Below are 72,089 nucleotides of genomic sequence, written 5' to 3'. Positions count from 1 at the left end.
GAGATCTCATCATCGGAGTTGGAAACTGACGAGCCCACATCCACATCATCAAACTTTCTCTTGAGACCCGAGCCCGTGAATGCATCCATTGGTTTCAAAGGGGTTTCCTTGGGGGAGCCCACCACGTCGGCCCCAAAGCCCCTGCTCACCAGCAGGTAGCCAGGTGCATTAGGATTCTGCCCAGGGGAGAAGAGGAATCAGCACTCCAGTCCTGAGACAGACCACTCCCAGGCCTATACACACAGCTCTCCAAGTGCAGAAAGCAGGCCCCGGAGTCACTAGCACAGACATCTGCTCTCTTGAGACAAGGTCATATCTTTACTTTCTCCAGTCAGCACCCTCCTTCTGTTTCTCCCTAGCCCCTCCAGCCTCAATCACTCTTCAAATAATGAGATGAGTAACAGCAGCACCTTTCCCAGTGGAGTGAAGGCCTTTGGTTCCAAGCCAGCTGGGCTCAAGGCTTCATTAGCCCTGGGATAACAGTAGTGCTCTTCTGCTTGCCCAGGAGAGCTCTCCACAGGGCCCACAGGAGGGACTGGGGATCAAAGGCAGAATTAGGCTATGCCTCAACCTATACTAGATCCAATTATTTTTCTGGAAATATAGCCTGGTATTTCCCAAAGTGTACCCACTAAATAAACTAGTTCCACAGATATTAATTAATAGAGGCCTAGGGTGTGTGTGGGGGGCAGGGGGCACGTGTCAGTGTGCCTCAGTTTCCTCCTACAAGTGAATTTTTATAGTATCTGAAAATTGGAGACAGGGGTAGGGTGGGGGGCTTCCCTGGTGCCCCCAGGTAAAGAATTTCAGACGGTAAAGAATTCGCTTGTAACGCCCAGGTTCAGTCCCTGGGGTGGAAAGATCCTCTGGAGAAGGGAATGGCAACCCACTGCAGTACTCTTGCCGGGAGAATTCCATGGACATAGAAGCCCCTGGTGGGCTACAGTCCATCACAACTGAGTGACTAACACACACCCCACCCCCCAACACACACGATATTAATATAGTAATAGCTTTTACATGGAAATAAGACTGCTGTGTCAAAGTACTTAAGAAAAGTGCTTTTACAAAGACCTTTTAGAGACTTTTAATATGTTAAAGAACCTGGTGAAGGGTAAGAGGAAGCAGAAGGCAGGGCTTCCGCACATCTGTAATCCTTTGTTTCTAGAGTATCTTACAGGGCAAAGGATTCGGAACACACTTTGGGAGACACTGCTGTGGGCTTTCAATTTCAAAGTACACAGGCAAATGCTTTACTCAGATCTTCACAAATGTAAAGTGTCTCACCAGGCTCCTGAAAAGGACAAATTAGATTCTAAAGAATGGACTGAAGGGGGGTTGGGGTGGTATGGGGGGAAGGAATGGACTGAATTTAGAAACTGCACTGGCTTCAAAACCCAGACTCTTTCCCAATTGCCTACTGCTCCATAAACCGGGGCTCGGTTGAGCTACCATCATCCCCTCTGCAAGAAGACTTTCCTTCACAATCCTTGCCCTCTATAAAGAAACTGGCAAGGGCATGACAAATAGCAAAGAAGTGACGATTTACTCTGGTTACATTATTATGGCAGGCAGTGTTTTCAACGTGCTGCCACACAACCAAGGAGTCTGGGATAGTCCATTTCCCAGGGACAGATCTTTCTCCTCCATCTTTGGACTTGAGTTCTCGACGATAAGAATCTGCTCCACAGAAACGCTGTCAGAGCCGGGGCCACATATGATGATGCGAAAGCTCCCTGCTCTGCCTCAGTAATGCCAGAATCTCCCCAGACTATGATCTCACTAGTTGCTAATTATGCAGCAGGAATAACAACACTGCCCAGAAAGCCAGGGCGGCATGACTGCAGAGCAGCTCCCCAGAATATACTGTGGTGTCAAGAGGTGCCTGCTACAGTGCTGATTTTCTAGACTGTGTTTTGGAAGCAATTTGCCGGCTCTTGGTTCAGCTCCACAGTCAACCAGACCTAATAAGCACTTTAGGTATTTCTTAATTTACCTAGCCAGATCTCATAAAAATTCAAGTCACAAGATGCACCTAAGAAACCTGTCCTCATAGGTCTCAGACCAGCACATTCCTGAAATAAACTGGCCTGAAAGAAAAAAAAATCAAGTACTAGATACAAATTGTAATTAAATTTAAAAATGACCCCAAAGTATCAATTTTGTTCTTCAGGTTACCCATTTTAGGAGATCACATTCTTAGGACATGATCTTGGGTCACGACATTCCTAGGACATGGGTAAGAATGGAGAGAGCCATGGACTTTTATTTAAGGTTAAGATTTCAAATCTCATTTCATTCTATTATTGGAGGAGGTGAGACCCTTGCTATGGAGTACTTATGGGGAGGAATAAAAAAAGAAAAACAATGTTGACCACTGAACTCAACATTTCCTCCCCACCAAAAAATCTTATTGACCATATAAAAATGCTGACCTGAGTTCAAAATCCTTCTTAGAAAGGACTGAAGTCCAGCTTCAGTTTTAACTGAGAATCAGTTAATACTGCCACTAGGAAAGTGCCTTGTTCCTAAGCCTGAAGGTACTCATCAGTTCAGTCGCTCAGTCGTGTCCAACTCTTTGCAACCCCATGGACTGCAGCACACCAGGCCTCCCTGTCCATCACCAACTCCCGGAGTTTACTCAAACTCATGTCCATTGAGTAATAGATTTGTTTTTAAATGAAGTTTTAAAACAAGTCTTATTTACTTATTTATATTTTTTTGGCAGCATCCTGTGCCATGTGGGATCTTAGTTCCCCAACCAGGGATTGAACCAATGCCCCCTGCGTTGGAAGGCAGAGTCTTAGCCACTGGACCACCAGGTAAGCAAATGTGCACTCTTGTGCTCTGTTCTGGTGTCCCTTTGCTTTCAGGAGTGTGGGTTCCTTCTGAATGTTCCTCCTTAAGCCCTGCATGTGATTGAGTCTGGTCCAAGATGGTGCTTTAATATAATCCTCCACTGTCTTAACCCAGCTGCCCCCAGGGTATCTTTTCCCTTCAGGTCACTTTTTGTGCACTCTGCGCGGCCAGGATTACTGGATGCTTTCTCTATTCTTTTTTTTTTTCTACGTCTTCCTCACTCCCATTTCTGGAAAAGAGGTTTCTGGGCAATGATAGGAGGCGGCTAGTAAGAAAGAAGAAAAAAAAGATGCAAAACCTGGGAGAAAAATATTTTCCTTAAAATGTCTGAGAATCATCTGAATGGGTAAGTAATGTAATGTAATATATGTAATATAAAATAATATATGTAAGTAATGTGCACACTGACTGAGCTCTTTTCAACCTATCCAGGATGTTAGCATCACTTTTTCTGCCATTAACTCATTCTTATCAAAAAGAAAAAAAAAAAAAAAAAATCCAAAAATTCTGTCCTAAGAACCAGTATAACTTAAGATTCCAACCCAGCTTTCCTTGTCCAGCTCTCTGGAGTGAACTTGACTTGTGAGATAAAGATGTCCACTGGGCACCAAGAAACCTCCCATCCACTTCCACTGTGGCCTGAAGAAATCCTTTTCTGAAATAGCAATAACAACAATGGGTTCCACTTTTCAATTTATCAATTCAACTTCCTTTCCAACCACAGTTAGAAATCAGTCATCCCCACCTCTCTCAACTATTTATTCTTTGGCAGAGGATCAATGCCTATGTTCAAGAAAAACACTTATAACTTATACTCCAAGCACTTAACCCATACCGAAATAATCAAGATGAGACTGAAAATGCAGGTCATAACTGACAGTTAACTGTCAAAATGACCAACTCAAAGAATAAATGCTTTTGGAGAAAATAACGCAAACCTCTATAGAAGCTTTTGTGCCATTAAAATGAAAGGTCAGCTGACACTTTCTAGCTGCATGCCTTACTGCCTTTTCTTAAGTATTTCTGCTAATTGAACATTTCCCAAAGGTATACAAAATGATTCAGATCCACAGTATATAGAAGAGATTAGGCTAGCACCAAATAAAACAGATTTACAGCATATATGTATTTTAGTACTAAGCTTAAGCCTTTTCAGGCCTGTGAGGATTCCTATAACCGCCCTCAAACCCCAAAACCCAGCATATGTGAGACTAGCAAGAAACTGCCCCTCCCCTAATTCTGTGGATGCAGAATGTATTGACAGAGTTTAGGTAATGAAATCTCTCTCCTAGATGAGTCCAAAATAAGACGAGGTACCTCTCACATCCCACTTCTACTCGACTGGAACCCAACCTTCTGCTAAAGGTCAAGGGCCGAAAATCTCTAGTAAGATGTCAGCACTACCATGTATAGCTGGATTAGCGGAAGGAAAGCTTGCTGCTAAGTGTTAGGATCAACCTAAATAAGATGCCCAGTCCTGTTTCTCTTTTTACAAAATATTGTGAGCTGCTCCTCAAATACTATGAATTTTGTGGCTCCATGTGTCCTTGTGATAACCAGGATCATGAACTAACAAGGTGCTCAAGTGAAAACATTTTGTTAAAACTAGGAATTTCAAGGAAGCTTTTCCCCTCCAACCTTCCCTCTGGTTTCATCCCTTCACTGACACAAGGTGAGGATCTGGCTTTCCACGTCTAAACTCCCATCCTGTGAAGGGCACGAGATCTTTGTGGGAGACCTGGAAGGTGGTGCTGCAGGACCCATGAACTCTCAAGGATCTCCAGTCGTTTATAACCCTGGCTCACATCGACACCCTCCTGGCTCTGGACATTTGCAAATTGGAAAGCCGGTAAAAGAAAAGGAAAATCTGAATTAATGATGGATTTACCTTGAACTGAAAACTGCAAGACATGGGGACACTGTGTCTCTCGGGGATAACTTCTAACGTTTCATACTTAAGAACCGTGTGTGTGTCACATTGCCACTCTAGCTCCCTTTAAAAGGATGAATCAAGACCGCGGCACTAAAAGGAATGGATGGCAGTCGGCTGCGTGTTTGGGCCTGTGAAAAAAGATCCAACTAGCAACTAGGGCAACTGATGCTTTCGTTTTCCCACACAACGCCACACAAAAAAATGGGAGACCTCAGGAACCTGGGTTGAAAGGACATGTCCAGTCACCAGTTCCCCTTCATGGACACCCCCGCTGAACCCTTCAGCGCTGGGGTACCTTTTCACTCTGACTCCCGCTAATCTTCCTGCTCACTCCAAGCGTCTGCAGCCCCTACCCAGCTCCCCATCCTTTCCTTCCTGCTACCCACAAATTCCCAACCACTCCTCCCACATTTTCTTCTATTTCCCCCCTCCCCTTCCTTCACTTCCCTCCATCCTACATCATCTCCACTCCATTCCGAACTCAACCCGCAATCCGAATTCCTGCCGGCTTCTAAGCCGCTCGTCGGTCTCCCTTAAGCTACCCCCGCAGTCCGGGCCCGCGTCCTCCGTGCCCCCGGCTCCCACGCCTCTCCCGACTCTTTCCCTTCCCGGCGGCGCTCTAGCTCCCCGCCCCCCGACCGCTGCCGTCCGTGCCTCCCTCATTTCTGACCCCTCCATCCGCGCGGCTCTGGGTTGACCACTCCTCCACAGTCGCCCGGGGGCCGATCCCGAGAAAGGACGAGGAGGCACCCTCCGCCCCCCACCCCTAGGCCCATTACCGGCTCCGCCGCAGCTGCCTCCTCCGGTGATGTTATCTGCCGCCCCCGCTGCCGCCGCCCTAGCCCAAGTGGAAGGAGGGCGGAGAAAGCGAGTCCCGGGGCCGCACAGACGGTCTGGGAGTTCCCAGGGCGGCAGGGCGGGGAGGGACGATGGGTGGGCAGGTCGGCCGGCAGGCGGCAGAGGGCGGGCGGCTCCGACAACTCGGGCGCCCCCCGGCAGCAGCCGCCCAGAACCGCCCCGGCTCCGGCTAACAATAGGCTCCGGCCGCAGCGCTCTGGCTCTTATAGGCGCCGGCACGTCCGGACCGAGCCCCGGGGCAGGCTGGGAAATGGAGTCTACGTGATAGCCCTACGCCCGGCGGCATGCCGGGAGTTGGAGGCGGCTACCTGCGCAGAGCCGAAACTCGCCGGCAGACTCGGAAGGCTGTGATTCCGCTGCAGCCTGGGAAAGCGAGTTTGACGTCGCTGCAGCCTTTTGAAGAGGATGAGGGGAGACCCTCAGCTCCAGATCTTCGATGACTAAACAGATTCTCTTCTAAAACTCCCCTTTTCCTTTCATCAGGCCCACACTTCCAGGTCTAAGGAACGTATCCCCCTTATCCTCGCTCAGGGGATCTAAGTCTTAAGCAGCGCGACGAGCTGCAGCCTGCCCAGAGTATAAAGAAAATAGCAATGCAGAGTAATCTTCAGTGTGTATTGATGGATTGTTTTCTTTCCAGATTTTCTGACGTGATTTCTGATCTTCACAATTTTGCAACTCATTTTTAAAACCGAGAACTGAGACTCAGAAATCGGAATGTTGTACGTCGTTTGCCAAGGACACCCAGTCTTGGTCTTGTCTCGCTCAGAGTGGAAGAACAGGTCTCTCCTTTGACCTATAAGGCCCTGTAAGATATAGGTGAATCCTCTGGCCTGAACAACCACCATCCTGTATGTCAGCTTGTCTCTTACATTTCCCCTCCCTTTCTGTTTTAACTGCCCTGGCCCACTAGATTCTTTGCAACAGGACAATCATGGAACACTGTTTCACCAGCTAGACCTATGCTTACTTCTTCACTTAATACTTGCTCAAACGTCCCCTCATCAGAGACACTTCCTTAACCATATTTCTAAAATAGGGCTTCCCCTAAGTATCTATCCCCTTGCCCTATATTTCTTGAGCATTTACTATTTGACATATATTTATCCTTCAGTCTTGTATCAATTGAGTAAATTCTATGAGAGTAAGAAGTTGTTTTGTTTACTGAATCCTCAGCACCAAGCACAAAGCATGGTATTTGGCATTTAGGAGCTTTTTATTTATCAAATGGATGGATGGCAGGATTTAAACTCTGGTTAGGCTGGTTCCAAAGCATGGTGCACTTACATTGCCACCAAGAACTATGAGCCAGATCTACCGGGTACCAAGCCATCTCAGTTTTCGAACTGAGAGGTTAAGTGATTTGGAAAAATGCCAAGAATTCCAGTTCTCTCCCCTACGTGATATAAGAGACTCAGAGAGACCAAGATACAATACTGCAAAATGAAAAAAAGCAGATCACAAAAAAGCAATCCTTAGAGTACTGATCATCCGCCTATCTGCTAAAGTTAGGCATGATATAACATGTAACCAAGAGCACGAAATCTGGAGCCAGATGGCCTGACTACAAGCCCCAACTCCTCTTACTAACAGTGTGACCCTTGGCAAGGTAACTAACTTCCCTGTGCCTTGGCTTCCTCATCTGCAAAATGGGGATAAATGTATCTCATAGGATTTTGTGGAGGTTAAATAGTGATATAAACTATTGACAACACAGTGTGATATAAATGTTCATATGATTCTGTTTTTCCTGGACACGCAGGAATCAAAAAGGAAGAGAAGACCCCAGAATGTTTAGAGTCAGTGGGATGAGTAACAAAAAATAGCCCAAAGGCCATGTTGGGTAGGCTAAAAGTGTTTCATATACCAACACGTCTAGAATCTGAGCAGTCAGGGAAATTGATCAGAGTACCATCAGCCTCAATACCCAGGCTTTCTTGGTTAATGACACCAAATTAGAAGACAGCCAAAGCAAAGTCAGCACATCCTTTGAGAGAATCCAGTTTGCCAGTAAGCTGTAGATCAGTCAAAAAGACCATCTGGATTGTTAGAACAAACTTCACAACCCCTTCTCACAGAGCCACTTATTCACCGTATTTCATTGTCTTGATAGAATCACTAGGTTAGTTATTACAATGGTGCCAGTTCACTCATAATAATTGGGATTCTGCTTACAGCCCAAGCAGGACCAGTGGGGGTCAAATGACCAGGAGTGCAGTAGAGTAGAAGTTATAAGGACAAGTAAAAGAGAAACACTAACATTAATATGTAAATTATAGCAATGGACATGACATCTAACTCTAAATGTGACTGTTTTGTTCCAGACCATGCATAATTCATGGCTGGGTGGGTTTTAGGGGCAAAAACTCAAGTAGGAAGGAAAGACAGATAATCAAGAACAACAAAGACAAAAACCAAAGGTCAAATTTTATATCCTGGTCAGTGTTTATATGTCTGTCTTTCAATTATATCTACACATAGAGGTGATCTTGCCTTCAATAGTATCCTAAATTTATTAAGCAAGGGAATAAAACTGCAACAAGATATAACTGTTTTATACTTATTATCCCTTGTAATCTCCTTAACAACCCTATGAATTAAGAATTATCTCCTTTTTAAGATGAGAAAGTTGGGGTTTAAGAGATTGTTTTGTCCCAGGTCACATCCAGGAAGAGCAAGATTTGAGATTTGAACAAGGGTTCATCTGACACCAAAGTATACATTTTTATCAACCACTCTTTACCAAACAAAAGATAAAAGAGTACATTCTCCTAGGAGGCTGAAAATGAATAGATCAGAGGATACTATGCGCTGTGATGCTTAGAGAAAAAGAGTTAAGATACAAATCCAAGCCACTGTTATTTGTTTTTCGATAGGGAATCTGTAGATTTAGCCCTGAGGCTGTATGTTACTTTACTAATTTACATTTAATTAGAATCCAGATCTAGAGAGACAGGCACCTTTGTGACTAATTCCACACTAACCAAAAGAGATCAGTAGAGCAAATCTGGGAGAAAGACAGGACCATAGCAACTGAAAAGCACAAAGAAGAAGAAGCTGTATGTTTTATCAAGGAAGGTTTCAAAAAACAAGACATTCACAAATTGATCTACATAAGTGTATAATACACACAAAAACCTATTAATAAAGCAAAGTAACAACCATTTTTGAGGAGCTAGAGTACAAGGATGAATTTAGAGAAGTCAAGCTTAATAAACCTAGAAAAGGTGAATGAAAGGCTGAAGCAAAGTTATACAGATGTCTAAGGAAAGATATTAATTTAAACCCTTAAATGAAAAATTAGACATTAGAATTCAGAAAGAGGGAATTCACTGGCGATTCAGTGATTTAAAAAAAAAAAAACTCGAAGAAAAAAGAAAACAGCAGTCTGCAGTGATTAAAATGAGGAATGTGTACCTCACCTTACACAAATACATGAAAACATAGATTCATAGAATAGAATAAACGTAGGTTATTACCCATGTCCCCAAAGATTCCACATAATACAAAATAGTACTGTTTGGGTGAGGTACACATTCCTCACTTTAATCACTGCAGATTGCTGTTTACCTCCTGAGGGCTTCCCTGCTGGCTCAGATGGTATAGAATCTGCCCAAAATGCAGGAGACCTGGGTTTGATCCCAAGGTTGGGAAGAGCTAGAGGGCATATGGCAACCCACTCCACTATTCTTGCCTGGAGAATCCCATGGACAGAGGAGCCTGGCAGGCTACAGTCCATGGGGTTGCAAAGAGCTGGACATGACTGAGCAACTAAGCACAGCATAGCACATAGTAAGTAACACATTGGTATTTTTTAAATACCAAGTTTTCTTATAATTGATATTAATCCAACTGAAAATTGTAATTCATATGCAACTTTTCTTTTAAGTTGGCTGTGCTGGGTCTTCAGCGCTGCTCTGGCTTTTGTCTAATTGTGGTGAGGGGACGTTACTCTTGTTGCGGTGAACAGGCCTCGCACCATGGCTTCTCATGCTGTGGAGCGCAAGCTCTAGGGCGAGTGGGCTCAGCAGTTGCGTCTCCCCAGCTCTGGAGCACAGGCTCTCGTTGTGGTGCAAGGGCTTAGCTGCTCCATAGCATGTGGGATCTTCCCAGATCAGAGATCGAACCCACATCTCCTACATTGGTAGGCAGATTCTATACCACTGGGCCACCAGGGAAGCCCATAAACAACTTTTACACCTCTGAATTTGAGAATGCAAATGCTAGATTTAGTTGCAATTTCCAAATTAATTTGTTGAACAGGCCAGTATTCATAAAGAAAAATATAAAAGAAATCTGGATGTGAAGCGGAAAGATGAGGAAAAAGGGAGGAAGTAGGAAGAGATGGGAGTTTAAGGTCAAAGGTAAAATAAAAGGTCATTAAAAGAAGCAAGGAGAAGAAATAAAATATTAATAAAACAGAAAACAAGTACTGATGCCATTAACCTCACATCACATAGAGCATCTTTCTTCCTCATTTAAGTCTTGGAGTTTGTATAATGAAACAAAAATTTAATCACAAATAAAAATAGATATATTTTAGCAGGAAAAACCTTAGCTCACAACTGAGAAAATATGAGCAGTTTTTAGGAGAAGCAAAAGAATGAGATAGGACTATTTTATATATCAGTAAAAAGATACAGCTAGATGGGAGCATTTGTGCCATTCCCGGTGAGGCTCGAGTTTTCATAACAGATCAGCAGAGGCCATAACAGATCAAATTGCCATAGAGGAACCACCCGTAGCCAAGAAAGCTGACTAAAAATTCAGAAAAATGATACAAAGGCTCAGTTTGAGCTCTTGGGTCCCCAGTTACCTGGAACTATTAGGTATTGGCCAGAGGAAAAAGCTTCAGTGGAGAAGGAAAAACTCAGTCCTGACTTCAAACATCTGCATCTGAAATTTGTGTTACTTTCAAAACTAAATGCTGAAGCTTCAGCCAATACTTCATGGAAGTTTGAAGATAGCCCAAATCTCTGCAGCAACCCTATACAAAAGACTTTCTCAGAACACTTGGGGATACGAAGGGTCTTCAGAACACTCTTTCATTAGGCCTAAATGAGACATGGTTAGTTCCACTATGCCAAGCCTTCCCCACTTGCCAAGCTTTCCCTTGCTCCTCCAACTCACAGTGGTCAGATCATGCTCTGCCCCTCACAGTGTATCCAGTGCCTGACGGTACCAGACTTCCAGGAATCACGTCCGCCCCGTCATGAGGACCTCACTTTCCCAGGTCTCTCAGACTCTAGTTGTCTTGTATTTGTCATATTGTAGTCTCTTTCCAGACAAAATGACAACCTCCATTTCTGCTCCCTTTAAATGGCTTCTTAAATAAATCATTTATGTGGGCAAACATTCTTATCATTGGGGCATAATATGGGACCTCATTACTTAGTAGTCACATTTTATGTTGTGACTGGTATTCAATCCTTAAGAATTCTGCAAGGATCCTTTTACTTTCCAATGTCTCCCTTTTAACTATCAAAGTCTTTATACTATAGATTCTTCTAGATGGAACCTATTATACTTCAAGGGAACAGTGCTGACAATGCTAAGTCAAATAGGATGCTACTACAGTTCTCAGGAGGGTCTAAAATCTAACTCTTCTCCTTCTTATATAGCCTCACTCTAATGGAAATATTAAACCATCTTCTTTATTTTAAATACCAACTATCACATGGTTAAAGAGGTAAAATCCAGCCAACTTTGTTTCTTGGAAGGTATTTTAGAAATAAATGCAAAAAAATATTAGAATATATGCTTAAATGGACTTAGCCTAAATGCCATTCATAGGGAATGACCATTTTTCAAAAGAATGATGTCAAACTATAAATTCTAATATAGAAAGGTGTTCAAGACATGTTAAATACAAAAAAGAAAACTGCAGACCATTAAAACTACATGAGTCCATCTGCATATGTGTGTGTGTTCGTGTGTGTTTGAGAGAGAAACTTTTTGCATTGACTACCTCTATAGAGTGGGACTAGGACATAAGTAGAAAAAGTTATACTTTATTAAAGTTATTGTAAGTATAAAAAGTTACTTCTTTATTGTTGAACTTATCACTTTGTGTATTACTTTCATTATGAAAAAGCTAGTTTAAATTTTTCACTTAATTGAAAAGATCAATAGTGAAGAAATGAAAATTTTTAAAGGAAACTGAATAATTACAATGTTCTATCAGTATACCAATTCTTACCAATTATACACCATTGGCACTATAAATATTTTTTTGGAGCCAAAGAAAGCCTAAGAGATGTTCTAGTTAATTTGAGGATCTATGATTACAAACATATAAATTCATCTCTATATAAATCTGAGAACTACTCTTAAAAAATCCTCTAACCCCAAGTAAAAATTAGCAAGTATAAAATTTTTAGTAAATATATTAATAGAATTCTGTGTATCATTTACAGTAAACAAGAGTCACAGATTCAGATTTAGAAAGGACCTTAAAAGTCCAACCCTCCCAGCCTAACATTCAGAGGATTGGAATAAATAAATAAATAAAAATAAAAATTAGCATCCTGCTGGGGAGACAGCTGACTCCCTTGAGGCTGAGAACCAGTCTTAGGAACATAATACAATTAGAAATGTCTCCCCCCACAAAGAAAAATAGAGACATCCAGTAATCAGTCACTAAAAAAGTATTTTGGCTTAATATGTCAAGCTGTCCAGGTCAATTTTAAATAAAGTCATTTGACTTAATTTTCCAGTTTCAAAATTTTCAATTTCTTTCAAATCAAAAGAAATCAAGACCATTTTGCAGGTTGATTTTAATGAACAACAACAAAAATCTCTGTATAAAAACATTTAAACTTTATCAAATGCTTAAAAATACACACACACACACAGATCCAAATCCAATACAGAATCTTTTGAACATTATCATTTTTCACCTCAGCATAACACGTAGAGGGATTTCTGGATAAAACTTTACATGTGAAAAAATGACCCACAGTCTTACACATGCACACACACAAGCGCACACAATTACAATCAGAAGAACTAAAGTATACGGTAAGAATGTGAATGGGATGGGAATGAATTGTAAAGCTTATATAAAAGAACGCTACATGAGTAAAAGAACTTCCTATCCCAAGATAAGATGCAGAGGGGAAAGAGAAAGTAGAGGTTAGTCTAACCCATTAATAAATAGTTTGAGGTCATTCAAGAATAGTGAATTTGGGGAATAACAGATAATCTCTGGTTTTCACTGCCTTAAACTCTGTGAATCTGACAACTAATGATGCTTTGAAAGTGTCTGTGTTTTCATTTTTTGTAGCTCTTGACTGGTTCATCATTCAGGTGTGGTTTGTCCCTTTGGGTGTTTACCTGTCAGTTCTTGCTCACTGTTCTGTGTGATTCACCAGCGGAGCCACAGTAAGAAAGGATGGCATGCACAGAGGACTGTGAGGGTGGCAGTCATGGGCAGCAGTGAAGACGAGTCAGCCTGCCTGGGTTTGCACTTCATGTCACTATCTACTAGCTGCCTGTTACTCAGCAAGCTCCTTAGCCACCCTGTGACTCCATTTCCTTATCTTCAATTAGGGATCATTATTACCTACTTCATACAGGGTTATTAAGAGGATTTAAACAAGATAATCCATTTAAAGAATTTATCACACTGCCTGGCACAACTAAATGTGCAATAAATGTTAGCCAAAATTACTATTCGTCATCGAATTATAGGGGGATTAAAAGAAGAATTTTGTTCTTTCTCCAAATTTCTCTTCTTTGATGAAGTTTCCACAGGCAAAAAAGACTGAGGATCTAGTCTTATGGAATACAGATGTTTGCTTTTATGTTAGAAAAAAAATTACATGGGCTGCATACCACAAAATTTAACATCTTTCCATTAAACATCACACAATTCTCATCATCATTATGCCCTACACACACACCCTAAATGATGTGGAGTTTCTATTGATATTCAACAACAATAGAATCCAGAAATGTTAACTAAGAAACAGTTGCAGAAATGCATGTCTGTCAGGCAGAAATCCATGTGTGCCCCAACACAGATGGCTGGGGTTCTGGCTCTGCCTCTGACTCCCCCACATAGTCAGACAGGTCAGGTTCCTACAGCTGTTCAAATCTCCATTTGTGATCCCCTCCAAGAGGAGAATTTCCCATGGGTGAAGGAAGCAGCAGCCATATCTACTTCAGTATGATATGATAGCTATCATTGGTTTCTGCTGTAAGAAAAAGAAAAAAGAGTCATCTTTAGTCACCTCCAAAACACAGAAGGAGAAAAATATATGTGCTAAGGTTCTTTAGAGAAAGAAAAAAACAGGAGGACAAAGTGTAGTATACTTATTAATTATCACAGAATACGTGTAATAAATATACACTAGAAAAACAACATTTTGCCTCAGTTTCATCACTTGTCCATGGAAGGTAAAAGATGATGGCAGAAAGTCACACTTCGTCTGCCCTGACAATGGCAAGAAGCCAATTCACACAAAGAAGCAATCTCCAATAATGTCACATTCTTTATCTCAAATATGGTGGTTAATATTTTCCCTCTCTCCTCAAAGGATTACTATTTAAAAAAACCCTCAGACTCCTTTGAAAAAGGCATTTATCTTAATTTTTATTACCTTTCATTGTGTCCAGAATAAAACAGGCTTCTTCCTGAAAGTTCTGTATCATCTGAAAAAAGCAGGAAATTTTGCTGATCATTAAAAACCTTGGTTTTCTGTATTTATTTTGCCTATGTGGCTTTTTATTATATTAGATATAAATGAAAAAGAATCCTTTGTTTTGTTTTCTCTCTTGTTTAGTTTTCAAAAGCTTTAAAAGCTGAAATAGCTTTCTTAAAGTTCGAGAAAGCATTTTCCTGGGTTAACCCCCAGACTTTCCAAGGGGCACATAGATCCAGACAGGCCCATATGGGAGGAATTAAACATCTATATCTCTCCTAAAACCACCTGAGAACCTCTTGTTTTCCTTTCTCACTTCCCTTTTCAAACTCCTTTTCCCCATTTTATCAAGTAAAGGCAAGAGTTTCACCCTCCTGAAATCTTATGGAGATGCACTGCCCTAGGCTATAAAAGCCTTCAGCAAGCAAAAGTGTAACTGCAAATAAGAACTAGAGTGACTAGGTGATATAGTCGTGGAGCCATGAAGTTTTCAATTCTTTTCACCAGACTTGAAGGGTGACCTAACCACAAATTGTCAAATGACAGATGATTCAAAATAATTTTTGATACCATCACTATGTAATTTTTGGCACATAACCCAGAAGTTAAAAAAAAAAAAAATCCAGCAATGCTATTATAGCAAACTTCATCCATTCCTATCTATCAATTTATGTGAATCAGATTCCACAGTACTTCTTATCTAGGGGGAAAAAACAGGATGGAATTGATGTTGAACTCTATTTCATTCTAGTAATAGGCAGTATTTATCTATGAATTAATTGTGTCTGGGAGAAAGGGAAAGGAATCAGTTAATCTCATCCATCTCATTAATATATGCACTTTCATTGTATTGTGTTTATTTATTTTTGGCCAAGTTACATGACTTGTGGTTCCTGGACCAGGGATTGAACCAGGCCTTGGCAGTGAAAGCCCAGAATCCTAACCATGAGGTTACCAGGGAACTTCCCAGATGTACTTTTAATACATTTTTTCTTAATGTTTAACAATTACTTATCAAGATATCAAAATATATAATACATTTATGTTGCTTTAATCAACTGTATAATTATGGTGATAATTCTATCCAGAACAAATAATTTTAAATTTTTACTGAAACAAGTTTTTGTTTCAAAGTAATATAGTAGGAAAAACTAATAAAAGACATTCAAGCATAAAAGTAGACTATGGTAAGATGAGATTCTATGGGGGAAGTGAATGAAAATATCAGGTTAAGAAAACAAACGATATGAATATTCCGTTAAAAAGTATATTCATGTATTTTTTTAAACAAATGACAGTGGTATTAAATTACTCTTGTATTCAGGTTACATGCAACATAGTTAGAAAAGTGAAGCAATCATTTCATTTTTATATGTCCTATAATACGACCCCAAATGGGCACATTTCCCCCACTATTTAAACTTAAAAACTTTTAAGTCAGCCTAAAAATGTGCAAGGGGATACACAGTTTTAAAAAAATCTTAGGAGGTAAACAAACAAAAATGTTTGAAAACGTCTTGTCTTGGAAAACAGAGCGTGCTGCCCCCATGGAACAGCTCCTGCTCCCGTCATATGCCCAGACAGATCACTGTCATCTGGTGATTCAGCTGTGCTAACAATCTACCTCATCGCTAATGAGCACATGGATGCCTGTTGGCCCCTGCTTGTAGATCTGGCTGATCTGGCAAGGGGAAATGCTGAAAAGCTGAGCAATTTTTTCTGTCAGTTCAACAGCTGTCAGTTCTTCTAGGTAGATGGCATGGTAAACTGCAAAAGGGAGAAAGCAAAGACAGTCAGCACAGAGTTTCTCTGCTCTTAAAGGCAATCTCATCACTGTGAATGCCCACTTTTTCTAAAGGACGCAGAAGCAGACTGCCTGAACGGAAATCCCAGCTCAATCACTTGCTAGCTGTGCGACCTGGGGCAAGTTACTTAACATCCCTAAGCCTCATTTTCCTCACCTGAATGTGTTGGGGAAGAACAATAAAATATATTGCAATGAGGAGACACCAGCCGTAAAAATTAAAACCTGTAAAAATGCTGAGAATAGTGCCCGGTGTATATTAGGAACTCAATAAACATTAGAGCAATTACCATTACTTTTAGCAAATACTGACTCTGCTGCCTGATAAATTCCCATCACACATGCTCATAAGTCATCTCTTCGTTTTTCTTCATATCTGTCCTGGCCTGTCCAAAACGACCTACCGAAGAAAGTACCATTTGAGTCTCCATCCTCATGTTTCTGCTGATTCTGCTGCTGTTGCTGCTGCTCCCTTAGCTGCAAGGATTCCTGACAAACATAAATAGTTAGCCTTGGGCGCACCATCCTGAGGAGGAGGAGAGAAAAACCAACTGTCAGTCACATTTCTCATGGTGAGCACATTTTACGGAAGAACCTTTGTGTCTAATACGATAGAGCACAGGTTGAAAACTGGCAGCCCTTGGACCAGTGTAGCTCATTTGCTATGAATTATTACTCCTCACTGGGGTGTATCTGTGTCTAACTGAATTCCTTCCAACAGAAGGCATCATCAACCTCTGAATCTTCGGTTTTCCTTGAAAAAAGCCAAGGTCCTCATTCTACAAAACAGAACCCAATCAGCTGTCCCACAGGCACGGTGCGCATGCATTCTTCTGTTCACCCTAGACTGGACTGTCACCCATTTACATGTGGCCTCGGTAGTCAGAGTTTGTAACCTTTGATGTAAAGGTTAGAAGGACTCAGTATGTGTAAGCCACTGTTTTGTACGGTTCAAAGATATACCTTTTACTTAAGAGCACCAATGCCACAGACTAGAAAAATCTCATTTCCCTCACAACTGCCTCCTAGTCAGCTTTAGCCTTTCTTCTGTTCTTTCTTCATAGACAACCATACTGAATCACCTCTTGCTCTGATCACCTTATTCCTTCCTACTTCTAAATGCTCTGTAGATAATACATTTAAAAATGAATGATCCATTCTTTTTTGCCTAGTAATCAACCCTTGAATTTCACCTCTTTGCTTAAAAGTTTCCAACTTGATTTTATATCTCCAATAATAAACAAAAATACTTCATAATCTTATTTCATTATTTAGTCACTGATTTGGTTCTATGGCACTGACCTATATTTTTTTCCCATCAATATTACTACTACCTACTTTAAATTGTAAATCCCAAACAGAGACTTGAAATTAAGCAGACATTAATTAGTCTGCTTAATTACTCTCAGGCATTATTCTTACTCTGTATTAAGCAGACATTCCATGAATTCCTGCCGAAACCTAAGAATGATCTCTTCTCTAGTAAAACTGAGTTCAGGACCTTTGTACCTGCTGTTTCTTCTCCATAGAACCTTCTTCCCTCCTGACTCCAAAGCATCCATCCTTCTCATAACTCAGTTTAAATATCCCCTCTGCAGAAAGGTCTTTCCTGACTATATTCTGAATACCCTACAAGCTACAACTTTGTTTTTGTTTGTTTTTCTTTAAAACACTTATTACTATTCAAAATACTTATTGTATATCATCTTCATCTCTCTCTCTCCAGAAAGCTCATCAATGTATCACCAAACCTAATGGCTCATAATAGGGACAATGAATATTTAATTAAATGAAAAAAACTACCTGGAAATGAAAAATGAAATATTGTGAGGAATTTCTTGGATCAAGTACAGGAAATGACAATTTTCATCTTTATGTGGCACACAGCTGGCATTCAAATAGAATGTTTTGACAATGTATTTAGCTGCACAAAGAGTATTGTGAAGAGTCCCTGAATCCAAATCCATTTGGAATCCAACCCCTCTGATATTTTAACACTAATTACATACCGGCCTTTTAATGCATTAAAAAGTCTGATTCCATCTGCAGGGCCACAGATTTGAATCACATCATCTCTAGTTAGTTTCAATAAATCTGCTCCTGTAATAAATATAAGCAAATGGGTGATAAACGCAAAGATTCTCTTTGTTAATGACTTTTAAAATGGACTCTTACAAGGACACCTCATTACCAGTAAGCTATAGCCATAATCTCTTGCATGGTATATAAAGCCTTCCATGACCTGGCCTCTGCATCCTCTCCCTTCTCAATTCCGACCCAATTAACTTACTCATTTAACCCTATGCTTTCATCATACTGATCATGCCTAATAAGTAAGTTGTTCCTCCTGCCTAAAATATTCTTCCGTTCCGCTGTCTAACAGACTCCTCCTCAGCCCTCAAGATTTACCTCATGCATCACACATGTTCCCTAACTCTAGACGCTTCTCCAAATGCTTCACTTTGTCTACATTTATCTAATGCATCACAACTATTTGTTTTCCTTCTTTCAAGGTTTTATTTTGATTTGGATTTTCTTTGATACTAGATGGTGACTGAACAGGAACTATGCCTTATCTATTTATATATTCCTACCATACGTGGTACACAGAAGATGCTAAATAAAAGTGGAATGTGCAAAGAAAAGATAGTAATATTGGGGGAAATTTCAGACTACCTGCAATGCTCCTTGATAAAATACTGTATGGATAATATATTTAAAAGGTATTGTCTAGAATAAATATTTTAAAATGAGTTTAAGAGGGTTTTCGAGTATTTCACAGCACAGTTGCAGCTGGTGAGAAAATCTGAAGAGTTCAATGAAATTCATTTAATCAGAAAAATGCATTAAGAGCCACCCCTCCCTCCCCCAATACACACACACAGCACAGGAATATCAGAAGTTCCTAGAGTATAAAAGAAATCCCATGCTGGCAAAACAAAGGACAAGCAAATTTAACCTGAGAAGTTTGTAAAAAGCCTCGTGAATGTGGAGAAACGGTTTCGATGCAACCACTGCTGAGCCTCCTGAGGTGTGGTTGTTGGCAAGAGGTTCTGAAAAAGGGAAAGTATTTTTTTTGGTAACCAAATAGACTCAACTTTAAGAAGGTAAACATTACAACAGCCAAATACACCCACATTCAGACGGAGTTTGCGCGGAAGCTGTTTATACGTCAGGTCTTCTTCCTCTAACCATGCAAGATATCCATGAAATTCCATCTTTATCCTCCCCACTAGACCAAAAGTTCCTTAAATACAGCACAGTATCTGGTTCTTAGTCAAAATTTAATGTTTGCTTAGTGAAAGAATGAATACTACTCTCTAAAAGTTGAGAATTTCTACTGAATCACACAGTCACCAACGTATTATTAGACATGGCCAGTAACTGACATTTAACTTTGGACTTACATCTGTGACTGGAGGGGGTGGCTCTGGCTGGTGGTTTGGTGAACCATTTCTAAAGAAACATTTAAAATGAAAGGATGAGTCCATGAAACGTTGTAGGGTTTGTTGTCTTACTCTGCATCATTGTAAGTCTTGAGATTTACAGGAATTTGTACTATCTCATAAAACATTCTTAACTCTTGGATCCAACATTTCTATTATTTTAGCACAAAGACTTTGGGGTGGGGAGCAGTAGAAACTATGTCATTTTTTATTATCAAAGAAATTGAAAAAAAATCCAATAAGTTGGGACTGATTAAATTATGGCATAAACAATACTAATATAAGCTTATTAGACTATAAACTAAAAACATCAAAATATAAAAGTAATCAATATATTACTATTATGTGAAACATAAATATACACAAATAGATACAAGAAAAATTAGAATAAAAAGTATAAAATTAAAATGTGATCACATCCTTTTATACTTAATAATAAGTATATTTTAAGTATATATATATTTTAAGTAAGTTTATTAAGTAATAAACACTTAATAATTATTTTTTTAAAAGCTTCAAAAATTAGTGCTAATTTGTTATCCAAGGGCTATCTCCACACCCTTGAGTTTTTCCTACACTTCTTTTTGCTCAGTAGTTTGTCCCTCTTCCCTAATGCTTACTTCTTTTATGGGAGAAAAATTAAAGCCTAATATTGAACTACATGACAAAGAGAAAATTTTAGAACTCTTAAGTTTTACATAATATTTTAAATTCTCTATTAAGTATAATCCATAGGGTAGTAACAGATTTTTCTTTCAAAAAATATCTTTTTCTATTTTAAAATTTTGGCCTTTGCTGCAAAATTCAAATTTAGTAATCAACTTATCTTAGGGCCTTAGTTATCTACCTACTCCTTCTGAAACTGCTATCTAGTTTCATTCTTAATTGTTAGTTACACTTTGAATATTTTAGCTAACCGTCCTCCCTTTTTTTTTGGCTGTGCTGCACAGCCTGCAGGAGCCTAGTTCCCGGCCAGGGACTGAACCCGCGCCCCATGCAGCGGAAGTGTGGGATCCCAGCCACTGGACCACCAGGGAACTCTCTAAGCTATCTTAATTAAATACCTTCAGAAGCAGCATGAACGCAGAGCCTAAATAAACTCAAAAGCAAACATTACAATCAAACTAGTCACACATTTCACAACCTATTTCAAATTTCAATATGGCCTATGTAGAAAATGTGTTGAATGCTGGGGCTATAAGACAACTTTTTTTTAACTGGAGTAGGCATCTATGCCAACTTTCAATTATCTCTGATAATAAAGACAATAAAGCAAGACTAAATAAATCCCACAGATAATTCCAAAACTTCATTTGAGCTCTCACCTTTACTTTCTTCCCCCAATTATCAAAGATTTATAATAAATTAGGTGTTAGGACGATTTTTTAATAAGTAACCAAGCAGATTTTAGTGTCTGTACAACTGTTTCAGTTCCCAATGACCATGCTATAATCAGGAAGTAAAATAACCTCAAGATAAGCAGTAAGAGGAAGAAGGGAAAAGTCCAGAAAATCAGTCCGCAAATCACTAAACACTGACCATAATGCTATTTAAGAGTGGAGAGAAGGGAATTCCCTGGAGGTCCAGAGGCCTGGGTTCAATCTCTGGTTGAGGAACTAAAATCCTGTAAGTCTTGTGGCATGACCAATAAATAAATAAAATAATGGGGTGGGGGGGAAAGGCTCCATAAAACTTAAGTCTCTTTTTAAGATAATCCAAACCTCAGTTAATATATAAGTCCATCAAAGACTGACCAAACAGAAGTTCTTCCTAATTTGCAAAGATTTTGCTTATGGAGACATAATGAAATAATCTATCTTTAGGACAGACACAAGCTAATTTCACTTTCTAGACTTACCCTTCACCAAGAGAAAAACTGCTATGGGAACTGTTGAAGCCAGGTGATGGTGAATTATTGACATATGTGATCTCAGGCCATGGAGAACACTAAAAACAAAGGACAATTTAGATGCAGAAAGTACATGACTCTAGAGCTCCACCAAAACACTGTTACTTAAGTAGCCCATCTTTTTTTTTTTTTTTTTGGATTCCCAGGTGTTACAGTAGTAAAGAATCCACCTATTGATGCAGGAGATGCAAGAGAGCACAGGTTCAATTCCTGGGTTGGGAAGATACTCTGGAGGAGGAAATGGCAACCCACTCCAGTATTTTTTTCTTTTTTAATTCAACTACACATTTTTAAAAAATTTATTTATTTTAATTGGAGGCTAATTACTTTACAATATTGTATCTGGTTTTGCCATACACTCCAGTATTCTTGCCTGGAAAATTCCATGGACAGAGGAGCCTGGCGGGCTATAGTCTATGGGGTTGAAAAGAGTTGGATGAGACTAAGCATGTACACACACGCACACACACAGAGTTGATTTACAATGTGATATTAGTTTCAGGTGTACAGCAATGTCAATCAGTTATACATATACCATATATCTACTCTTTTTTAGATTCTTTTCCCATATAGGCCATTAAAGAGTACTGAGTGAGTTCACTGTGCTATACAGAAGGTCCTTATCAGTTATCTATTTTATATATAGTAGTATGTACATGTCTGGAGGAGGGCATGGCAACCCACTCTGGTATTCTTGCCTGGAGAATCCCCTTGGACAGAGGAGCCTGGCGGGCTACAGTCCATGGGTCACAAAGAGTCAGACACGACTGAACGACCAAGTACAGCGCAGCACAGTATATGTCAATCCCAGTCTCCCAATTCACCCTTCCCTTCCTGACCCTGATCCCCTGGTAACCCTAAGTTTGTTTTCTACATCTGTAACTCTATTTCTGTTTTGTAGATAAGTTCATTTGTCGAATAGCACACCTTTGTTTTTTGGCCACACCGTACGGCATGTAGGATCTTAGTTCTCGAATCAGGTATTGAACCTGTGTCCCCTAAATCGGGAGCATGGAGTCTTAACCACTGAACTGGCAGAGAAGTCCCTCAAAAAGCACATCTTGATTAGTAAATCTTAATTCCTCATAAGTCCTCACAACTAAGAGGACAAATAAGTTTTGATCAGACTAGAAGTGATGTTTCTTCTATTTTTTTTTTTAAATTGAAATATAACTGACATATCTATAATATTCGTTTTAGGTATACAACATAACAATACTATGTGTACAGTTGACCCTTGAGCAATATAGGTGTTAGGGGCACCATCTCCTTTTCCACAGTCAAAACTCTGGGTATAACTTGATGGTCAGTCCTCTGTATCTGCACCCCTGTATTCAGTCACAAACCATGTAGTACTATAGTCCACAGCTGTGTACGTATTCAGTCATGTTTGACTCTTCACAACCCGATGGACTGTAGCCTGCCAGGCTTCTCTGTCCGTGGAATTTTCTAGGCAAGAATACTGGAGTGGGTAGTCAGTTCCTCCTCCAGGGGAATCTTCCCAACCCAGGGATCGAACCCAGGTCTCTTGCGTCAGCAGGCAGATTCTTTACTACTGTGTCACCAGGGAACCCTTAGTATTAATACATATTTAGCAGGGGGAAAAAAAATTCTATGTATAAATAGACCCATGCAGTTCAAACCTGTGTTATTCAAGGGTCAATAGTATGTTACAAAATAATTGGCTATTTAAGAGTACAAAATACTGATTGAAACTGTCACCCAAAGAAATCCTTTTACCTCTGTGAGTATAGTTGTCTCATAGGAAGGTTGGTATTTCTCCTTCTCATGAGGTGTTCGTTTCTCCATTTTCTCCCTATCTGTTTTTTGTTTTCTGTCTGCACCTTTGGGCTGAAAGGAGAAATATTCCATTTTAAACTCAGGTACTTACCCTTCGATTCAACATTACTTCTACAAACTTAGAATATTCACTTGTGAAACAAAAAGGTATATACAATGAGGTAAAGACAAGAGCGATCATTAAATCTAAGTCTGAAAATGGGATACTTAAATGTGTAATAGAATTGAAGGCGAGTACAAGATCTATAGCTTCAGACATGGAAAAATCTCTAAAGCACATAGTTGAGTTATGAAAAAAGCAAGCTTCAAAGCAATTCATACAATACAATTCTGTTTATGTTTCAAAGAAAGGAAAATATGTGTATATCTATGTACATGTGTACATAAGTGAATTAGAAGTGAATAAGAGTACATATGAAATTACTGAGACTGGTTACCTCTGGGGAGAGGTTGGGGGTCAGGGCAAGAGTGCTAAAGGGGGACTTCATGTCATGCTCCAAATACTTTCATGTTAATGAATCTTGCAATGAGAAGATATTTATCCACATGATATCCCTATGATCCCTTTTCCAAGTTCCCCTTCTCCCACCATCCCTATTTAAACTTCTTTACTGGGCAGCTCAGTACTTATTTCAGTAACTCTAATTTAGGCTGGGCTTTCATAGTTTTGGAAAAGAGACAAGCTGACTTTCTCACTTGGTGACTAATGTTGCAAATGAAAGACAAGGAAAAAAAGTCCAAGGACCAGCGCAAAGCCCAGGAATACCTTGAAGACTTTGATCTGGCAGCTGGCTGAGTGTAAGTGCTCAGTATACTCCCCGCTCTCATTCTCCTTGAAGGTATCAATTTGTACTCGAAATGGCACTCCCTTCTCACCACCATGTTTCCTCATGGTGAACTCTGTGCTAATACAATGCACCTGAAAAGAATACACCATCCAGCCAGGTTTCAGTTCTATTAGGAGCCAAACCGGTCAGCAACATTTTAGGGCAACAGCAAAACCTTTAAACACCTACAAGACAACCTTACACTCTCTTTCTGATCATGAAGAGTTTACACTCTCATGAGGAAATGAGGAAAACTTCAATGATTTACAAATGCAAACAAAATAAATGTACAGGTCTAATGTTAACAAAAAGCTGCTCTGAGGAATTCATTAATTATTTCAGAAAAGACAGAGTTAACATAGAAGAGAAATGATTTCTGTTAATGAAACTTTCCTGAAATTTACAGTAGATTTTAGAAAACAGAGGCACCATCCATGCTGGGAGAATAGTAAATATGAAAGCTCACAAGCAATAGGAAGAAAACTGTTTGCTAGGCTACTGCATATAAAGTTCAAGATCTTGACAAATCATCACAGTGGAGCCCTGGTTGACCAAATACTAGCCGGGGTAAGTTATTAACTTATCTAAGACTCAAGGAATATTCTTACTCCACAGGATTCTTGTCGAAAGTCTTAAAATCATGGGTAAAAACTGTTAACACAGTGACTATCTGATGAGAAGCACTCAGTAAACTACTGGCTATCATTATTACAAATATGAGTTTTCAGGCAGTCTACCCAAAGGACATAATCAGATATGCAAATCAAATTCTAATTATGAAGATGTTCAAAATAACTTCTTTGGTAGTACTGAAAAATGAGGATAATCTCAATGCTAGACAACTGTTAGGTAAGTTTATCTCAAGAATAAAATATTATGCATGCATTAGCAAGTATTTTTGAGAGGAACAAATAAATAAATTGGGGAAATTAGAAGAGCAACTCAGAAACTCCTCTTTGCTTTCACATGTTGAGAAGTCTGCATTTGTTTAGAGGTTTACAGGTTGCAACCCGGAAAGATTTCAAATTCAATACATTTTTATCCTTTAAGGACCAAACTCATGGTAAGGTATCCTTTTCAAAACTGGAGCCCTGTCCACAGTGTCTTACCTGAATCCTTTTCAAAAAACTGGAGCCCTGTCCACAGCGTCTTACCTGAATAAACACAGATGTCCTTTTCGCAGGGTCCCACAGGAACTCCACTGTGTTTAGTTGGTTTGGGTTAGCCCTAGGATCGATTATACCCACAGACATTGGGATATCTGAGAAATAAATGGTGATCATTGAACAATTCTGGGTGCTACTGGGTTTAAATAAGAAAGCACCGATTCTTCTATCATTGGTCCTGAATTACCAAGATTTTTGTGTATCATACCCTAAACTATTTTTTTTTTTTTGCCAAGAGTTCAATTAGAGCTAAAATTGACCTAAGTACTTTCCTTTGAACATCTTTTTTCCACTTTAAAAAGTTTTAAAAATAAGACAATTTATGAGTAGTTTCCTTTTAATTTGCCAGAATTCTACTTAAATTTAGTTTATGCGCTGGGTCTAGTGTCATGAAAAATTTAATTTACAATCTGCTTCACTTACAGTTTTAAAGGCAGTGTTATTGCTAGAGAAAAACTAAGAGGATTGTTATAGAAGGATAAAGCAGAGTGTCTGAATAAAGACAGAAATCACTGCATCACAAATATAAGTGGGTAAATTTAACGTAACAGTTGACTCATGAAGTCATCAAAGAACCCTATAATAGAATGACACAACATATATTCAAGAGAGGAGGAAAATGAACAGACTTTAGAACTTTCTGTTCCATACGGCATGTATTTAAATATTATTCCCTGACTGCTATTAATAATTCAAATTGAGGGATAAGGCCAGCTAATATTTGTTATTATAACTGTGCTGTAACTTCTCTACTGTTTTATTTACTTTTTCTACTGTTTTAATATCAATGATTCAAACAAGAAAGCATTAAGTGGGCCCCACTCCACACTATTCGCTGTGTTGGATTTATCCTAAAGTCAGTTTATCAAATGGATATCAAGATATCCGTAGGAGAACCAGTGTTTTCTCAGATAAAATTAGTAATACTCAGGCCTGTTTAGCAACCATGTTTACCATTAGGAGATAATAACCAATAAGAGATCAAGGACAGATGCCAGAACTAAAAGTATATTCACGAAGAGAGGCTAATGCTGTAGAGCTTGGATGTGTATTTGTGTGTGTGTGTATGTGTATGTGTGTGTATCACATCTTCTTTATCCATTTAACTGCTGATGGACACTTAGGTTGTGTGCACATCTTGGCAACTGTGAATAATGCTGCTATGAACGTCGTGGTGCACCTATCTTTTTGAATCGGTGTTTTTGGCTCTTTTGGATATATACCCAGGAGTGGAAATGTTAGGTCATATGATAGTTCTATTTTTAGCTTTCTGAAAAACCTCCATACTGTTTTCCACAGTGGCTATACCAACTTAATTTCCACAACAGTGTATAAGCGTTCCCAAAGAGAAGGAAACTGTAACACATGCTACTATATGTATGAATCTTGAGGTTTACGCTGACTGAAATATCCCAGGCACAAAAAGACAAATAATGATTTCATTTATATGAGATACCTACAGCAGTTAAATTCATACAGATAAGAAGTAGAATGGTGGTTGCCAGGGGCTGGGGAGAGGAAGGAATGGGAAATTGTTGTTTCATGGGTACAGAGTTTCACTTTTGCGAGACGAAAAAAATTCTAGAGATGGATGGTAGTGATGGTCTGTGCAACAATGGGCATGTACTTAATGCAACTGAATTGTATACTTAAAAATGGTTAAAACGGTAAATTTTATGTTATGTATATTTTACCACAACTAAATTAAAAAACAAAAACAAAAAGCACTTTTTAGTAACGGATGCAGTTGTTACAGAACTGAAGTGTCTACACTTTCAACTTGAATTCTGAAATCATTACACCAGTAATATTTTATGCTTAGTTCATGTTAATTGAGCCCCTGGAGCATTTTGAGTCAAGGCAAATGTCAAGTAAAGAAGATCAATTCACAGACCATAGTTAAAGGCACTTCCTAAGCAATGGATTCTCTTAACTTACCTATGTCAAGAATTCTATCTCCAGGTCGGTTCCACCTCCAGCCCTCCAGCTGCTGATGTTCGGTGTACTGTAGCCGTCTGTCGTGGAACACAACACGGAATATACTCTAAAAGAAAGCAACAATATCAAATGATAACAGCATCCCTTGAAAATTAGTGCTGACAAAGAAAACTAGCAGGAGTCACCCCCAGTTGGCTTCCAGACACACCTAAAATTATTTTTCTTGAGATGTTTTACTTTAAAACCCAAACCATTCTATATTTCCAGGCAAACTTTATAACTGCTCAAATATAATCCTCATAGTTAACTAGTACCATAATTAAAACTTGGCTTAAACATCAGCCCTGACTGGTAACTAGGCATAAAGAACTCCCACTGGAAGTATTAACACATGTGTGCACTGTTACCATGCAATGTCTGGCTCAGCTCTTTAGATGTATATGAAATCCTCACCACGGCCCTGCTTGCTAACCCACCACACAACCTGTAAACACTGAGGGTAGGCAGGGGCTGCTTCCGTCAACTTTCCTTTTGTTACTCTTACTTTGTGGACGTGCCTGTTGACATCTTTCTCATCACCTTCTACAGCAGCTGACCAAACTCCTCCATCTCAATTATACTGTGAATTCATTACTATCAGTCCAGACTAAGAAAACTGCTATTCATCAACAGTGGCTCCTGGTTTCCTTGCTACTAGACCAAGTATCCAAAGACACACTGGAACTTCTCTAACGATCTCAAGGAGGCTACTTTATTCCACCCAAAAAGAACTTCACTGAGTCATGAGACTCTCCAGGCCTGGTATGCTAAGTTTTCTCTTTCGGCAGCTCTGAAAAATGCAGGTGAATAGGTGGGTTCATTCTGGCCCCTAAGAAATAACACAGCAGTTTACCACTCTGCCAACAAACTACAGTAGGTGAGAGATTACCACCAAGCCCCTTAGGAAAGAAAAAATATTAATCCAAAAAGGGTCAGTACTTGTTTTTTTTTTACCTTCACCAACTTGCCATTGATTTCTGGAAGTTCTCCAAGTTTCCTATTGTCTAGCATTCGGATTTCATAAGACTGTCCTAGAAGGAAAAAGTAACTATATATTATATTTATCATAGGTTAACTTCCCAAGATTCAAAAAGAATAAAATTCAGTTATCTGAATACACAAGAGTGTAACATTATTAGTAACAACTTTAATCCTTTACTATATGCTAAGCACAATGCTAAATGTTTTTCATAAATTATATCATTTAATTGACACAACTCTCTAAGGTATTATCAATTTCAGTTTCACATATAAGGAAACTGAAATGTAGAGTCTAATCAACTTGTCCAAGGTCACACAACTGGTAAATAAAAGAGCTGGATACAGTAATACTTCTCAGATAGTAACAAAAGGGGATGTTCAGGGAACAGGGATTAGAAAAGGGGAGATTAGAACTAAAAATGGGCAGGTAGAAGAAAGAAACCAGTAATATTTATCAAATATAACACTGAAACTCAAATTTCTAAAGTAAGTTTTTGACTTTAACAGGTCACACTAGAAAGGTATAGTTTTTTTACACATAAGTGTACCTAATTAAATATCATAAATCCAGTAGGTCTATAAATAATACTAATGAGTAAGACCACATCTAACCTTGATTGAGATATGTCAGAGTTTCATCATGGAGTTTCACTGCTGGAGAGGTGGCAGCGCAAAGCACATATTGAAAAGGGAGAATTTTATTCTCATTATCTGGAGGCAAACTTGATTCTTCTTGCTTAAAAATGGGCAGTGCAAGGACATCACTAAAATAAAACAAATGCCTTACTTTAACATCTGACAATGGTGTAAGAGCAGATTTATACTGAAACCTTTAACTGCGGTTTGCTTTCAAAAACCATAAACATTACTCACCATGAAGTTTCTTCCTAACCATCCAGTTCAGGTTACCTGCTAAGATATCCCTCTGACCCCAACAATGTGGGCAGTGACAGACATTCACTGCTAAAAATCACTTAAGTGTCCAAAGAGCGTTTCTAGGAATCACAGACAGGGGTTCCTAAAACGGCTCTGAAAATTGTATGCAGGGTTCCAAAATGTCAATTTAGGATGCTCAGTGATGTATTTGTTCTCAGAAAGGCACCAACTACAGTATTTTTATAACCACATCAGCTCATCTACTGTAAGGATTTAAACAAGAATCAGAATTCCAAGAAACCAAATGAAAAGAGCACAAATCAATGACCAGTACATATTTCAAGGTCAGCTCACACTCTATGGAATACAACTAACATGGAGATATCCCCACTAGCAACCTCCTCCAAGAAAAAGCTTCTATTTCCATCAGTTTATCTAAACTTGCAAACACACAGATCTGATGAATTCTAGTATGTTACTCCTTTACTTTGCCAACATAGGTCCATCTGGTCAAAGCTATGGTTTTCCAGTGGTCATGTATGGATGTGAGAGTTGGACTATGAAGAAACCTGAGCGCCGAAGAATTGATGCTTTTGACCTGTGGTGTTGGAGAAGACTCTTGAGAGTCCCTTGGACTGCAAGGAGATCCAACCAGTTCATCCTAAAGGAGATCAGTCCCGGGTGTTCACTGGAAGGACTGATGCTGAAGCTGAAACTGCAATACTTTGGCCACCTCATGAAGAGTTGATTCACTGGAAAAGACCCTGATGCTGGGAGGGATTGGGGGCAGGAGGAGAAGGGGATGACAGAGGATGAGATGGCTGGATGGCATCACCAACTCGATGGACATGAGTTTGGGTAGACTCCGGGAGTTGGTGATAGACAGGGAGACCTGGCGTGCTGTGATGCATCGGGTCGCAAAGAGTCGGACATGACTGAGCAACTGAACTGAACTGTACTCCTTCTGATGTCCTAGTTAAACAGTACTGGACCAAGTTAGAAGTCCTGGGTTTCAGTCTCTAAAACCCTGGGGCAAATCTTAGGCAAGTTCTTTTGAGTGTTCATCGCTTCATCTATAAAATGGGAACCACATCTGCTGTCAAGAATAAATATATGAGGAAGTATTTCGGAAATAAGGGGCTAAAATGGGTGTAAAAGATTACCAATAATTTTCCCTCAGAACCTCTAGCCATGGTTAGTGAGAAAGAATATCCTGGGCCCTGGAGACCAACTGTTGTGATCAGCATTCAGTACAGATCAAACTTTAAAAGGATTTTAAGAGCTGAATCAAATTAAAGAGCATTTTCTATTATCTCAAGACATGCCACAAAATTCTCAAAATAAAATGTACTTTAATTTAAAGACTATGTACCTATACTCACTAGGACAGCTAAAATGAAGAGGAAGAACCCAAGTATTGGCAAGGATGTAGAGCACCTAGAACTCTCATCCTTTGCCAGTAGGAATGTAAAATGATGCAACCACTTTAGAAAAATGGTAGGCAGTCTCTTACAAGAGTAAACATGCACTGGCCCCTTGATCCAGTAATTCTACTCATAGGTATTTATCCAAGAGAAATGAAAGATTAAGAACAGCCAAAGACTTACACATAGATATCCATAGCATACAAGCAAAAACTGGAAAGAATCCAAATGTTCATAACTAAGAAAATGGATCATTAATACAAACTGCAGTATACTTATACAATATAATACTACTCAGCAAACAAGGAATTCAACAAAATGGTTCAATCTCACAGATGTGATATTGAACCAAAGAAATCAGAAAAAAGAATATATCAATATAATGCATGATATATGATGTTCTAAAACAAGCAAAATTTAAAAGTACAGTGAATTCCTACCAGGGTAGGGATCAACTGTGAAGGTATGCCAGGGAACCAGGGAACTTTCTAGAATATAAAAGTGTTCTATATTATGTTAGGTATATGGATTACATAGTTGTAAATTACAGCTGAAAATCATTTTAACATATATAAATTTTACTAAAAAAAAATTAGTAAGCAGAGAATGAGAAATGGTAGGGGCTTCCCAGGTGGTGCTGGTAGTAAAGAATCTATAAAAAAGTCATAATATGTAATATTTAAAGCTGGAGGATATGTACAAGAGGATACGTACAAAATCATTATTTTCTTAATATGTTTGAAATTTTCTATAATAAAGTTTTTTTAATAGAAAAAATATGTATAGGCCACAGTGTACTTGCACATATAAAAGAAAGGTAAAAGATACATGACACAAACAGTTGAAACTAAAAGGTTAGAGGTCAGGGATGCAGTGACTTAACAACATTCTCCACATTCAAAATGAAATGCACTCAAACTTTTACCTATAATTTAAATATTATGCTTATATTATAAAAAAGAGATATCAACTTTACTAAGCACAGATGGAAAGGCAATTCCTTATGTGTACCTATATCCCTCAGCAGCCTACATTATTCCCAAACATTAGATTATAAAATTATTACATTCAGGCAAAAACAATCATTTACAGAAAAATGACTATAGTCATGCAAATCACATAAACATCATAAGTCTTATTGGAATATAAAACAAGCAAGATCTAAGAATACACATAGTATAATAAAAATTTGATGGTCTAAATGCTAAAGAAAAAAAGGAGGGTTAGAAAAGAAAGAAATTTCTCTTTCAACTGACATCTGATGTTTAGCAAGGCTATATGCATTATGAGTTGAATCCAGGAAGCCAAGATGCAAACCAGTATTCATGAAACACAGGTTTCTTACAGCTAAAAAGAATTTAAAAGGCGAGAAAACCAAAGTGTGCTTTCCTTTTTCTCTGGTCTGGAGGTGTGTGTGCTTTGCACACACCGTGGTGTTAAGGGTGGAGAAGGTAGGGAATCCTTTCTGTCCATATTAATGTCAGGTGAGATGTACTATGGTACCCTTGAGATAATAATATAAAACACAGAAGCACTGGGGTTTCTAGAAAAGTACTCTGTCCCAGTTCTTCTCAGGAAAATGAGGAAGCTACCACTGCTCCCACAGCAAACAGTATGGAAAATAAAGCAAAATTAAGAAACATGATGTCAGTCTTCAGAAGACTTAGCTGCCTTATCATTCCCAAATGCATCATACCTGATGATTCCTTGGAAGATGACTGATGATTACCGAGAATCAAATCAAGGCCAATCAGATTTTGCAATATAACAACAGCTGAAACACTATGAAAGTAGGGTGGCTGTGTTGTTTTGTTCTTCTCAATGTATCAGTGCCTAGTAAGGTTAATATGTAACAACAGTTTCTAGTCTTCTTAATATGTGGCATTACACCTAGCCCCTCGTGACTAAGCAAAGGGCTGTCAATTAAGGCTAGAATTCTAAAACTGCTACCACTAAAATCAACTCGTAACAGTATAGCCAACCCAAGTACTCTCTCATTAGAGATTTTAAAATCTAAAATCCTTGAATATAATCACTCATGTTCTTGCCACACTGAGCTGCTTTTACTCTGCTGTGGGAGCAAGAATCCATTCAGCTCCACATTCTTAGAAGTGAAGGCTAAAGGTCACTGATAAACACAGCTCTAGGCCCCTGCTTATCCCACAACAATAACAATTCAGCAGGAAACAATTTTGAAATACAGAAGTCTGTTCCTTCTCTGATGTAAACTGAATGCAGCTTTGGAAAACCAACTCTAGTGAACTCTAAGTGGTTGTTACCAATTTAGCATTTTATTGTATTCTCTGCCTCATATACTTAATTCATTCCAGTGAAACATGAGCTGTTTAAAGGGAATAACTTCTCCTTGGTGTGTTGAAATGCTTGTTGACATGATTTACATTTTTGTTTATTTGCCTGCATTCTCCAAAATATTCCAGTCCTAATATATTTTGATCATTTTTGAATTTTCAACATTTCACAGTATCTCTGATTAAACCTAAGGATACAGAAACCTTACCTGTTCAAGTTGATTGCATGTTAAAAATGTGTGCCACTAAGTAGAAAACCACTCCCGAGTGTAGAGGCCTAGCAGAAAGCATCTGATTGGAAGTCACTGAGGAACAGAAACAGTATCAGGTAGGATCTTTCCTGTTTGTAACTGGGATTCCATGAAGAGCTGCTTCATGGTCCCCTGAAGTATAAATTACCCTTTTGAGATAAGGCAGCCTCTGAATGTACTAGTGCACTCCTATAGTTTAACCTTCTCCCTCAGGCCTGCTGGTTCCTGAACCCTCTTCCCTCTTCTAGAGGTTTGATGAGCTTTACCTTGAGTGAACCCCGGAAGTTGGTGATGGACAGGGAGGCCTGGCGTGCTTCGATTCATGGGGTCGCAAAGAGTCAGACTCAACTGAGCAACTGAACTGAACTGAACCTTGAGTAAGAAAGGTAAACAGAGAGGTGTCCACAGCAACTAAGGAAATTAGAAACTAACTCGGGACAGTAAGATGCCATGAACGTCTAACTTCCCTAATACTTTAGACTCCATCATGATGAAAAGAAAACATGAAAGAAAACATGCCAGTCTTCCTATGTTAGTTACAGCATGAAAGGACAAGAACCGAAAAGCCTATACACCCTACTCTGAGGTCAGCTTCAAAAGAAAAAAGTAAAAATAAATAAATAAATAAAAAGGGAGAAAGTATCCAGTAAATAACTGGCTATGACACTTTTAAAGAGGAGAGGACAGCAGAATGATTTCCTTGGATGTGTGGGAAGGATGGAAGGGCAGATAAGGGAGGACACCTGGCAGGGAGAGACGGCCCTGAAAGTTTTACTCTGAAGCCAGTGAGATGCCCTAACTACTGAGTAATGGTGAAATCAGCTAACTTTCTTGGGAAGAGCCCTCTGTCATAAGTGATAAAAGATGTTTGCTACCTGAACAACTGGTGAAAATTTTTCAACTAAAAAGCAGCATACATGGTAAAAAAAAAAAAAAAAAAAAAAACCTGCCTGGCTAGTTGTTTACCAGCCAGACAGCAGAAGAGGTAAGAATTATAATTCTGAATCTACGCTGACCAAGAAAGAGAAACTGATTGCAAAAGAGGAAGTGCTGGGAGCCTCAAATGAAAGCAACCAAGCCAGGTAAGCTGGAAGAAGAATAAGGAACACAGTTAAGAGCAGGGTTCAAACAGTGAAGAAGACAGGACCCAAGCTCATGGTCTGAGACAAAAAAAAAAGTCCTCAAAAATGAAATCTGCCAATCCCATGTTATCTGAGATAGAGCGGAAAAAGAAGGGAGGTATCTACACAGAGTGGATGGAAAGCTCACCAATCAACACAGAATTAGAAGGACAAAATATATATATACATATAAAAGGGAAAAACTATTTTTTAAAAAGTGGCAACAATATATAAAAGGAACAAGCTTGAGTTAAAGCCCAGACTGTGCTGAGACCTGCAAAAAAAGGTAAGGGAAAGCACAGGTCCACTTTTTGTTGTATATGACACATAATTAATATAAAAAAGAGACAGGAGAACATCTCGATCCCTGGTTTTCCTTCTGTCTTTTCTGTAAAGAAACACCACCTTAATAGAAAAAGAAGACCAAATATGGGATTAATGGATCACAATACATAAAGAGACTATCAAAAAGTGCCAGGAATGAAATTATATACCTGGATGAAACTGTATATCAGGAAAATTAGAGAATGAGAAGATGAGATCTGTAGGTGACAGTATGTAAACTCAGACAAATCTCATGGTTCTGATAATGCCGAGCATCACATTAGCTTTTTATGTCTGTAGTAGCAATTTTCAACATGAAAAGAAGAGTATATTCTTCACACCTTACACCACAGTGATCGGATATGAAATCCAAGGCAAGACTGCAGAAACAGTTATTAAAAGAATGCCCAACTGTTCAGTCGTGTCCGACTCTTTGAGACCCCAGGAACTGCAGCCTTCCAGGCTCCTCTATCCATGAGATTTGCCTGGCAAGAATATTGGAGTGGGTTGCCATTTCCTCATCCAGGAGATCTTCCAAACCCAGGGATCAAACCTGCATCTCCTGCACTGCAAGTGGGATTGTGTGCCACTGAGCCACCAGGGAAGCCCGTTAAAAGAATAGTTTATGAGTGTCCAGGCAGGGCACCAAAAATCGCCAGAAACCATAACCAAACTATCTCAGTTTCCGTTTTAAATGTGGTTGGACAAAGGAATGCTATAAACATAAATATTTCTGGATTTCAGCAATGTATAAAATAGTCTCTTGAGATCTTTGTTGAAGGTGAAAAATATGAATTCTGTAAGTTAAGTGGTTAAGATAATTATTATATGCAAACTGCACCTACAGTGAGAGTAAGTCTGGAAGGAGGTTTAGTGATACTCCATCAGACCTCAGGGAAACCTGTCCTCTGCAACATTTTTTTATAAATAAATGACTTGGATGATGATCAAATATGCAAATGACAGGAATCTGGGGTGGGAAAGCAATATCATATATGATAAAATCAACTTTCAAAGTAATCCTAAGTGGCTGGAATAGAAGGCTATTCTAACAGGATAAACTAACAGGATATCTAAACTTTAATAAGGATAAATCTAACAGGGTAAACTTTAATAAGGATAAATATAAAGTCATACACTTAGAATTAACATCAACAAAACGGCTCAATATATGTGAGAAAGACTAGGACTTGAAAAAATCTATTTCAGTGAGACAAAATGCGCTATGGCTACCCCTATGCTGATAATCATGTTTCATTAAAAGTAAAGTCTGAGGAGGGAAATGAACTTCTTCTCTATGCAAACTGCCTACACTTGAGAACTGTGCTTAGCTCTGAATGTGGAACTTTAAAAAGATTTTTAAAATCTAAGGAAATAGATGAGAATAAATGAGGGGATCTAACATTATGTTGTTTGAAGAGTAAGTCAAGGCAATGATGTTTGAAGCAAAGAAGTCTTGTTAGGTCTACTAAGAGATTCAATGATCAGTTTAGGACTGATCAGTTCAGAGTTGTCCTTATTTTAAACATTAAATTAAGCCAATCAAAAATAAACCACAAAGTCAATTAAATGGTTTTATTATTCTAAAAGGATGAAATGTCTTGAGCCTGCTCAAGTTATAGAAGCTGACTGGGATAGGCCTAGAAAGGCTATGTGTTATTAGAAAAGGCTATGCAGCATATAGTGCCCTCTAGAAGACGAAACATCACAGGTTCACTGCGATTAGAGTCCAAAGCATATCACTCTGTATCATCTGCTACAGAAAGCAATGACCAAATGCTAACTATAAAGCCTGTATACTGGCTAGACCAACTGGCTTATAAACCTTCCTACATATTTTTACAATTTTTGATTTTTACCTTTGTGTATTCGCCATGACAAAACAAGTACTACACAAATCATAATAAAGGCAGAGATAACATCAAGGCATGCTAAATTTTCCTTATAACACATCCAAAGACTCATCAGTCTAGTTTTCCCTAACATAGATGATTCCTAAAAATTACATTCTTGGTAAAAGACATAAAAAGAGTTTCAATTCTTAAACAAAATCTACACTTTCTTTTGGCCAAAGATGATTCTAATGAATTCTACTTGGAATACACTCTTCTACTGCTAAACTATGTATGAACTAGCTAGCAAGTAGAACATGTTTCCTGAAGTATTGATAACTCCCTCTTTTAAAAGAAAACTTCAATCATTCATTCAAATATTTATTAAGTATCTACTAGCGTCAGACAGATTATTCTAAGTACTAAAAACTACATATCAACTTTTAAAATAAAATTATTTTTCTTCTTTCCTATTTTTTTCTTTCTTTTGGACTTTTATGTTTCAGTGCTAAGTCGCTTCAGTCTGACTCTGCAACCCTGCGGACTGTATGTAGCCCGCCAGGCCCCTCTGTCCATGGGATTCTTCAGGCAAGCAAACTGGAGTGGGTTGCCATGCCCTCCTCTGGGGGATCTTCCTGACCCAGGGATCAAACATACATCTCTTTTGTCTCTTGCATTGGCAGATGGGCTCTTTACCACTAGTGCCACCTGGGAAGCCCAAGAGCAGTCAATAAATGGTATCTCTTTTGTTGTTCTTGTTGTGCAGACGTTAAGTAGTGTCCAACTCTGCCATCCCATGAACTACAGCATGCCAGGCTTCCTTGTCCTTCACTATCTCCCTGAGTTTGCACAAACTCATGTCCATGCCATCCAACCATCTCATCCTCTGTTGCCCCCTCTCTTCTCTTGCCCTCAATCTTTCCCAGCATTAGGGTCTTTTCCAAGGATCTGGTTCTTCGCATCAGGTGGCCAAAGTATTAGAGCTTCAGCTTTAGCATCAGTCCTTAAAATGAATATTCAAGACTGACTTCCTTTAGGACTGACTGGTTTAGATCTCCTTGCAGTCCAAGGGACTCTCAAGAGTCTTCTCCAGCACCATAGTTTGAAAGCAGCAATTCTTCAGCACTCAGCCTTCTTTATGGTACAACTCTCACATCCATACATCACTAATGGAAAAACTATAGTTTTGACTATATGGACCTTTGTCGATAAAGTGATATCTCTGCTTTTTAATATGCTATCTAGTTTGTCATTGCTTTTCTTCCGAGGAGGAAAGAGAAAACGAAAGTGTTAGTTGCTCAGTCGGGTCCAAGTCTTTGTGACCCCATGGACTGTAGCCTGCCAGGCTCATCTGTCCATGGGATTTTCCAGGCAAGCATATTGGAGTGGGCTGCCATTCCCTTCTCCAGGGGATCTTCCTGACCCAGAGATCAAACCTGGGTCTCCCACACTGCAGGCAGATTCTTTAACATCTGAGCCACCAGGGAGGCTCAGGAGGAAGGGTCTTTTAATTTCCCTGGCTGCAGTCACCATCTGCAGTGATTCTGGAGCCCAAGAAAATGAAATCTGACAGTATCCACTTTTCCCCATCTATTTGCCATGAAGTGACAGGACTGGATGCCATAATCTTAGTTTTCTCAATGTTGAGTTTTAAGCCAGCTTTTTCACTCTCCTCTTTCACCTTCATCAAGAGGCTCTTTAGTTCCTCTGCACTTTCTGCCATTAAAATGCTATCTGCTTATCTGAGATTGTTGATATTTCTCCTGGCAACCTTGATTCCAGTTTGTGAGTCATCCAGCCCAGCATTTTGTATGATGTATTCTGCAAATAAGTTAAATACACAGGATGACAATATACAACCTTGACGAGTAATACTCCTTTCCCAATTTTGAACCAGTCTGTTGTTCCAGTCCAGTTCTAACTATTGCTTCTAGTTCTGCATACAGGTTTCTCAGGAGGCAGGTAAGGTGGTCTGGTATTCCCATCTCTTCAAGAATATTCCACCGTTTGTTGTGATCCACACAGTCAAAATCTTCAGCATAGCCAATGAAGCAGAAGCAGATTTTTTTTGTAATTGCTTTGCTTTCTCTATGATCCAGTAGATGTTGGCAATTTGATCTCTGGTTCCTCTACCTTTTCTAAATCCAGCTTGTACATTTGGAAGTTCTCAGTTCAAGTATTGCTGAAGCCTCGCTTGAAGATTTTGAGCATAATCTTGCTAGCATGTGAAATGAGTGCAACTGTGTACAGTAATTTGAACTTTCTCTGGCATTGCCTTTCTTTGGAATTGGAATGAAAACTGACCTTTACCAGTCCCATGGCCACTGCTGAGTTTTCCAAATTTGCTGGAAAACTAATTATTAATTTTTCTAACATAAAATTTATCACATTATTCCCCATTCTGTACTCACTTTTCCCTAAGCAGTCTACAACTTATTAAGTTCTTTTCATTTATATCTCACTTTTAGCTAAACAGTGGCTAGACAGTTCCTATCTAACTGTAACAGGGCAATTGCTGAAACAGTTTGGTGAAAAAAATGAAAATAAGTAAAATCTAAATAACCCAAGTGTAGCCTTCAGTTTTATAAATCAGTAAAATTGGAAGAGATCTCATAATTAGGCTGCTAAATGTCCCTTTGGTAACTAATCTCCCGAAATGGTCTCTGATGATGGGTATCTCCGGGTATTCACACCCTTCAGTGGCTTCCTTACACCTTGAATCTGGGCTAGTGATTTGCTCTAACATAGGCAATGTATAGGAAATAGCTGTGTGCCAGCTCTGGCTTAGGAGCCAATCTTTAAGAACTACTGTCAGCTTTCATTTTTGTGCTCTGGGGAACCCTGAATTGCCAGGTAAGAAGTCTACCAGATTTCCCTGGTGGTACAGTGGGTAAGAATCCGCCTGCCTGCCCATGGAGGAGACAGAGGTTCAATCCCTGGTCCAGGAAGATTCCACATGCCATGGACTAACTATTAATAAGCCCATGTGCCACAACTACTGAGCCCACGCTCTAGAGCCCCGGAGCCTCAGCTACTGAGCACACCTGCCCGAGAGACCGTGCTGCCACAGAGAAACCCGTTTATGACAACGGAGAGTAGCCCCCATTCACCACGACTAGAGAAAGCCCACAGCAAGGCAGACCCAGCACAACCAACAAAGAAACCAGAAGTCTGCCTTCCTTGCTTTTATTTATTGGTTAGACGAGGTCTACATAAGAAGTCTGCCTACGCTGCTGGACTGCCCTTGTAGCTCAGTGAGTACAGAATCTACCTCCAATGCAGGAGACCCAGGTTCAATTCCTGGGTCAGGAAGATCCCCTGGAGGAGGAAATGGAACTCCACTCCGTATTCTTGCCTGGAGAATCCCATGGACAGAGGTACCTGGCTGGCTATAGTCCACTGGGTCCCAAGAGTCGGACACAACTCAGTGACTAAACCACCACCACCATCCTGCTGGAGAGATCACAGGGAGTGGCTAGTGGAGAGAGAGGCTCTGAGGCTACGTATGGAGCCAGGTGCAGGGGTGGGGGTGTAGGATGTGGTAGTGGTGGGGGTAATGCAGCCATCCCAGGGTCCCACAGAGCCTAGCATTAGACTGTGATGTTCCAGCCCAGGCCCTAGATGACCACAGAACCTCAGCTGACACCACACGAGGCAGATCTGCACAATCAACCCTCAGATCCGTGAGAAGTCATAAATGGTTTCAAATCACTCCATCTGGGGAGTGGTTTGTTAGGCAACAAGACAAAGAAAGGAACAGGCCCTTGTTCCAATGTTTCTAAAGAATTCTTTACAATAAAACTTCATAGTAGTGGTGGTTATATACAGGAAGATATTAAATCAACCTTTCTTAGAATAGCTCTATTTAAAAAACAACTCTCATCTAACTGCTTGAAAATGAAAGTGAAAGTGAAGTCGCTCAGTCTGACTCTTTGTGACCCCATAGACTGTAGCCCAGGCTCCTCCGTCCGTGGGATTCTCCAGGCAAGGATACTGGAGTGGGTTGCCATTTAAATACTATATTATCTACTTTAATAAACAAATTAAATTAAATTTGTTTAGTTAAACAAATACCCACAGAGAGTAAACAGATCGTACTCAACAAAAAAACATTCTTCTTAGAGCTCATCCTTATTGGGTCACTTTTGGCCCTCTCACTCTCTCTCATTTTTTAACTCATATAGTACATAACTCTCCAATGTAAAGCAACTAAGGATACTGCTAAATCTAACAGCCAACATATTCACACTGAAGATACCTTAAAAATTGTGGTCCAAATCTTGCTTTGTAAGTCAGAAAAAAATATTGGAAATATAAGATAGTTTTCAAGTCATCTTCTGTCACATTTGTAGACTACATTACTAAATCAAAGATCTGTACGGAAGGCATATGAACATCACTAGCTCTCAACCTTAGCTGAATATTAAGAATCTCCTGGGGAGCTTTTAAAACTCCCTTCCAGGCCATATCCCATGCCAGCTAAATCTGAACTGGTGGGGGAGAATTTGGTGAGTTTAACTACTTAGTGCCAAGTCTAAGCCAAAAAAGGGTTTGATCTCAGTGTCATCTAGGATGACCAACTTTCTGCACCAAGACTCGACTTTACAGAGGACCTCAGCAAGCCATCTTGAAACATCAGCACTAAGGGTAAGGGAGTTTGTTCAGATTTGTGCAAATCCATCACCACTACTGGAGAGAAAGCACTCACCTTGACACTGAATTAGTAAATTTCTTTAAAACTTTTTTTTTCCTTCATTTATTCAGCCAATAGTCTTTGACTCAGCTGGTAAAGAATCTGCCTGCAATGCGGGACCTGGGTTTGATCCCTGGGTTGAGAAGATCCCCTGAAGAAGGGAAAGGCTACTCACTCCAGTATTCTGGCCAGGAGAATCCCACGGACTGTATAGTCCATGGGGTCACAAAGAGTCGGACACAACTGAGCAACTTTCACTAGTCTTTGAACACCTACTATGTTCTGGGCCCTCTTTTAGGTGGAAGAGATAGTAATAAACACGATATAGATAAGATCCTCTTACAGAGCAAAAAGCATCATTATCATCTAAATTTCTCTTTCTGCACATCAACAATCTTACTGTTCTACAAACAACTACTGTTTTTCTACATTCCAGTTCATTGCCCTTAAAGTACGACTAATACTTGAGGAAGCATAAATGAATTATTTAAAAATAAAGATTATATAACTCAAAGGGGCCTACTACATTTACAGTAGGTGTTTTATATACAATTCTGCCCTCGGTAGCTTAACTCTACGCTTCTGGAACTTCAAATCTGAACTTCAAACCTGGAACAGAGACTGTTCGGTGTGACCTCAAAACACAAGTGAGCTAGATAAATCCACCACAAGTGGATTTTATGCTGATGCTGTCTGTGAAAGAGAGATCGATCATCCAACAGGCTTTCTTTATGAATAGTGTTTCTAGAACTTTTTTCCCAGATCTCAGTACTGGGCTTAAGGTTCCTTAAGCGCTTTAAGAATTGCTTCTGGGAATAAACCATTCTTCAGCACAGTTAGGAGAGATCAGAGATTTGAATTGTTGTCATTTATCAAGTACATCTCAAAGTTTCCCCCCAAATGAAGCTAATTTCTTTTCTCCCTCCAAATCTTTGAATTTCCCTCATTTCTACTTTGCTGAATAATTTGCCAATTACCATTTATTTCCTTCTTTAGCAATGTGTTATCTTCCTTTAACTTAGTCACTAAAAACTTCTTATTTCAAATCTGTCTAGAAGCTTTACTTATTTTTAGAAGCTGAAAAGAATCTGACCAATATCAGAATCAAATTTACTTTCAGGGAGCTTGTAAGATGTTAAAAGTTTAATCAAAGAAATCAGAATCAGCAAAGCCCTACCTCAGGAGATTTGCCAGATATAGCCCTGCTTTCTCAGTTTTTTTCCTACATTACAGGATTAGCTCTTACAGCCTACAAATCTCATTAAAACACTGCTAATTGAAAACATCACCTGTGGCATCATTAGTACCAGGCTCTTTTATTAAATTTCTGAAATCACTGACTCTTCCCATTTAGGTGATGAATGACAACCATGGGTTATATATTCCAGAGAATCTGGCAGTTTTGATATAAAAAATAGAGCTCCACTTTCAGTACTCAAAGATCTGATATCCAGCATTACATTATGGCCCACCTGTGAAGACCTTTTTGTTTGTTTTCCTGTGACTAAGGGAAACCACACTCAGCCCCTTATACTGCCAAACTTCAAAGCGTCTTTTCAGGTCCCAAATGTCTCCCAGTTCTTTTGATTTTCTTGTTTGCATGCAGTTAGACTTGCCTCTCTTTTCATTAGCAAGCGTCACTCACCACTGCTGGGGTTCTTATTCCTTGCCCATGCCATTCCCACTACCAAGCCTAGCTAGTCCCCCACTCCTCTCTGCAGTGAAAGACAGGCATTTTCCTGTTTGTTAATGCTTTAACCACTAATAACTTTGGGGGAAATCCTGAAAGTATCAGAATACTTATCCTACAAAATGGCCAAAAGACTTTAGCTACCTCTCTCCCCTTTATGCTTACAGTGGCAGGGCTTATGAAAAGTTCTCTGCCTTATCCTTCAGACCACACCTTTGATGAAGGTCTTTTCTTCTAAAAGGGCCACATACTCCCTGGAAATGTCCCAAGTTAGGCCTGATGATGCGATTGAAGCAGAACTGCTTTTGCTCCCTTTCTTTTATAGACAGACAGCAGATAGGTAAGTACGTAGATAGATGGATACACAACATGATAGATAGAGAATTAAACTGCAGTTCTAAGGATATGCAGAACAGAAGACACCCAGTTCACTAAGCCTCAATCCTTTTCAGGAACAATACCTAGCTTTTTATCAAGATCCCCCAATCTACAGTCAAGAGTAACCTTTAAAAATGTAAATCTAAAATGTCACTACTCTGTTTACAATGCTTCGGAGGCTTCCCACTGAAATGCTGATAAAACACTAGCTCAACAGGGCACTCAAGGCCCTTCCAAACTGGATCCAGCCTACTTGTTCAGTTTCATCTCTCATTATACTTCTCATTTCTCTTTTCCCTCCTCTAACAATTCCAGCTGACAAAATATAGCTCCTTTCCCTTGCTCTAACTCCACTACCACCACTGATTTTTTACATGTCAATTAGCATTTAATCCACACAAGGAGCAACTGTGTCCCTCTCCTTATTTGCCAGTTGAAGAAACTGATCAAGTAATTTGAAATGTTAAAAAAATTTGCCCATGGTTAAATGGCTAGAAAATAGCAAATATAAATCTAAGTCTATTCATCCATTCATTCAATATTTTGTGAGCATTTTAGGCCTGGCACCATTTCAGGCAGCAAAGAAACAGTAAACAAATTTTATCCAAGTTTTATCCTTCTTTATTATTACTCAATGCCTGGCATAAAGTTGCATTTGTTTAAAACATTCCTGAGGAAAATGTAATCAATTCAGTGATCCAAAGATATTTCTTAAGGTGATGCACACCAGCACTCTACACATGGCTATTTGTGCAAGTCATACTAATAGAATGATAGTATCAATGAACTGATTTCACTAAAAGGACTCAGGGCTTTTACAACAGTTGATTCCTCTGTCCATCAACTAAACTTCCAGACTGTTTTGCATCATTCAGGTCTCTGCTATACTGTCACATCCACAGAGAAACATTCGTGGTCACTCTACCTAAATAGATTCTATGCATTTCCATCAAGGCACTTCCTTGTCTATCTGTCTATCTACTTACCTACTATATACCTATTTACTCCTCCTCCCATAAGAATGCAAGCTCCAAGAGTGCACAGACCTCATTTGTTTTGTCACCCTAGTATTAACAAGGCCTGGCCATAGTAGGTACTCAATAAATATTGTTTAAACGAGTACCACAACAATAATAACAGGAATAGTAATAATCCCATTAGAAAATCCAGGTCTTTATAATTTAGGCTACTCAGCAAACATGACAGGGTTATACTTGTGGATGAATAGTCCAGAAAATGCTTCTATCATTTATTATGAAATCGCTATCGACAGGCGTCCCTGGTGGCTCAGCAGTAAGAATCCAGCTGCCAATGCAGAAGACACAGGTTTGATCCCAGGTCCAGGAAGACCCCGCATGCTGAAGAGTGAACTAAACCACAACTGCCGAGTCTGTGCTCCAGAGCTCTGGGACTGCAAGTACCGAGCCCTCGGGGTGCAACCACTGGAGCCCGTGTGCCCTAGAGCCTGTGCTCAGCAGCTAGAGGCGCAGCAGCGGGAATGAGACGCCCGTGCGCGGCAACCAGAGCAGCGACCACTCTCGGCAACTAGAGGAAAGCCCGCACAGCAACAAAGACCCAGCACAGCCGATAAATATACACAAATTAAAAAAAAGCTGTCAAGCACTTGGCTGGCTATCACTCCTGCACAGAGTTTCTGAGTATTTCCATGTTACTTACAATTGCCTCTCCACACACAATTTTACTAATCAAATCTCTCATGCAATATTTCTAAGCATCTTTTAACAACCAAACCTACAAACCTACTTACTCATGAAACCATCTTTTTTGCTCCTGATACAATGAAGGCAAAATTCTTTCTGCTGGAAAAGGCTAATCCTTACCCATGGAGTTAGAATCCACATGTTCCTAATTCCTAAGAACGTTATTCCCTTGACTGTCCCCATGCATGTACCATCAATCACCTTTTATTGGATTATAACCATTAGCACATACTCATGTTTGACTAGCTCTCATTCATAAAAAAAAAATGTTCCCTCATCTCCCTTCAACTACTACTACGCTTCTCTGTACCTTTCACAACTAAAATTATCTATATATATTCAGTGTCCATTTTCTCATCTCTGATTCTTTCCTCAAACCACGACAGGTAGGCTTTCACTCCTCATAAAAAGTGACTGTCGTGGTCACCAATGACTTCCATGTAGCCAAACTCAACTGTCACTTCTCTGGGCTCATTTTACTTCAACCTTCAGCAGCATTCAACAGAGATCTAACTCCTACAGTGGCTACTCTCCTCGCTGGCCTCCTAATTTTCTTCCCACCTCACCAGCAATGCCTCCTCAACTGCCTTGTAGCAACCCTTCCTCCATAAAACTTCAGGATGTGATTTTGGCTCTTTTCTTTCTACACTCCCAGATGATCTCATTAATTCCCATATATTTAAATATCACAGGAATCTGATGACTCCCAAGCACACCTAGTTCCAGACTTCTGTTTTGAACTCCAGATCCCCTATTTAAATACCTATCTAATATTGCCTCTTTGATGTCTCTCCGGGATATCAAATGAACCAGGTCCAAATGCGAACTTTCGATCTTCCTCCAAACCTTCCCAACCTACCACTCCACCCCCTATTCCTCCTTGTACCAGACGGCAAATGATTCATCCAAATGCTCAAACTAGAACACTTGAAGGCATCCTAGATCGATACTTTTTCCCTTATCTTCATGCCCATTAACAAGTCCTATCAATTTTTCTCTGTAAAATGTATCTTAAGTTCATCTTCTCTTCAGTGGAGTACAAGAATTAAGAAGACAGGCTCTGAAGTTAGACACTAGAATTTAAATCAAAGCAATAATAACAGTTAGCATTTATTGAGCATTTACTGCTTGCCTAACATTGTTTTAATTATTTTACATGTCTTAATTTTTTTAATGTTCATAAGAACCTCATGAGGTAGATACTATTATTATTTCTATTTTAAATCACAGCAACAGAGCTTAAGTAACTTGTCCAATCCTGAGAGACCCAGAATTCAAACTCCTAAATCTAGTTCCAGATCTCACTGTGGTAGACTGTCTCTTGGTAAAAAGACACTAGAGATAAGGAGATCAGGAGGACCTCCATGCAGGTGCAGTGGTTAAGACTCCGAGCTTCTACTACAACTGGCTTAGGTCTGATCCCTGGTTGGGTAACTAAGATCCTGCATGCCACACAGCATGGCCAAAAAAAAAAAAAAAGGATAGATAGGGAGATCAGTTCAAAGATAAGGCAACAGTCTGGGTAAATAATAATGAAAGTCTAAACCAGTAATGAAAGTAGAAACATTTCAAATTTATGAAATCTTCAAGTAAGACCTAAACAGAGAGTTATAGAATGTTCAAGGGCTGAAAGACTGAATACGTTAAAGATGTCAATTTTTCCCAAACTGATCTACAGATTCAATCCCAGTCAATATCCTAACAGATTCAACTTGACAAACTGATTCTAAAACTTGTATCAATTAGCAAAACCAAGAATAGCCAAGCTACTCCTTAAGAAGAAAAAACATAAAAGAGATTTACCCTGTCAGATATCAAACATTATTTCAAAGCTTTAGTAATTAAGATAGCATGGTGTTGATCAGATGGACAAATTAACCTAACAGAATACAGAACCCATTAACTGACTCCACATATACAAAAACCTATTTTATGACCGAGCTAGTATCACTGATCAGTGAAGAAAGGATGAACTTTTTAATAAACAAGGTTGGAAAAATTGGATATCTACATGGGAAAAAATGAAATTGGATCAATACCCAATACAAAATACAATTTTTAAAAAACCAATTCTGGGAGTTCCCTGGTGGTGCAGTGGTTAGGCATTGGCATTTTCACTATTATGGCCTGCGTTCAATCCCTGGTTGGGAACAAAGATCCTGCAAGCCACGTGGTATGACAAAAATATATATATCTAAATGGACTAAAGATTTAAGTGTAAAAAGCAAAAATGTAAAATGTTTAGAAGACAATAAAAAAGAATAACACTATGGTTCAGTGGTAGAGAATCTGCCTGCCAATTCAGGAGACATGGGTTTGATTCCTGGTCCGGGAATATCCCACATGGCCTGGGGACAATTAAGCTCATGCGCCACAACTGCTGAGCCCTGGAACTGCAACCACTGAAGCCCGCATGCCCGAGAGATTGCGCTCCATAACAAGAGAAGCCTAGCCAATGGGGAGCCCGTGCACTGCAACTAGACAGTAGCCCTGCTCTCCAAAACTAGAGAAAGCTCATGCAGCAACGAAGGCCCAGCACAGCCAGGAAAACAAGAATAACTCCACGGCTTTAGACTAGGGAAGAATTTCCTAGACATTAAAATTATATACCATAAAGGAAAGGACTGATCAACTACAATACACCGAATTAAAACCTTTGGAACCAGTGACACAGAAAATGAAATTACAAGCCATAAATCGGGAGAAGATGACAGCTATACAAATAAAGACAAAAGACGACGATCAAAATATATTTTAAATTACTATAAAGACTAGTGATGAAAGGAAAATCAGAACACCAATTTGTGTATCCAAAGTCCCAAATGAGGATTTCCCTGGTGGTCCAGTGGTTAAGAATCCACCTGCCAACGCAGGGAACACGACTTTGATCCCTGGTCTGGGAAGATTACACATGCTGCGGGGTAACTGCCCACGTGCTGCAGCTACTGAAGCCCACTCACCTAGAGTCTGTGCTCCAGAGCAAAAAGAGCCACCACAATGAGAAGTCGGCGCACCGCAATGCACAGTAGCGACCGCTAGCTACAACTAGAGAAAGCCTGCATGCAGCAACCCAGAGCAGCCAAAATTAAAATTAAATAAATAAAACTATTTTAAAAAATAACTTTTATAAAGTCCCAAAAGGGGACTTCCCTGGTGGTCAGTGGTTAAGACTTTGCCTTCCACTACAAAGGGTGCAGGTTCATCTCTGGTCAGGGCACTAACATCCCACATACCTCAACGTCAAAAAATCAAAATATAAAACAGAAACAATATTGTAACAAATTCAACAAAGACTTCAAAAAAAACAGTCCCAAATGAATTTTTCTCCCAGATTCTAGCCTGATGATGCATAGTAGAAGTCAACCTCTGGCTGCAACTGGAAACTACTGCCAGCAAGGTAGATAAAAGCAGGAGATAAGAGAAGGTGGAAAAAAGAAAAGGAATGTAACAAGTGGGATAAGTAAGGAATGGCAACATTATTGGGTTGTAGGTCAACTTCCATTAGAATTATAAGAGGGCAAGAAAACTAAGACAGCAAAGAAACATCTACAGACCTTTAGGAACAAAACCAACAAATGGGATAGGACAGTTTTAAAAGATGTGGGAAGTTAGCCAGCAACAGATTATGCAGTAGAGACTTTTTCCCCAAAATTATGCAGTACTTCAGACTTATAAAAAGGTTAAAAAAAAAAAAAAAAGTACAACAAATACCTGTGTATATATCACTTAGCTTCAGAAATAGAGTATTTATAGTTAAAGCCCTCTGTTTATTCCTCAGTTATATCCCTCAGTCAACTCCCAGAGGCAAGAGTATCCCAAACTTGAAGATAAACATGCTGAGTCATTTCTTTGTATTTTTACAGTGAGGTCATTTTTTAAAAAGTAGTGGATAAATTTTGTGACAAATAAAGGGATTTCATCTAAATACACTGTCCATCATAAGAGACTCAGAATGAAGGGGAAAGGAAAGGAGCAGGACCAACTCTTAAGACAAAGAGATGAAGATTTAGAAGGCAGCTGAAGGGGGAAAAAGTGAAAGTAAACAGTACTGGAAGAGCAGCACAACAAAAAAGAACAAAAATTAGTGTCAATGGAGAGAAACAGTGGCCTCAGATAATATCAATAACCTCAGATATGCAGACAACACCACCCTTATGGCAGAAAGTGAAGAACTAAAGAGCCTCTTGATGAAAGTGAAAGAGGAGAGTGAAAAAGTTGGCTTAAAGCCAAACATGTAGAAAATGAAGATCATGGCATCTGGTCCCATCACTTTATGGCAAATAGATGGGGAAACAGTGGTTGACTTTATTTTTTTGGAGGGGGCTCCAAAATCACTGCAGATGGTGACTGCAGCCATGAAATTTGAAGACGCTTGCTCCTTGGAAGGAAAGTTATGACCAACCTAGACAGCATATTAAAAAGCAGAGACATTACTTTGCCAACAAAGGTCCATCTAGTCAAGGCTATGGTTTTTCCAGTAGTCATGTATGGATGTGACAGTTGGGCCACAAAGAAAGCTGAGTGCCAAAGAATTAATGATTTTGAACTGTGGTGTTGGAGAAGACTCTTGAGAGTCCCTTGGACAGCAAGGAGATCCAACCAGTTTATCCTAAAGGAACTCAGTCCTGGGTGTTCATTGGAAGGACTGATGTTGTGAAACTCCAATACTTTGGCCACCTCATGCGAAGAGCTGACTCATTTGAAAAGATCCTGATGCTGGGAAAGATTGAAGGTGGGAGGAGAAGGGGACGACAGAGGATGAGATGGTTGGATGGCATCACCGACTCAATGGACATGAGTTTGAGTAAACTCCGGGAGTTGGTGATGGACAGGGGTCGCAGAGTCAGACACAACTGAGCAACTGAACTGAACTGAACTTGCCTTTGAAACAGAAAAGAGTGAGAGTGAGTTCAGTACATTCACTCAACGGATCAGCAGCTATTTTTTAGACACTCTTCTAAGGTACTAGGGATATAGCAGAAATCAGAACAAGGAGCATTTATTCTAGTCGGGGAAAGAGGTAAGCAAATAAATAACTCATCAGATATTGGGGAAAAGACAAAAACGACTAGCGAAGGTAAAGTGCTGGTGAGAGGAAGGAGGTCCCTGCTATGTTCTTTGAAGGTAGTGAGAGATGGCCTCTCTGATAAAGTGATATTTAGGCAGAAAGCAATGGCACCCGGCTCCAGTACTCTTGCCCGGAAAATCCCATGGGCGGAGGAGCCTAGTAGGCTGCAGTCCATGGGGTCGCTAAGAGTCAAGACACGACTGAGCGACTTCACTTTGACTTTTCACTTTCATGCATTGGAGAAGGAAATGGCAACCCACTCCAGTGCTCTTGCCTGGAGAATCCCAGGGACGGGGGAGCCTGGTGGGCTGCCGTCTATGGGGTCGCACAGAGTCGGACACGACTGAAGTGACTTAGCAGCAGCAGGCAGAAACCTAAAGGAAGTGAGGAATGTATAAGTCTTATCTCAGGAGGAGTTACAGCAGATAGAAAAGGCCCCGAGGTGGGAGTGCACGTAGCATTTGAGGGACTGTAAGGCGGCTAGATGTGGCTGGGGTCAGCAGCAAGGGGAAGAGTCGATATGGACAAGATACAGAGGCACCACAGGTGGAACAATGCCAGAACTGAACCTTCTATTCAAAATGAGATGCAAAACCACCGGAGAGTTTTTAGGAGAAAAGTAGCACCATCTGATCTACATTTCAAGTAAGACAATCATACAATTTATCATTCAAACAGGGACACTTGGGTGAGTGAAGGAGGGTGCTTATCAATAGTTACGTTAGGACAAAAGGCTTGTTACAAGACTTTCATTTTAAAAGGCTGCTATGTGGAGCCAACTTGAAGGGGTTCCTCCAGCCAAATCTGGAACTGATCAAAATATATCGTGATAGTATCAATAAACGATTACAATCTATTAAGTAATGAGGCTACACTGACAAAAACAAGAAGTTCATTTTTTTACAGTGGTACAGACATATGCACATATTTCATATTCTTTTCTATTGTGGGTTCACAGGGTACTGACTACAGCTCCCTGTGCTGCACACACTGCAGGGCCTTGCTGCTTATCCAGCATATATAATAGTGTGCACCTGCTAATCCCAAACTCCTAACACTGCCCTCCCCCCGCCTCTGTCCCCTTGGCAACCACACGTCTGCTCTCTGTGAGTCTGCCTCTGTTCATCTGCGTCGCATTTTGGATTCTACACATAAACGGTATCATGTGGTATTCGTCTCTTCCTGACTTACGTTGCTTAGCATGATAATCTCTAGGTCCATCCATGCTGCCACAAATGACATTGTTTCATTTTTTATGGCTGAGTAATATTCCATTGTGCACATACATACCACATCTTCTTTATCTGTTCACCTGTCAGACATTCTTAAGCTGTGTCCATGTCTTGGCTAGTATAAATAGCACTTCTATGAACACAGGGGTACGTGTATGTGGAAAAGCTCTTTCATACAAAACCAATGAACATAATTAGAAGGAAAGGCACAGTTAGAAAATCATCTACTAGCAACCATCGTAACGACAGCTGATTAAGGCAAGAATAAACACTAAAATTGATAGATAAAAGTTTTAAAAGTAATAGGATATTTACATAGTCTCAGTGTATCTCCCCACAAGATATTTATCAATTACAAAATACAATAAATTTCCAAAAAAGAAAATTGGTATACGTCACCTTCATGAGACGGCCAAAGTTGACACTGCCAGGAATAGAATCGATCAAGCATGTGCTGCGTAATATGATGGGGCTTCCCAGGTGGGGTTAGTGGTAAAGAATCTGCCTGCCAATGCAGGAGACACGGATTTGATCCCTGGGAAGATCCCCTGGAGAAGGAAATGACAACCCACTCTAGTATTCTTGCCTGGGAAATTCCATGGACAGAGAAGCCTGGTAGGCTATAGCCTATGGGGTCATAAAGGAGTCAAACACAACTTAGCAACTAAAAAACAACAATGTAACATGATACACAGAGAACTCAGCATCACTACTTAGGTTCAGTTCAGTTCAGTTCAGTTCAGTCGCTCAGTCGATGACTCTTGGCCACCCCAGGCCTCCCTGTCCATCACCAACTCCCGGAGTTCACCCAAACTCATGTGCATCGAGTCGGTGATGCCATTCAACCATCTCATCCTCTGTCGTCCCCTTCTCCTCCTGCCTCCAATCCCTCCCAGCATCAGGGTCTTTTCCAATAAGTAACTCTTCTTAGGTATTACTACCCAAAGTGCATAAACTGAGGACTTCCCTGGTGGCTCAGTGGTAAAGAATCTGCTTGCCAATGCAGGAGACTCAGGTTCGAACCCTGGATCAGGAAAATCCCCTGGAAGAGGAAATGGTAACTCACTCCAGTATTCTTGCCTACAAAATCCCATGGACAGAGTAACCTGGCGGGCTACAGTCCATGGGCTTACAAAAGAGTCAGACATGACTCAGCAACTAAACAACAAAGTGTATAAACTGAATTTAATCATAAGGAAACAACAAACCTAAATTGAGGAGTATTCTACAAAATAACCGGCTTGTACTCATCAAACTGTCAGTGCCATGAAAATACAATGAAAGACTCTGGAGCCATTCTAGATTAAACGAGACAAGAAAGACAAGTCAACTGAATCAACACATAATCTTGGATATTTCTCTGTTATAAAGGACATTACTGAGACAACTGGCAAAATGTGAAGAAGTTTCACATCTATTCCCGGTAGATAATAGCATTGTGTCAGAGTCAGGTTCCTGATTTTGATCATTGTACTGTGGTTATGTAAGAGAATTTCTTGTTTCAAAAGATGACACACTGAAGTATTTAGGTGTTAAGTGGCATCATATCTGCAACTTAAGCAGTTCAGAAAAAAAATCACTGTAGGTGTGTGGAGAGAGTTGGGGAAAGATAAAGCAAATTTAGTAAATGTTAACATTTAAGAAATCTGGTTGAAGGGTATGCACAAATTCTTGGACTGTTTTTGCAAATCTTTCACAAGTCTGAAATTATTTTTTATTTAAATGAACAAAATACCCACACACTTACAAAGGTTTCAGTGTAGAGAACAGATTAGGTGGGGGGATGGTGGTGAGTGCAGAGTTAGAAACAGAGCTGAACCAATTAAAAGGCTATTGTAGATTAAGGACAGGGGTCATGGAAGATAGCAGAGTAGGAAGCTCTAGGAATTGGTCTTTCACCAAAAGAACTGAGCTGGCAAGAAATGCCTGAGGCAATTATTTTGAAACTCTGGAATCTCCTCAACACTTTCAGCATCCAAGGGAGTGCTTGATGAAGAAAGAGGCTGGTAAGTTTTAGTTAATTTCAGCATTTGGCATGGTACCTATCATTTTTCAGCTCCCAGTCCCATGGCAGGAAGCAGTGGTAATAATAAATAGCCCAAGATCCTACTGTAGCTTGCTGGTGCTAGGATGTGCAATATGGATCTTGTCTCAAGGTTATGTGTCTTTTTTTTCCTTTTTGCCACCCTGCTCAGCTTGCAAGATCTTATTTCACCAGTCAGGGATTGAACCTGGGCCATGGCAGAGAAACCTCAGAATCCTAACTACTAGGCCACGAGGGAACTCCCAGAGTTTTGTGTCTTGATCACTGTTTTTGATTGCTGAGGAGCTGGCAAAGAGGCTCACCACTGTCTCAGCCCATGGCTAAAGTAGCTTCCCTAGCAAAATGAGACAAAGAGATTTAAAGAAAGAACACTCTTTTTTCCCCCTTTTCTCTTCTTCTTGGATCCAGGCATTTAAGGAAATCTTTGTCCACTGACAGGGTGGACATAATGACATAACAGAAGAGACTTTGGTGACTATATAGAGCAATGAATATACTCTTTACAAAAAAAAGTTTAGAGAAGTCACTAAATAAACAGACAATTTCAGCTTTCATTCAGTAACAACAGTAATCTCTGGGGAGGGAGTAGAATCTGACTTCCAGAGTTACCATATTATAATACTCAAAATGTCCAGTTCTCAACAAAAAATTACAAAGCATATAGGCACATGAAAAAATGCTCAACATTGCTAGTTATGAGAAATATTAAAATCAAAACCACAATGAGGCATCACCACACACCAGTCAGAATGGCTGTCATCAAAAAGTCTATAAACAATAAATGCTGGAGAGGGTATGGAGAAAAAGGAACCCTCCTACACTGTTGGTGGGAATGTAAATTGGTGCAGCCACTATGGAAAAGAGAATGGAGGTTTCTCAAAAAACTAAAAATAGAACTATCATAAGATCCAGCAATCCCACTTCTGGACATATATCCAGAAAACAAAAAAACTTTAATTCAAAAAAGCACATGTACCTCAATTTTCATAGCAGCACTGTTTACAAAAGCCAAGACATGGTAAGAACTCAGGTACCAATCAACAGATGATTGATTGGTTTGAGAGGATGTGACATATATATCACACACATATATATATCAAAACATATATAAAATAATGGAATATTTTATATATATACATATATATACTAATGGAATATTACCCAGCCATAAAAAAGAATGAAATACTGCCATTTGCAGCAACATGGATGAACCTGTAGAATATTATACTAAGTGAAATAAGTCAAAGACAAATATTGTATGATATCACTTATATGTGGAATCTAAAAAATAATACAAATAAATCTATATACAAAATAGACTCACTAAGAAAACAGACTTTAGGTAGCAAAGGGGAAAGGGAGGAAGGAGGGGTAAATCAGGATTACGCAATTAACAGATTCAAACTATACATAAAATAGATAAGCAACATAGATTTACTGTATTACACAGGGAACTACATTCAATACATTATAATAACCTATAATAGAAAATAATCTGAAATATATATATGTATAACTGAATCATTTTGATGCATACCAGAAGCAAACACAATATTATAAATCAACTGCACTTCCCCTGTTGTAAATTACAAAGCATACAAAGACACAGCTGCAGTGAGTAGGGGCTACTCTTTCTAGAGACGAACAGGCTTCTCACTGCAGTGGCTTCTCTTGCTGTGGAGCACAGACTCTAGGTGTGCAGGCTTCAGTACTGACAGCTGCAGCTTGTGAGCTCTAGAACATGGGCTCAGTAGATGTGGCGCATGGGCTTGGCTGCTCCATGGCTTGTGAAACCTTCCCAGATCAGGGATCGAACCCATGTCCCCTGCATTGGCAGGCGATTTTTATCCACTGTACCAACAGGAAAGTCCCTCACACCATTCTAACTCAAACTCTTTCCATAAAGGGGGAGGAACACTTCCTAACAGTCTATGATACCAAAAGCCAGAAAAGGATACAAGAACAGTACAGACCAATATCCCTTATGAATAAAGACACAAAAATCCCCAACAAAATACTACCAAACTGAATCCACTGGTACATTAAAATGATTCTAAACTATGACTAAGTGAAATTTATCTCAGAAGTGTAAGGATAGTTCTGATAAGGAAATCCCAATGTAATACCCCATATGATCATTTTGATAGAAAAGGCACAGGACAAAATTCAACATCCTTTCATGAAACATTGAAAACCACCTTGAAGTCACTATGCTAAGTGAAAAAATAGCAATCCCAATAACCTCCAGGGCTTCCCAGGTGGCGCTAGTGGTAAAGAATCTGCCTGCCAGTATAGGAGATGGAAGGGATGCGGGTTTGATTCCCTGAGTCAGGGAGATCCCCTGGAGTAGGAAATGCTCCAGTATTCCGTCAGTATTTCCTGGAAAATTCCATGGACAAAGGAGTCTAGTGGGCTACAGTCCATAGGGCCACAGAGAATCAGACACAGCTGAGCAACTAAGCATATAATAACCTCTAAAAGAATAAAATATGTAGGAATAAATTTAACCAAGGATGTGGAAGACTTGTACATTGAAAACTACAAAACACTGCTTAAAGAAATTAAAGATGACCGAAATAAATGGAAAGACACCCCATGTTCATGAACTGATAAACCTGGTATTATTAAGATGGAAATACTCCCAAAGCTATCTACAGATTTAATGAAATCCCTATCAAAATCCCAATGGCCTGTTTTGCAGAAACAGAAAGGCTTACCTTCAAATTTGTATGGCACTACAAGGGGCCCTGAATAGCAAAAAACAATAATGGAAAAGAAAAACAAAATAAGAGAAATCACACTTCCCAATTTCAGAGCTTTTTTTTACAAAGCTACAGTAATCAAAATAGTGTGGTACTGGCAAAAAGATATATCAACCAATGCAACAGAATCGAGTCCACAAATAAATCCTTACAAGTATGGCCACTTGATTTTCAATGGGACTACAAAGAACATTCAATGGAAACGAACAAATGGCTGGGACAACTGGCTATCCAAATACAAACAAATGAAGCTGGACCCCTATCTCACTTTAAATTAAAAGATTAACTCAAAATAGATCAATGACCTAAACATACGAGCGTAAAGTATAAACTCCTAGAAGAAACCACAGCGTAAATAGCTATAACTTGAATTTAGCAACAGATTCTTAAGAACTGGCATCAAAAGCATAAAGCAACAGAATGAATAAATTGGACTTCATAAAAAGTAAACACAGTTGGGGACGTCCTTGGCGGTCCAATGACTAAGAATCTGGATTCCCAATGCAGGGTTCTGGGTTCAATCCCTGGTCAGGGAACTAGATCCCACTTCCTACAACTAAGAGTTTGCATACTGCAAGTAAGACCCGGCACAGTCAAATACAATAATAAATAAAAATAAACATTTTAAAAAAATTAAACACTTTGGTGAATCAAAGAACATTGTCAAGAATGTGAAAGACAGCATGTAGAATTGGAGAAAGTATCTACAAACCACACATCTGATAATAATCTTGCTGTAGCTGCTGTTTAGCCCCTAAGTCATGCCTGACTCTCCTGTGACCCCATAGAGTGTGGTCTGCCAGGTTCTTCTGGCTACGGGATTTTCCAGACAAGAATACTGGAGTGGGTTGCCATTTCCTTCTCCCAGGCATCTTCTCCACCCAGGGATCAAACCGACATCTCCTGCAATTGGAGGAGGATTCTTTACCACTGAGCCACCTGGGAAGCCTATCGATCTAGTAATCAGAATACACAAAGAACTCTTCAACTCAACAATGTGCAAACAACCCAATTTAAAACTGGGCAAAGGACTCAAATGGGCTTCCCTTGTGACTCAGCTGGTAAAGAATCTGCCTACAGTGCAGGAGACCTGGGTTTGATCCCTGAGTTGAGAAGATTCCCTGCAGAAGGGAAAGGCTACCCACTCCAGTATTCTGGCCTGGAGAATTCCATAGACTGTATAGCACAAGGGGTTGCAAAGAATCGGACACGACTAAGCAACTTTCACTTTCACAAAGGACCCTTTTCCAAAGAAGACACATGAATGGCCAACAAGCACATGAAAAGATGTTCAACATCATGGTCATCAAGGGAACGCAAAACAAATAATATCAGATCCTAGTTCACACTCACTGGGATGACTTTAATTTAAAACACAGAAAACAAGTATTGATGAGGATGCAGAGAAATATGACCCCTTGTACATTGCAGGTGAGAATGCAAAATGGTTTAGCTGTTGTGTAAAACAGCTTGGCAGATCTTGAAAAAGTTAAGTATACACTACACACCTTTTAGGATGGCCAAAATCCAGAACAATGACACCACCAAATTCTGACAAGGTGTGGAGTAATACCAGAACCCTCTCATTGCTGGTAGGAATCAAAATGGTACAGCCACTTTGGAGGATGGTTTGGCAGTTTTTTACAAAACTAAACATACTCATACCATATGATCCAGTAATGGCATTCCTTGGTATCTGCTCAAAGATGAAAACCATCGGCACAGAGATGTTTATAACAGCTTTATTTATAATGCTAAGCTTGGATGCAACCAAGATGCCCTTCAATATTTGAATGGATAAGTAAACTGATACAAAAATATATTATTCAGTGCAACCCCCTGGACACCAGGCTTCCCTGTCCTTCACTATCTAGTCAACCACTTATCTACTTTCTGTCCCTATAGATTTGCCAATTCTGGACATTCCCAAGAAACAGAATCATATGTAGTCTTTTGTGACTGGCTTCTTTTATTCAGCAATGTTTTCAGGGAACTTCCTTTAATTATAAAGTGTGTGCCATGTATTAAGACGTAAGGAAAAATTATGGAGACTATTAAAGGACCACTTATGAAAATAATGGGCTTCCCTGGTGACTCCGAGGTTAAAACCTCCACCTGCAATGCGGGAGACCTGGGTTCGATCCCTGGGTCAGGAAGATCCCCTGGAGAAGGAAATGGCAACCCACTCCAGTATTCTTGCCTGGAGAATCCCATGGACGGAGGAGCCTGGTAGGCTACAGTCCACAGGGTCGCAAAGAACCAGACACGACTGAGCGACTTCACTTTCACTTTATGAAAATAATATAGTTAATGAATGCAATGGCAGATGAAGAATCAAAACATCCAACTAAGGTAAATCATTTATAAAGTATAAACCAACAGATGTATAAATGAAACCGTTTTAAGATGTAGTAGAAATAAGCAAGTCAGTGTAAAACAAATATGTTAGGAAAATATTTTATAAAACAAACTGCTGTCGGGACTTCCCTGGTGGTCCAGGGGTTGGCAGTCCACCTGGCAGTGCAGGGGACACAGATTCGATTCCTGGTCCAGGAGAATCCCACATGCCTTGGGGTAGCAGGGACTGTGGGCCACAACTGCTTGGGCCTGCCCTCTGAACTACTAAGGCCTGCAGTGCCCTAGGGCCCAAGTTCTGCATCAAGAGAAGCCATCGTAAACAGATGCCAGCACACTGCTACTAGAGAATAGGCCCCGCTCACCCCAGCTATAATACAAAAGCCCTCCCACAGCAACAAAGACCCAGAGCAGTCAAAATAAATAAACACATAAAAATTCTTTTAAAAATTGCTGTCAGAGAGATTTCCCTAACAAAGATTTAGGAAAAGCAATCACAAGTTTAGTTAAAAGAAGAAAAAGGGAGAGCAAAGAATCATTGTCTTTGAGAATAAAACCTCCTCCAATCAGTGTTTCTCAAAATGTGAGCCATGGACTACATGCATCAAAATCACCGAAGAACTTGCTTGTAAAAAATCAGATTTTTAGTCTGTGCCCCAGACAATCACCAAAGATGGGATGCTGGAAACTATTTTTTTATAAGTTTCCAGATGACTCTCATAAATACTACAGTTTGAGAACTAATATCTATTTAACACAAATTAATGCAAATGATTAAATGTGTGTAAGAGACAAGAGAAAATCATGACAATAGCAAAGTGCACGAAAAAGAGGAAGGTGAAAGAGGACAAAGAAAAGAATACTTGAAAAACATTTTTTACACATTGTGCTATTGAGAAAAAACAAAGTGATGTTTGAAAACTATTGTGGATTTAATGTTGGAAAAAAATTCCAAACATGTAAATATACAAGGCATTCTACTAATACATGTGAGGAGCACTCAGGGTATGAATAGGAAAGCATTCATAAATGTAAGGTAAGGTCACATGGTAGAGAGAGCACACAGTTGATACCCAAATGTTTGCTAATGATGTTAAACTATTTTTATACCAAGTACAGCTATATTCAATTATCTCCATCCTTAACTGTGATAACCTAGACAGAACTTAACTTTTTGTGGTAGTAATCTTTATACAAACACCTCCATAAATTGTCAAATATTATGTCAGTACTGACGCACAAGCTCAGGGTCAGGACATTTACTTTCAGACCAAGTTAATCTCTATTTTTATGGTAAGACTTATTTTAACAAGAACAGACAAAATTAAATTTCTCAAGGCTAAGAGCACTGCATGATAGAACTCAAATTTCCCTGAAAATTAATAAAATATGTATTCAAGGATGGCCTTTATTATTCTAACTGTAAGCAAAGATTTCTGAAAATGAAGTATTAAGTTCTAACTCATAATTTTACTTCAGTGAGGAAAGTTCACTTTGGCTTAGCAGGGTTAAAGAAAGGAAGTTCACTTTTATAATTCTCAAAGATGCTCACTAACAGAATACAAAATTTGCCCACTTTCACCATAAAAGGCATCCTCCCATTATAAGCTCATAAACCTAATTAAGAGGGCTAAATTCTAAAGTTTCTTTGACTCACTTATTTAGATTAAGCTTATTATCCATTTGGAAACCCAGTTATATTCCATCAAACATTAAGAAGCAGATGTTTCAACATTTCCAGACTTGGCTCTTGCACATCTTTTAAATGAAACAAACTATATTGGGGGAATGAAGTTCCTAAGGCATGCAAATAAATTACATGGCAGGTTATGTTGCTTTCACAGGAGATTTTTATTTATTATCAACATTTGGCTTGATACATGAAGGTCTAGAAGCATCTAAAAGTTCTTGTTGACACTTTTTCATTTCACAGCTTATGTTTCAAAAGTCAGAAACCCCAGAATTGAGTAAAGCCTGAAAGCTGGTTAAAATACAGATGTGTGGACTTAGGATCTCACATTTCTTCCCCAAAAGCAGTCAGCCAATATTTATCATTAAGTCCCAACTCCCTAAACATCTCACATGTTCAATGTGGCCTCTTACTCACACAAGTCCAGTGCAACCTACCCACACGTACGTACACACACACACACCCCAACAGTCTCCAAATCACACACACACACACACACACCCCAACAGTCTCCAAATCACCCACACTGGCACAACAGCCTCTCAACATTCACTTGGTTGCTAATCAAGAGCCATTCTTCTTGACACTTCCATAATCTCTTTTTCCATTTCTACCACAATGCTCACCACTCAAAAGAGAAACAAGTTCCTTTTCTCTAAACGCGGAGAGCTTCTCTAACCCAACACACCTCTTTTCCTCCCCCGTTTATTCTCTATCCTGCCTTTGTTATTCAGAAGGTGCAGGGTCTGGGAAAATCTCACTCACCTCATGCTATAGGCACCAGCACCCAGTTCCTGGCCGATCCCGGATAGACTAGCATCAAAGTCCTGCACCAGCCCGGATTCAATCACCTCATCGGCCAGAGGCAGCTTCAGAGCCCAGGCCATTCTGGCTCCTTCCTTGCCCCAGGAGACAGTTTCTTGTACAAAGGCGAGTAGCGTGATTCTACCCAACCGGGGCAAGACTGCAAGACTGTAGAAAACTCCAAACCAAGATCTCCCACGCAGCACCCACCAAGCCACCCCCAAGCCCCACCCACACTGCCCACACAACTAATCTCCCGTACCCTTGGCTCTTCGCTCTCTGCTGCCCCGACTTCCAAAATCCCTCCCCCGCACCCAGGTCTCTAGAGCACGAGGGCCCTTTGGCTTAACTCTTCCAGACTATCCAGAGGCAACCCTGGACTCCTCGCACTCTTTTTGGGATCTCCCCTTGAGCTCGCGGTGGTCACTCGCTGTTTTCCAAACAAACCAGCAGCAGCGACCCGCTGCCTAGCCGGCACTCCCACGCCGCTTTAGCACCTTTCCCCCGCCCCTTTCCGCTGGAAATCCCCTCCCTCCCGGGAACCACTCTCCCTTTCCCCTCCAGGCCTCGCTTCCGGTCAGTCCCAAGGTCACTTCCGGTCACTTCTTCTCAATTCCACGGCTCTTAAAACCAAATCCAGGTTTCCACTGAGCCGACTCCCCGCCCTCCGCAGCCCCCCACGGCCTCAAAACATGGCTCGAGACAGCCCAGCACCGGTTTGAAACCCAGGCTAGCTAGGCTCCTCCACCGCCCGCCGTCCCAGCGCCAACCAATCATGGCGTCCTCTTCCTTCGCCGGAGCGGCGAGTGTGACGTCACCCTAACAGTAGCCAATTACGAATCGACTCCGCTGAGCTTGGCAATGATGATAGGCTAGCGACGCCACGACTCTCCGCCTCCTGAGATGGACTGGGCTATCTGGGAGAGGACTGGGGTGCGTCAGGTGGCCGGGTTTAAACGTCTTTCCTAGTTGTTCCCAGGCTTCTGGTGTCTGCTAAGTAGCTAGTCAAAACCCTAAGACGTGGGTGGAGCTCTAACTCTAGTCTTACTGAACCTACACCCCGCCTTGGCTGATTCTTGGTTGTTACCCAAACGCTCCTAACTAGTGCTTGTATGCTTCTAAATACTCTCTTCTTAAACTCACCCCTCCTGGGGTCAAGAATCTACTTAAGTTCCACTTAGCCGGATAGTCTTTTTATCTTCCGAATTCTCCTTTAATGCTTTTCAACAGGAAAGCATGAGATAGGTAAAAGTGTTGTGGTTTTTAAAAGGTGGTGATCTGAAAATGAGGGTTTGTGCTGGCGTCTTCATTTACTGGCTTGGTGACCAGAATAGTCAGTCTTTTAATCTTACCGAGATATAGCTTTTTTATATTTGAAAAACGGGGATAAAACCATACGTGCTCCACCTTCTTCCACGTGCTCCATCTTCCTCCTTTGAGGTTTAAATAATGTCCATTATTGAGCATCAACTATATACAAGGAACTTTTTTACATTATCAGTAATCCTGAAAACAATTGTAACTAGATTTACAATTCTAAATATAAGTATTAATAACCTTCATTTTGTAATAAGGAGAGGAGGCTGAAGCCTTAAATTCGCCAGAACTAAATTGGGGTGCCAATCTCAGAGTGGATTATAAAATTATGTGATAATTTTATTATAAAGTTATAAGGATAATTTCACTACAAGACATTGCCTGTATGAAAGTATTGGTTCATTACTGTACTCAAGTATTTAATGTGTTGAGATAGATAGATACAAGTAGATAGATGCCTTTATCACTAGACTATGACCTCCTAAAGAAAAGAGAATACATATTTTTCAGGTTTCTGTTCTAAATATCTCCTAGTATAGTTCCTACATTCAATAGGGGTTTTTTTATGCTTATTGAATTTAAAAAAGGAAAGATAGAAAGAAAAGAGGTTGACATGAAGTTGACAGCATGCTCCCAGTTTCAACTAGAGTTCTATCTTTGAGGGCTCTGTCTTATCCATCTTCTTACTTTAGTAAGCCTGGCATCCAAGTCTTGGTTCATTCTCAAGACATTTAATATCTCTTTAAGACATTTTTTTTCTTCCCTTGAGCCAGTTGTATCTCAAAATATGTGCTTGTGTGTAAAGGAAGGGGTCTTGAACTCAGAGACCAAAAGAGAGGTGCCATAGTCAAAATCCTTTAAAAACAGGGCTTTATAATTTTTTTGGCCATGTGGTGTGTGGGATCTTAGTTTCCCCACTAGGAATGGAACCTGTGTTCTCTGCAGACTGCAACCTCTTTAGAAATTGTCCTGAAAATTATTCTGTGCTTCAGCAACTCCACTCTTCATATATACACTAGAGAACTCTTACACACACATACCAGGAATCTAGTATGAGAATGTTCATGGCAGCACTATTTATAGCAGCAAAACAGAACAAATGTCTGCCAACAAGAGAAAGGATAAGTTGGAGTGTAGTAGATTATTATACAGCAGTGAACATGAATACAGCTATATGCAAATACAGGAATAAATTAGAATGGTGGGGGAAATGCAGAAATGCTCATACAGTATAACATCACTTTATAAAGCTCAAAACCCAGCAAAATTAAATAATATACCATTTAGGGGATTATATATACATACATGTTCATTTTAAAAGGAATGAAATGATAAACACAACTCTATTATCAGTTCAGTCATTCAGTCATGTCTGACTCTTTGCCACCTCATGGGCTGCAGCACGCCAGGCTTCCCTGTCCATTACCAACTCCTGGAGCCTACTCAAACTCATGTCCATCATGTGGGTGATGTCATCGAACCATCTCATCCTCTGTTGTCCCCTTCACCTCCCGCCTTCAATCTTTCCCTGAATCAGGGTCTTTTCCAGTGAGTCAGTTCTTCCCATCAGGTGGCCAAAGTATTGGAGTTTCAGCTTCAGCATTAGTCCTTCCAATGAATAGTCAGGACTGATTTCCTTTAGGAGGGACTGGTTGGATCTCCTTGTAGTCCAAGGGACTCTCAAGAGTCTTCTCCAACACCAGACTTCAAAAGCATCAGTTCTTCAGTGCTCAGCTTTCTTTCTATTAATAGATGGTCACATCTAAGAAAAGGCAATGAGGTGGGCTGGGGAGGAACTCAAAAGTAGCTTTAACCCATGGTAGTAGTTTACTCAAGTTGAATGGTAGATCCATGGGTTATTGTTTCATTATTATTTTTCATAACTTACCAAAAAATATATTATTGAATATGTAACAGATATTACATAAATTAGCATCTGAGCCAGGAACTACCCTAGTTCTCTTAGCTGGCCTTTGCCTACAGGGATGCCTCCCTGCTAGTGGTACAGTTCTGGGGACTGTACAGATACAGAGCAAATAATAGCTAATAATAATGACAGGCTACTATTTCCTGAGCCCTTGCTAGGTACCAAGCCCTGACTAGATGCTTTGTGTAGATTATCTCATTTCATCCTCCCAACATCACCCCTGTAAAGAAGGTACTACTTTTAGATTCATTTCATAGATAAGGAAACTGAGGCTTAGAAACACTGGTTGACTTGTCCAGGATCACCCAGTAAAGTCGGACTGGCCTTACACTCTGAGCATCTAACCATGGTACCACACCCCTGTGGATGGTTATAACCTAAAAAACCCCAAAACTTTCCATCCTTTCTTCCTTTCAGAGATGAAGTTTGAATCTGTGGAGGGGAGAATATTGAGTTTTCAAAAAATTGTTCCCATGAAGGAACATTGGATGAAGTATGATTTTTCATCAACAGTAAAACAGCTCAAAGGGAACAGATTGAAAAATAAAGCAGAGGGACCTCCCTGGTGGATCAGTGGATTAGAATTCGCCTGCCAGTGCAGGGGACATGGGTTGAATCCCTGGTCTGAGAAGATTCCACATGACATGGAGCAACTAAGCCTGGGCTCCACAACTACCAAGCCAGCACTCTTGGGCCGTCGAGCTCCAACTACTGAAGCCTGTATGCCTAAAGCCTGTGCTCCAGAACAAGAGAAGCCATTGTAATGAGAAGCCTGTGCACTGCAATGAAAAGTAGCCCCTAACTCGCTATAACTAGAGAAAGCCTGGCACAGCAATGAAGACCCAGTGCAGCCAAGTAAAAATCCCACATGCCTAAATAAATAAATATTAAAAGAAAATAAAACAAGAAATATTTATATTAATGTTTGGAAGAGAACCATAGTAGATATTTGGAAGACATAGCCATATCCAGAAATCCTATGGCACCCTGTCCCCCGGGAAATACTTAGAAAAAAGAAATACATATATTTCTTGGAAAGGTTTGAGGTTAAGTTTTAATTCTGAACCAAAACAAAGACTTCACAAAGGTCCTCCTTGCCATTCTAAAACAAACAGAGATGAAATGAAAAGTGAGTCCTAAAGCTTGGCCGCCCTCCCAGCTGGAGTACAGATTAGCATTGAGACAGGTCCTTGAGTCCAGGTCCACCTGAGGGGAGAAGACGTCAGACAGCGTTTACCCCTGGAATTCTGTGACTTTCAGAAAGTGAAATAAATTGAAAGTCGCTCAGTTGTGTCCAACTCTTTGTGACCCCATGGACTACACAGTCGGTGGAATTCTCCAGGCCAGAAAACTGGAGTGGGTAAGCCTTTCCTTTCTTCAGGGGGTCTTCCCAAGCCAGGGATAAAACCCAGGTCTCCCAAATTACAGGTGGATTCTTTACCAGCTGAGCCACATTTCAGGGGTAAACACTTTTGCCCCAGGGAGTGGACTTTTCCCATTTTCTCCTTCTCCAATGTAGCTACTCATGAAGTTGGAATGCCAGGCCTGGAAACAGGAATTCCAGGAGCAGTCCTGAGAGCTCTGCCTCCAAGAAAAGATCATCAGGTGTTCTCCTGGACATCCAGCAGCATCCATCAAGAAATCAAAATTTTGTACCCATAACAAAAAGCATGGTTTCTATTAGACCATTACTCATAATAAATTTGAGTGATTAACCAGAACACCTGTGGCCCAGAGCTCCAAATTCAGTGTTCTGAACTATTGCCTCATTGTAAAGCATTCATTTCCCTAGACTAGGTCCTGAAACTAGACACTGTTTAGATGGAACACAGCAAGACCTACCCTGGAGGGTGGAAACGTGGAAATCCTACCCAAAAGACCCAGGTCCCACCCTATATGGGACAAAGTTAACCACACAGGCTTTAGAGATGGCACATCTTGATTTAAGGCCTAGTTCTGTTGCTTACAAACAAAGCAACCCTGAGTAGATTCCTTGTATTCTCTGCACCTCAGTTCCTTGTCAGTGTTAGTCGCTTAGCCGTATCTGACTGCGACCCCATGGACTGTAGCTCGCCAGGCTCCTCTGTCCATGGAATTCTCCAGGCAAAAATACTGGAGTGGGTTGCCATTTCTTTCTCCAGGGGATCCTCCCGACCCAGGAATTGAACACAGGTCTCCCACATTGCAGGCAGATTCTTTATGATCTCAGCTACTAGGGGTCAGAGGCTTGAGGGCTCAAACTCTCTGGAGGATCCACACCTATCCATCCCCTGGGCTTTCTAATTCGTTTAAGAGTCACTGTTGCTGCGGTCCCAAGTCAATCACCAGGCATTTTCCCCCAGGTACAGGAAAAGATCATTATCCAGGCAGGCCTTTTTCAGGGATAATCTAGTTTTAACTCTTCACGTCTTTCATACATTCCAGACGAAGAACCTTTGAGGCCCAGTCTGGCTTCTTTGATGGACCCTGCAGTTGAGGCATCTGAAGTGAAGGGTGGTCTTTTGGGACAGAGCCCTTTACCTGTGGAATCTGATGCCATCTCTAGGTAGATAATGTCAGAATTGAGCTGAGTTTTTGGACACACTGCTAGTATCCGAGAATTGCTTGCTGATGTGGGGAAGCCTACACACACGCGCACACACACACACACACACACACACACACACACACACACGGGTTCAGTAACCCAACTGCTAGTATCCGAGAATTGCTTGCTGATGTGGGGAAGCCTACACACACACACACACACACACACGGGTTCAGGAACCTAAAAGGAACATCCCAGACTCGACAATAGAAACTGCAGTCCCTCCATACTCACCCCTCTTCCTTTAAAGCCTTCTGGGGCCAGTTGCCAGGAAATGTCCTCAACTGGTCTGAGCCGGAGATAACAGCTTCCGCTGATGCTTCTGCTGGGAGCTGTTGGGAGATGCCTGTCTGCATTCAGGGCCAGTCGCTGCCCAGATTCCATTCACTCCCATATGTCACAGTCTAAACCTTGCAGTGCTACTACCGAAGCCTCTGAACCTGCTTTCTCCCAGTGGCCTGAAGTCAGGGACTCAGCTCTTAGGGTTTCCTTGACAAAGTGGGTAGAAAATGCATTCAGTCATCTGTCTGCTACTTATCAAGCATCTGTTTTGTGCCCTTGGCCTGGGTCCTGAGTCACAGCCTAGTGTTCAGTTCAGTCACTCAGTCATGTCTGACTCTTTGCGACCCCATGAATCGCAGCACGCCAGGCCTCCCTGTCCATCATCAACTCCCAGAGTTCACCCAAACTCATTTGGATCAAGTCGGTGATGCCATCCAGCCATCTCATCCTCTGTCATCCCCTTATCCTGCCCTCAATCCCTCCCAGCATCAGAGTCTTTTCCAATGAGTCAACTCTTTGCATGAGGTGGCCAAAGTATTGGAGTTTCAGCTTCAACATCAGTCCTTCCAATGAACACCCAGGACTGATCTCCTTTAGAATGGACTGGTTGGATCTCCTTGCAGCCCAAGGGACTCTCAAGAGTCTTCTCCAACACCGCAGTTCAAAAGCATCAATTCTTCGGCACTCAGCTTTCTCCACAGTCCAACTCTCACATCCATACGTGACCACTGGAAAAACCATAGCCTTGACTAGACGGACTTTTGTTGGCAAAGTAATATCTCGGCTTTTCGATATGCTATCTAGGTTGGTCATAACTTTTCTTCCAAGGAGTAAGCGTCTTTTAATTTCATGGCTGCAATTACCATCTGCAGTGATTTTCAAGCCCCCCAAAATAAAGTCTGACACTGTTTCCACTGTTTCCCCATCTATTTCCCATGAAGTGATGGGACCAGATGCCATGATCTTAGTTTTCTGAATGTTGAGCTTTAAGCCAACTTTTTCACTCTCCTCTTTCACTTTCATCAAGAGGCTCTTTAGTTCCTCTTCACTTTCTGCCATAAGGATGGTGTCATTTGCATATCTGAGGTTATTGATATTTCTCCCAGCAATCTTGATTCCAGCTTGTGCTTCTTCTAGTCCAGCGTTTCTCATGATGTACTCTGCATGTAAGTTAAATAAGCAGGGTGACAATATACAGCCTAGTGTGGACAGTCAATATTAGGATCATGAGATCTATGCAGAAACAAGTGCTGGCTTCTGTGTCATTTTGGCCTCATTATTTCAAAGTCCTGTAAAGCACCTCTGATCCCCAAACCTAACATCTATATCTTAGACATCTCCTGTCCCTTGGGTGGGGAAGGGATGGGAGAGCATGATTTGGAACCCAGCACAGTGCCTGACTCAGGAATCCTGGTTGGGTGGAATCAAAGCTGATGCCTTGTTCTCACCAGTTTAGATTATGTCACTCAGACCTTATCAATACTAGGAAGATGGGGCAGGGGACTGGGGAGAGGGAGAGTCCATGGAGGTATGGCATGAACCCTACTCCTAGGAGGGAGACCCATTTTACAGCCATACTTTCCCAGTTCTGAACTTGAGTGGCGGACCTGCTCATAATATTTGCTGGCCTGGGAAACAGTACAAAGGAAGATCCTCTTACCTATATCTAAATGTTTATAAAGCATGTGGGTGCATGCTAAGCTGCTTCAGTCAGGTCTGATTCTGTGTGACCCTGTGGAATGTAGCCTGCCGGGCTCTCTGTCCACGGGAGTCTCCAGGCATGAATACTGGAGTGGGTTGCCATGCCCTTCTCCAGGGAAAGCATAAATCAACCTAATTGTGACTATTCTAGCCTCTCATCATGATAAGCATGCCTTCATAATGACCCAGAAGGCCAGGTTTGAATTTGGACTTCTAGGACTCCCTCAAGTTCTGTGCTAGAATGTGCCTCAGTCCTGGTCCCCAGCCTGCCTCCTCTTAACCCCGTTGCAGCTCCACCTCACACTGTAAAGGGCTTTGTACATATGTAGAGGCATCCAGCCTGCACAACCAAGCTCTGTCCACCCAGCTTTCTGACAACAGCTGCCCCGTGGCAGGGAATTCTGGGGTCCTAGGTATCAGGGGTCGTCTGGAAAGAGAAAGGTCACACCCGCCTGACCCTGTACCCCACAGGGAGATCACGGCAGGGAAGCAGGAGTCCAGGGCGCTGATCCTCCTCCTCTTGCAATGGGATTTTCCAGGCCACAAGCTCTGCCAGCAAAGGCAGCTAGCTCATCCCCTGGTCTCTGACCCTGATTCTCTTACATCACTCTGAGAGGTAAAAGAGAAACAAGCAGACCAGTACAAAAGAAAAAATACTGTTTATTCCGCACAACTACACCAAGTGCTTGCCCGCTCCCCCCATTCTCCCTACCCCACCCCTCACTCCAGCTCTCAGCAGACTTTGTCCATGTCCAGGAACAGTCAGAACCTTGGTGTCAGAGCCTGGCCTGTGAGACAGGAAGGGAATCTAGGCATAGGAAGGTGACTGGATTTCCAAGGATACACAAAAATGCCAGGGCCTCTCATTCCAAATTCAAACAGGTTCTTTAATCCACTTGGCTGAGTTCTCTTCCTGAACCCCACTTGGATAAAATGTCATGATTAGTGCAGAGTCAAAGGCCCCAGCCAATTCATTAAGCCATAGAACATTTTGGTCTTTGAAACAAAAACAAAACCACATGCAAACAGTGAAGCTTTTTCTGCCCTTTCGCCTGCCTTTCCATGGCAAAGGAGCCACTGAGCTTTGGCTGGTAACCAGAAAGGTGCTTTTAAAACAAAATCAGTATCAACTCCCTTCAGAGTCTGATGCTGCTCGTAAGAAGGATATAAACAAAACAAAACCTCACCTCAGGGCCATAGCTGCTTCCAGGGGGCCCTACGGTGGGGCAGTAAGAGCAGAGATCAAGTTGGTTAGTTCCGCTGTGCCCAGGGACTCCCTGTAGCCCCTGCCTGCGGAATTCAGCTTGCAAACACTCTGGCCCCCTCCCCTCGGGCTTGTTTCTCTGAAAGACCAACCCATCATTCCAGCAGAAGAAAAGCTTTCGTTCTACCCAGCCTTGGGAAGACAGATTTAGATGCGGGAGGAGCTAAGAAAGCATGGCCAGGACTAATTTAGAGCAGCTTTTTCCTGCCGTGACTCAGGACAGATGGTGTCCTCCAGCATATCCACTGCCATCCATTGGGTCGCATGCTACTCCTGTGTGCACCAGCCAGGACCCACTTGTCTCTCACAAGAAAGAAAGCATATCTGAATGCAAAGGCTTGAGGGTAAAAACCTGTATCTCTCTAATTAACTGAACTGTAAGTCACTGAATCCTTCACAAACTCTGGTACTTGATTCTCACTGAAAACTTGTTTACGACACCCCTCTCAAGTGCCCCTCTCAAGTGAGCCTGTCACCTCATTGAGTCGGGTGGATAACCTTGAACTTGAGTGTGCAGCCTTACCCTTGGAGACGTATTCTCTGCTGGGAGGCTGCAGCAAGCGAGGTGCGCACCTGCGTCCTCATCTCCCACCACACTTGAGCAAGTCTGGTTGGTCGGAATGCAGTGGTGTGGGGTGTGTGTGTGCGCATATGTGGCAATTTGACACACAACTGCCCTCTCACTGGCAGGGCCACCAAGACAATGGCCACAGTGGCCCTGAAAGGCCTGGGACGCACCAGCTTCATGTAGGAAAGGAACCCCAGTCTGCCAGAGGAAGCAAGGCTGGGCTCTGCCCCAGTGTCCCACGGAGGTGGTGACATGCCCCCACCTGGCAGTCACTTCTTCAGGGTTTATCGTGTGAGGGCAGCTGCTAGAGACCAGGTTCTGTAAGGACAGGAGTTGTGAAAGCAGGGGGCGGCTGACCCCTGTGACTTGTGCGTGACCTTTAAGTCTAGTCCACATAGCAGGTCTGGACTCCTCTAGCAAACCTCCCAGGGCCCTCCTGACCTTCTGGAGTCACATACTGAGTTCCAGGGGATGCCCAGCTGCAGGGAGGCTGGGAAACTCATTGGATATCTTGCAGGAGATGCCAAGCTCCAGTGTACCACAGATATCCTCTCTGAAGGCAAAACCCAGCCTGCTCTAGGCGTATTCTCAACTCAGAAGCACTCTGGGGGGCTTGTTCACACAAACACATGGTCCAAGACTCTGGACAAAATTAGATTTCTCCTCTGGTATCCAAGACTGCAAGTTACAAAAAAAATTAGTTAAGTCACCTTCCACAAAGGACCTTCCCAGGCTGCTGTCAGCTCTTTCTGGATGTGGGCTTTTCCCAGGACCTTCCTGTCTGGTGTCGTTTCATTTGCTGCTTCTGAGAAGACCCCAGGACTGGGTGGGAGGTGAGTGTGAGGGCAAAAGAGACTTAGCATTCCTTTCTTCATTCCCCGCCCCCCCCCCCACCGAGTGCCTGCTTATCTGGGCAAGGGGGTTTTCCAGGCTGCAAGTTCTCTTAACCACATCATTCTGATCCAGAGATGGCCACAGACAGAGATCAAATTAAAATCTGGGAGAGATGCCTTATTTATCAAGTTCCCAACCTGCTGGCTTAGCTGGTAAAGAATCCGTCTGCAATGCAGGAGACCTGCGTTTGATCCCTGGGTTGGGAAGATTCCCTGAAGAAGGAAAAGGCTACCCACTCCAGTATTCTGGCCTGGAGAATCCCACGGACTATACAGTCCATGGGTCACAAAGAGTCGGACACAACTGAGTGACTTTCACTTCACAACCTGCTATAGGCCCAGGTCAACTCCAGGACAGCTAGAGTTCACTGCTGATTTCTTCCAACATGATGTATAAAAGAAAAAAAATTCTGCTTTAGTGAAATTTTCCCTACCTAGGAGCCAAGGAGAGATGGGAGTGATCATGTGTTCTGGCCCCAGGTCTATGGAAACCTTCTGACCTTGAGGTCAAGACATACATGGAATCTGACTTTCTGAGCTGCACATCACACTTTTCAGAACAAGATCTCTTGGATTTTGTCGGGGGACAGTGTGCCAGAGGGTAGGTGGGTGAGGCTGTGGTTCCACTGGACGAGCCGCTGTACCTGCCACGGTCACACAGAGGAACAGAGAAGAGACAGTGGAGAGAGTGCCATCAAAAACAAGAGTTAGTGGCCAGTGATCCTGGAGGCTACTACAGCCCCGTCCCAAAGATGGGGAGCCTCTGGTTCC

General features: G+C 40.7%; 2 protein-coding genes across 6 annotated transcripts in view; both read right to left on the bottom strand.

The window, feature by feature from the left end:
• The window catches only part of CSRNP2 (cysteine and serine rich nuclear protein 2), a 7,908-nt gene extending 7,819 nt beyond the window's left edge, over positions 1-89 (bottom strand). Inside the window, exon 1 of the mRNA XM_068971925.1 lies at positions 1-89. This exon is cut by the window's left edge and continues 62 nt beyond it. Coding sequence (XP_068828026.1) covers positions 1-89 — 89 coding nt within the window.
• Positions 90-12,470: 12,381 nt separating this feature from the next.
• Positions 12,471-60,960, bottom strand: TFCP2 (transcription factor CP2). 5 transcript variants are annotated; one of them, XM_068969897.1, is made up of 15 exons: positions 60,741-60,960; positions 28,818-28,969; positions 28,179-28,255; positions 27,186-27,291; positions 25,236-25,342; positions 24,021-24,173; positions 23,195-23,305; positions 21,404-21,492; positions 19,507-19,555; positions 19,059-19,152; positions 18,109-18,199; positions 16,504-16,625; positions 15,920-16,062; positions 14,254-14,305; positions 12,471-13,848 (listed from the first exon to the last, which is right to left on the bottom strand). In XM_068969897.1, the coding sequence occupies exons 1-15, from the start codon at positions 60,860-60,862 to the stop codon at positions 13,811-13,813; spliced, it is 1,506 nt and encodes a 501-aa protein (XP_068825998.1). In that variant the 5' UTR covers positions 60,863-60,960; the 3' UTR covers positions 12,471-13,810. The 5 variants fall into 5 exon arrangements, with proteins under 5 accessions (XP_068825998.1, XP_068826000.1, XP_068825999.1 ...); XM_068969899.1 differs by having other exon boundaries at positions 12,471-13,845; XM_068969898.1 differs by having other exon boundaries at positions 16,516-16,625.
• Positions 60,961-72,089: the final 11,129 nt, after the last annotated feature.

This window comes from Capricornis sumatraensis, chromosome 4, assembly GCF_032405125.1.
Source record: "Capricornis sumatraensis isolate serow.1 chromosome 4, serow.2, whole genome shotgun sequence".
Lineage (NCBI taxonomy): Eukaryota > Metazoa > Chordata > Mammalia > Artiodactyla > Bovidae > Capricornis > Capricornis sumatraensis.
The sequence above is the reverse complement of the archived record's forward strand: the minus strand, read 5'-3'. Positions and strand labels throughout refer to the sequence as shown.

Bases quoted from the DNA above. Each gene is read 5' to 3' on its own strand.
- TFCP2 (XM_068969897.1), bottom strand. From the start codon at position 60,862: ATGGCCTGGGCTCTGAAGCTGCCTCTGGCCGATGAGGTGATTGAATCC. The intron at 21,493-23,194 runs GTAAAAGGATTT...CTTTGTTTTTAG, and splicing joins AGACAACTATACTCACAGAG to TGTTCTCCATGGCCTGAGAT. The intron at 16,063-16,503 runs GTAGGTCGTTTT...TCCCTTTTGCAG, and splicing joins CTCAAATGGTACTTTCTTCG to TTTACCATGCCATCTACCTA.